The sequence below is a fragment of the Mercenaria mercenaria genome, chromosome 10, assembly GCF_021730395.1.
Source record: "Mercenaria mercenaria strain notata chromosome 10, MADL_Memer_1, whole genome shotgun sequence".
NCBI classification, from domain to species: domain Eukaryota; kingdom Metazoa; phylum Mollusca; class Bivalvia; order Venerida; family Veneridae; genus Mercenaria; species Mercenaria mercenaria.
Genome location: NC_069370.1, coordinates 72,772,264 through 72,833,211, shown reverse-complemented (window position 1 = coordinate 72,833,211; position 60,948 = coordinate 72,772,264). Strand labels below are relative to the sequence as shown.

At 34.7% G+C, this 60,948-nt stretch overlaps 2 protein-coding genes and 1 long non-coding RNA gene across 3 annotated transcripts; all 3 read right to left on the bottom strand.

Moving 5' to 3' along the window:
* Positions 1-522: 522 nt before the first annotated feature.
* LOC123560639 (uncharacterized) lies at positions 523-3,054 on the bottom strand. Its single transcript, XM_053516979.1, has 2 exons — positions 1,395-3,054; positions 523-1,013 (listed from the first exon to the last, which is right to left on the bottom strand). The coding sequence occupies exons 1-2, from the start codon at positions 3,052-3,054 to the stop codon at positions 523-525; spliced, it is 2,151 nt and encodes a 716-aa protein (XP_053372954.1).
* Positions 3,055-3,294: 240 nt separating this feature from the next.
* On the bottom strand, positions 3,295-5,157 carry LOC128546455 (uncharacterized). The gene has a single exon (XM_053516978.1). It carries the CDS (start codon positions 5,155-5,157, stop codon positions 3,295-3,297), a length of 1,863 nt encoding a protein of 620 aa, XP_053372953.1.
* Positions 5,158-23,807: 18,650 nt separating this feature from the next.
* On the bottom strand, positions 23,808-25,347 carry LOC123555281 (uncharacterized). The gene is made up of 3 exons (XR_008365957.1): positions 25,011-25,347; positions 24,437-24,557; positions 23,808-23,881 (listed from the first exon to the last, which is right to left on the bottom strand). It is a non-coding gene; the product is annotated as an uncharacterized LOC123555281 (long non-coding RNA).
* Between the last annotated feature and the right edge of the window lie 35,601 nt (positions 25,348-60,948).

Below are 60,948 nucleotides of genomic sequence, written 5' to 3'. Positions count from 1 at the left end.
AGACTGAACACCACTAAATCCGGCTGTTTTTTTATTTTATATAAAATTCACTCACTTTAAAACGGGTTTTCGACATTTTCTACCATATCAGATTTTCAGAGACTTATATTCCCATAAAGCACTATATCGCTACTTTAGAAAAACTAAAAGGAAAGGGGGTGTTAACTTTTATATAAGAAAAGTGCAATTCGCTAAATACAACCCGCTAAATTTACTCCTTTTCGCTTCTTTCAATTTCTCTTTTCAAAACATTAGATTCTTACCATTTTTACATAGAATGCGATAGGAAGATGCCGATTTCGATAGAATGCTGTCTGGAGAATTTAAGAATAATGCGTTGTGTGTTTGCTCTCTTTATTAGCGGAAGTGATACAAATCAATACAATGACGTAACGTACGTCGACGCGCCGGTAAGTCGTCTGCTGCAGGAACGCGCCATAACGAACGCCTAGACTTTCCAACATTCTACGGGCCGCAAAAAGTTTAAATTGTTTAATTGTGTGAAATGTCCTTGATATAACGTTATGGTTCATCGTGTGAAATTAATTCTAATGGATACAACTTCACAATAGGTCTTGAAGTCACATGTCCGTTCTTGGTAGGCAACATCACTGCTCGTGTCAGGCCATCATTTCCGGTGATTAGGTCTGTGATAATTTTAAGCTTCCATTGGTTTCTCGGAGCGTCATCCTGAATTTGTACGACATCACCAACTTTGATCGTCTGTTTGTTGTTACCTGTCTTCTGATGATGTTCTCGCAAACTGGTAAGGTACTCGTGGCCCAATCTATCCCGGAAGTGGCGAATCAGATTCGCTTGTACTTTGGCGCGCTTCGTGATTCCTGTATAGTTACCTAAATTAATGTCGGTTTCTACATTTTCTGCAATCTCATGGTATGGAAGGGAACTAACTCTCCGACCGTAAAGTAGATGGGCTGGCGTCAGGGGTTGTAGGTCGGTACAATCAGATGAGACATATGTGAATGGTCTGTCATTCATAATGGTTTCTGTTTCTGTAACCAACGTTTGTAGTGTCTGGAAGGTGACAAATGAACGACCTAGAACTTTCTTTATGGTGGTTTTAGTAAGTCCAATTAGCCGTTCCCACCAACCACCAAACCATGGAGCTCGTTTAGGTATGAATCTCCACTCAGTTCCTCCGTTGTTGAGGGTTTAACGAACAGTTCTGGGTTGCGTCAGTTCTCTTATATTGCGTGCCGCAGCGTTGAACTTCGTGGCGTTGTCTGAAATCATGATGCGTGGGAGTGACTTCCGGCTGGTGAATCGTCTAAATGCCGCCATGAAGGATTCCTCTGATAGATCATGTACTAATTCAAGGTGGACAGCCCTAGTAGAAGCACACGTGAAAAGACAAACATAAGCTTTCGACTTACTTCCGTCGTACTTTCTTACATACAATGCCCCAGTGAAATCAACTCCTGTGACAGTGAATGGCGGTGTGTCTTCTACTCTATTCTTTGGTAGCGGTGGTGGGTCAGGTGCTGTATACTGTTTCCCGGTAACCTTGCGGCATGTAACACACTTCCGGATTACGCAATGCACAGCCTGGCGGATCGCTGGTATCCAGAATTTCTGACGTAAATGGGTGATGGTAGTACTAATCCCAGCATGTAGTTGACTCTCATGTGCATCTTGAATGAGTAGTCGTGTGAAGGGGTGTTTAGCCGGAAGAAGATAGGGAAATTTGGTCAACATATCGAGTGGTGCATTTGGATCCCCGCCACTTCGAATAATTCCTGTGTCATCTTTGAATAGTCGTAGCTGTCTGACTAAAGGTAATCGAGTCCCTTTGGAGTCCATATTATCTATTTCATTATGGAATGTTACACTCTGACAGCTTCTGATCCACATTATTTCCGCGTGCTGTAATTCGTGAACGGTGAGTAGTTCAAGGTTGGCTGAGCATCTTGGTGATCTGCACTTGTCAATGAATCGCATAACGTATGCTGTGACTCGCAGCAACTTCCTGTAGTTACTGAATCTGTTGACATCCATTATGTTATGAATTCCATTAATTCCCACGATGGTGTTTTCTGATGAAGAGCATGTTTGTATGTTACAGCTGTTGTTATTGTATTGCAGTTTTGCTGTTGTCGTTAACACGGTATTGTCGGTTTTCTCCCACTTTGGCCATCTGTAATGGTCATGTAACCATGAAGGACCTTTCATCCAAAGTATACTTTTTAAATACTCTAAAGACGTTACGCCACGTGTAAGCAGGTCAGCGGGATTGTCATTAGTTGGACAATATTTCCACTTCCGGTTGTCTGTTAGTTCGTGTATCTCACATACTCTGTTTTGGACAAATCTCTTTAGCTGTTTTGAGGTATCTAACCAATGTAAGACGATTTGACTGTCCGACCATAAATGTACAGATTCGGTAGTAATTGACTGTAAGATGTGATTTGCGAGACGCGCAGCAATGACTGCTGCCATCAGTTCTAGCTTGGGTAATGTAAGTTCCTTAAGAGGTGCGACTCGGGTCTTTGACATAACAAATGCAGACTGGTTTCCTCTACATAGGTAGGCTACTGCTCCATATGCTCGTAGACTGGCATCAGCAAACACGTGCAGTGTAGTGTGGACGTCAACATTGTGTATGTCGTCTGCTGTGTCAGATATGTCGTTTGGCGAGAAGTAATAACGCTGAAACTTGTAACTTGAAACTGTATTAAAGTCATTTGATAACTCATTCCATCTCTGTTGCAGAGCTTCCGGAAGTGGCACATACCAGTCATATTTCTGTTGCCAGATATCTTGAAGTAAAATCTTCGCGCGTATTGTGACTGGACTCAAAACCCCAAGTGGGTCGTACACTTCTGCCGTCCGTTGTAAAATTTCTCGTTTCGTGATGAAGTCACTTTTAGGAAAAATAGTACGTTGAAGAAATAATTCATCAGCGTCAGCGTCCCATCGCAGGCCCAGAATCTTTGTCGGCCTATCTGTATCAAGTACTTTCTGTGTAGTGGCAAGTTCACGTAGACGACTACTATTAGAGTTCCAGGACCGGAGGTTGTAATCAGCAGACGACATCAGATCACGTGTCACACGGAAGAAGGAAAGAACATCTGCTTCTGTGGCGAAACTGGAAATAATGTTGTCAACATACAAATCTCTTCGTAATACGGCACTAACCCAGATGGAAGCGTTGGCATCGAGATGTTTCAATAAAGTTGCATTTAAAATGAATGGGGAACATGTCGCACCAAACAACACAGTCCTGAATCTGTAAGTGATCAGTTGACTATTAGGGTCTGTTGTGTCACTCAGCCATCAAAAACGTGTCATATCCCTATTACTTTCACCCAGCTGCACGTGTAAGAACGTCTTTTCAATATCTGTGCAAACCGCAAATTTGTCTAGTCGAAATCTGATCAAAATTCCTGTTAGGTCATTTAACTCCGGTGGTGTACTTTCGAGACAATCATTCAAACTTGGAGAATCACGTGACTCGCGGCAACTACAATCAAACACAATCCGGATAGGAGTCGTTGAGGATTCTTTTTTAACAGCATGATGCGGTATGTAGTGTACTTGTCTGGTTGACTGGTTCTCGTTAATCCTTTCAATGAAGCCTCTTTGCTCTTGGTCAGCAATAATTTCTCCATATTTCTGTAAATGTTTTGGCGTTTCACGAAGACGTCTGATGTTGTTTTGTGTACGTCTCAATGTCATATTGTAATTATCAGGGAGAAGTTTATGATCCTCTTTCCATGGTAATTTAGCTATGTATCGTCCATCTTTGAAATCAATGTTGTTCTTCTGGTAAGTTTTAAGTCTATCTGAAGTAGCATCTGTTTCTTCCTGTACACTTACACCCAAAGATTCAAACTTCCAGAACCTCTCTAAGTTGTAAAGATCTGGCGGAGCGGTGATGACATTCATGATGTACTGTGTTGATGACTCACTACTGGTGACCGGAAGTGGACCGGACAGGAGATATCCTATCTCAGATTTCACAGCTGTCGGTCCGCAACCTCTGACAACTTCGTTTTCTACGATGTCCCAGTACTTGTCGGCTCCAATCAAAAGCGAAATATCAAATGTAGCATCATCTGTTACCGGGTGAGCCAACTTCAAACCTCGTAAATATGGAAGTGAGGACACAGAACGCTGCAGATTCTGTAATGGGACAGCTATTGTAGGAACCACCAGGACGTTGATTGGTATCTTGTCATTGCATTCTGTGAGCAGGTACACTGTCGCTGTTTTAATATGCTTGACCTTCTGTGTGGAGAAACCAAAGGCAGCTATATGTATTACTTCATTTCCGGTACGCTGAAGCTCGAGTCTGTCTGCAAGTTCCTCCGTAATGAATGACCTCTGTGCACCCTCGTCAAACAAGATATTTGCATCGGCGATGCATCTCCTAGAACTAACTTTCGTAATGGCGGTCTTCAGAAGGACATTAGTTTTGTTATGAGTGGTTATATGAAACGCAGCTGACTGTTCTGTTGAACTGGTAATAGACTGACCGAAAGTAGAAGGTTCGAAGGGGGCTATTGTAGGATCAAGGTTGCAATTTTCACTCGGACTCTTATTACAGATGCTTGAATGATGCTTCCTTCGGCAATGGCTACAACGGAAGTTTGAACGACAGGAGGACACCTGGTGATTTCCTAAGCAATTAAAACATATGTGTTTTCTTTTAACAATGTCTATTCTTTCAGCAAAAGAACTTACTTTGGTACAGAAAGTGGCACTGTGATGCTCACCACAAAATTGACAGGATGTGCGTGAATTATTTCGATCATGTTGTTTTCGGTTTCTCTGGATACCGCCTGGCTTGGACTTGGTACCTGTATGGAACATAGCAGTCGAATCATAAAATTCTTTAGTGTTAATAGGCTGGCCAGCTTCAATGATGGTGATCTCTTTCTTCAGTGCTGCTCTTAAGGTCGGTAGCTGCCAGTGGCTATCACCATGGTCGCGGGTAATGTTGCGTCTAACTTCCGCCGGAAGCTTTTCTTTGATGACTGGAACTAGTAGACTGCCATAAGACTCCTGGCATTGACCGAGTGATTCTAGACCTCTGATGTACGATTCTAGTTTGTCAGTAAATGTTCTCATACTAGATAAATTGTTAGTCGGTCGGGGTAAATCAATCAAAGCTTGCATATAAGCATCTACTATCATGTGAGTTTGTCCGAATGTTCTTGTAGCAAGTCTACAGCCTAAAGATAGTTGCCATGCGTAAGTGGAAATCCCTCAATTACTTGTGTAGCACCCTCATGGAGTAGTGATCTTAAGTAGCTAAATTTCTGAACTTGAGAAAGTGACGAGTTGAGATGCACGCTAGACTCAAATGAATCCCAAAAAGTCTGCCAGTCTAATATGTTACCACTGAATGTAGGGAATTTTAACTTGGGTAGGTTATGAAACTGAATTTCTGTACCTGTACTTGTGCTCCGGCTACTCTCATTTCTGTTGAGATCATCAATACGGTGAATTTCCGTCGTCGGCGGTGGCGGCGTGGTACTCTGTTTCATGAGCGCCTGAAAGTTCCGTATTTTAATTTGAAGATTAAGCATGTAGTCTTCAGTTTCTAGCATCTCGCTCTCAATATCTTCCTCGTCTGTTTGTGTTAAAATCTTTTCATTTATCGCTTCTAACGTTTTATACTTTCCCTCTATCGCACGAAGTATTGTTTCAAACTCGATTGCATTTTCTGTATTTTCTCCGGCGGTCTCGAGTTTCTGCATATAATGTGCAATAACAGCTTTCTGTGCATCTCTCGTCTGTCTAAGTTTCTGCAGATTCATTTCGGTTTGTGTCACGGCACCAACAATGTCTGGAGAATTGAAGAATAATGCGTTGTGTATTTGCTCTCTTTGTTAGCGGAAGTGATACAAATAAATACAATGACGTAACGTACGTCGACGCGCCAGTAAGCGTCTGCTGCAGGAACGCGCCATAACGAACGCCTAGACTTTCGAACATTCTTACCATTTTTACATAGAATGCGATAGGAAGATGCCGATTTCAATAGAATGCAAAGTGATACATACGGAAACGCGGTAGGGTAAAAGTAAACACGTTTCTGTTGAGAAAAGGCATTAGGAATGGAAAAAAGATTAGTACTATTTATATTTGGACTACTTGTGACTAGACCTGTGGAAGCTTACATTCCATTTGGTAGTGATCAGCCTATATACCGTTCAACTTGGGAATATGTTCTACACCTTCACCGCTTTTGTTGTTGTTGTTTTCTATTCCTATTTCCGGAACTGCTGCGTCGCGGTGAATAATTTTCAGGACGACATTCGACAAAATAATGTTTCTTATGAACAATCATCAGCAGACTTAGCGGCGCCGAAAGAAAACAAATTATTTTTATTCTGTCGTATTCTAACGAGTTGAAAATTCGCGGTATTAGATGGAATCTGTCTTGTTCGGGTCTCTTTGTGGAACTTATTTTTTTTTATGATTCAAGCGTCCCGCATATAACTTCCAATATTGAATAATAATGTGCATTATAGTAGTGTTTGAAGAACATAATTTTTAATGTAGAAAAGCCAGTAATTACAAAAACTGCCAATGTAAAACGAATTCAGACACACTGGCGTGATGTGTCATAATCTTCCGTGGTCCAGTGGTTAGCATACAAGTTTTGCATGCGCAAGGTCCCGAGTTCGAATCCCTTCATATGCAGTTTTTTTTTTGCTTTAAGTCCAGTATATTTGTCATAGATTTTGGAGTGAAACCATCAATGTGTATAGTTTACCAATGTTCTGTCTGTAAATTTTGAACAAAACATTTGTGATTCAAATTCATAGGCATGGAAAAGCATGTGTTGCTTATCTCCCTTTTTCAGGGCTGGGACGATTTCAAAATTTTGAAACCGGTTAATCGTTTGTATGAAATCGAATCGAACCGGTTAATCGACCGCCATATTTAAAATGCTATTTTCTTTCTTGACGACCGTATGAGGGTACTTCCAGCGTCTGACTTCAGTAAGAATTTACGGATTTTATCGTTTGCAAGCAGTGTGCATTTTGGTATATTTCACTTTAGATATATCATGACAAGCAAATCCGAGACTTCTGTATTGGATATATGTTCAAGTTGATGTAGTTTAGCGGTAATATACTGCGGGCCTATGTGCTGGTCAAAGAAATGTATAAAGATAAGGTACCATTCGGGAAGTTTGTTGTTTGAGAGCGATTAGCGGTTTTGCAAAATTGAAACCGGTTTCACTTAGTAATCGAATCGGATCCGATTAACCGGGTAATCGTCCCAGTCCTACCCTTTTACAGCCGTAGACTGTTGGGAGTTTGGTAAACTATATTGGATTTCGACCAACATAGTTTGTGTTCTTGATAAAATTCTGGTTAAGAACTTCTTAGAATGAATTTGAAATAAGAATTTATCATGTCAATGGTGGTTTGTCATTCTCCCACACAAGAGGTTTACCATAGCTAATTAGTTGGACGACAAAATTTGTCCTAAAAGATGTCATTTGACAATATAAATGGCATTTAAAAGAATTGCAATAGTCTGTGTTTAGGATAACAGGTTTATGTAAGTTCAAAAGTTTATTTGTTGAAAGAACGTTAGATATTTACATTAAAATTTAAATCACTAGTTTCTAATATTCAGCCGAAAAGAGACAAATTTCTATTTAACGGGTTTCTATGATCATGGCTAATATGATTAACCATGGAACAACTGACACGTTGTATTAGACCTTCCTGGATTAACCGTATAACAAATATTTTAGTTATAATTAATTCTCCTCATCTTGTGCTGTAGAAGACGTATTTCTTTTTCTTTAATAGAATAAAAATGCCAAATTGAGTTTTAATTTAATTGTAGTCTATATAATAAACTGATATTATATTCAGGAATTATGGATTATCATTAATGCAAACAATTGACATTGTGTTAATAACTTAATAGAACATCAAGCTTCATACAAAGAATTTGTAATACCAGGTACTGCCATTTATTTATGATAACGCAACTTCTTTTATCATTATGGGGCACTGTTGGTTTATCAAAAGAATTCTGCCTTTTTGATAGTAACTAAATTCACACTGGTTTCCTATTAATTGTGATGTCCATTTTCTCTTTACAAAGGTAAGTTTAAAAAGAATTTTTCCAAGTTTGCTATTAAGGTGGAATGCGCCCCAAATTTTTTTGTCGAATTTCGTCCTCAAATTTTTACTGTACAAAATTCAAGATATATGCGATTGAGTTCCAGTTTTACTTTGTCGCCATATTGTTCGTGGTTTTTGCTATTATGTCCGAAACATTGCCCCTGACGTCACTTTTCGTGCAACGTCCGGTTCCGAGTGCTTTCGGCATTTTTCCTTTCCTGCGCTCTGAATGTCATATAAATGAAAAATACAAAATAATTATCACGTTGCATTCAGAAAATGCTACTCAATGGTACAAAATTCAGCGAAATAAGATTTAAGCTTAGGACGTCAGAGACGATATTGTGACGTCAGAACGGAAAAACTCACATCAAGTTTTGTTACAAATTTTGCCTTAAAATCCAGTTTATAAAAAATCGGCTCGATAAAAAACGTACAATTTTGGTATGTTGTTTCGCAATGTGTATACGTCTAGTAGACACATAAATACTTAGGGGTCACCGACTTATATTTTTCAATATTTGACGATATTTTACCCCTACCCCATGAAAAAATGACACGCTTAATCGTCGTTTATTTAACAAAATAATTTAAAAAGTACTATTATGCGAAGCTGCATGTATATACGGTACATTGGGAATGAATTGATGAAATGAATCGACATGAAGTATTGAGAGACATATGGTGAGATTTGCTAAGAAAGTGTAAAAGAAAAAGTTGATTTTCTTTAAAAAAAACCCCCAAAAAACATGTAATAAATTGAAACATTCAGGTGATTACGGACATGTTCCGAAAAGAAGTATGTAGATATGAAATATGAGATATTTGATAAAGGGTGTAAATCATGTAAACGACATTTCCTTGATATCACTTATGATTATTTAAATTTAAGTGTTCAGATTGTGAACACGAAACTACAGTTTCTAAATCCAGGGCATCCGGAGAAACAGGTATGGCATTTACTAAATTTCCGTACTCAGCTGCAACTGGTGAGGGTTTTCTAACATAGTTTCTAGTATTTATTACTAAGAGTTTGTAACTGCACTTGATCAAAAGGTTCCCGCTAATAAATGAATTATTTGCATCGGATCAGCGGTTGTGCTTTGTTGTTATAAAAAGACTGTCTCAAGAATAGATTCTCTGCGTCAGGCCAACTGCAATACTTTATCGTCATCTGAAGATCTATCCTTAAAGAATAAAGTCTATTAGCTGGACTAGCTACAGTGCCTTACTATGACATCACTGTCTTTGTCTCTTTGTCTTTCTCGTGCGGAAGGTCAGGACTTTATTTGCTGGTCGTTTACCAAGGATGTGAAATAAATGATACCAGTTGCTCCGCATTATGCGTATAGAACAGACTCTTCTCTCAACTCATAATCTCGCATGAATAAGATGTGGAGATTGATGTCTGAACTGGTAGAATTTGTTTCATGATTCACAATAAATTAATCCGTGTAAAAATATTAATTTCATATGAGATATAGGATCTGGTATACTATTTTCGTGCTGATTTTACATGGGAAATGGAGCAACAGTCCGACATGCGTTGATAAATATTTCTTGTAAAATCAGGCAAACTATTCATATCATAAAATTACATATGAACGAAATTTCTAAATATTTAAAACATGTATAAGTACCATTTTTCATGAAATTAGATCGTCAATTGACCACATACTAGCTTTTTTCTTACAAAGCTAAGTTAGCATTTTGCATTAGACTGAGAAGATTAGTAACAGAAAAGACATCTAGTCTTCAAGCTTTGAATCTGCATTTTGAAAACATCATTAGGAATAACCAATGGATAGTAAAAAGTGGATATTGTCCATAAGTATTGACCTGGCCCTCAATAGAGAAATAACTAATGTGTAAGTATTCTTGATGATTTAAAAAAAATATCGCCTGTGCAAGTAGCTGCGAGGACAAAACGATTAGCCATCAATCTCGGGGTTGTGGGTTTTAGTCCTCAGTCTAACACCTTTTTTTTATATTTTAAATTTTCCAAAATTTACAGGACGGAAAACTGATGCACTTTCCTATTTATTTTGTTTCAAACTGGTTCATTTATTGAAAGAAATACACTTGTATTCGATATATTTTGTAGAAAGTGTCGAATAAAAATCTTTAAAAGTATCTTAAATAAAAAAAACAAAAAACAAATTACTCCCGAAAATATGCCACAAGAGAAAACAATTAAATTTCGTGAAAGTCGTTGCAAAAGATGGCAAATACGGTAACACTATATTACACTGAATTTAAAAAAATGGTCTGAGGTAATTTCGAACCCGTGGTAACGTGCGTGGAAGTCAGACGGTTAACTATAAAGGTTATTTGTGTAACAATGAATCTTTTCAGGATACAAGATTACGTAAAGTAACGAAAACGCCGGAAAGTATTAGCGAAGATTAACGAGTGCCAGGTCAAATACTTACGGACAATAGTACAAGATATACATTTTGTCAGAGGTGTTTCCTTTCACTAGTACATGGCACCTGCAGTTCAGATCGAATGTATCGTGAACATTTCTATAATAAATACATCTCGCTTTTAACACGAACGTGAGTTGTGTAAGCCGAAAACACATTCTTTTTAACTCTAACGTCATATAGCCTCAAACTATGTGGGGGTAGGGGTAAAGTTATATTATACTGCGTAAAAATGAAGTCGGTGACCCCTAAGTATTTATGTGTCTACTAGACGTACACACATAGCGAAACAACATACCAAAATTGTACGTTTTTTCATCGAGCCGATTTTTTATAAACTGGATTTTAAGGCAAAATTTATAGCAAAACTTGATGTAAGTTTTTCCGTTCTGACGTCATAATATCGTCTCTGACGTCCTAAGTGTATATCTTATTTCGCTGAATTTTGTAGCATTTAGTTGTATTTTCTGTATGCAAAATGAACATTACTTTGTATTTTCATTTATATGACATTCAGAGCGCAGGAAAGGAAAAATGCCGAAAACACTCGGAGCTGGGCGTTGCACAAAAACTGACGTCAGGGGCCATGTTTGTGACACAATAGCAAAAAACACGAACAATATGGCGACAAACTAAAACCGGAACTCAATCGCATATATCCTGAATTTTGTACCGTATAAATTTCAGGACAATATTCGGAAAAAAAATTTGGGGTGCATTCCACCTTATGTATGAATACTGTCACGTCTGACTTGATGTTGCATCCACATAATCTAAATGCGCTGAATGTGACGATACACAGAATTAATTTGTATTTTTTAAACTATTTGTTACGTGTACATGAACTGAAAAGGATTCAGAAAATTGTATTAGAGAAATTGACAGAGGCCACTGACGCCTGTATTTCATATCGGGTGCGTGACGTAATTTAATGGGTGTCGTTGAATTAATTTTATTCAGGCTATTAAACAAATTCATAGTACATGTATTTACATTACATTTGTACGTGTAGCTACATATGTAATAAAAATGTTATTATCTTTGCATAGGGAAATATGCTTTCATAGCGGAAGAATACTGGGAATTTGCGCTCCTAACGTTGCACAATATTTCCGCTGCAGAACTCGTGCATATTTCTCGATACAAAGCTAATAACCTCTAAAAATGACTACTTATTGAAGCTGATGCGGTGCGCGGCTCAGAATAATATTTTCAGAAATCGAGCCGCTGAGTATTTGCGTCAAAGCACCCTAGAAGTTTCGATATTTTCTCTGATTTGAGTTTACAAACAGGAAGGAATACCGCAACAAACATACACGGACTGATAGGGGGCGCTAGCGGTGTTGCCTGTTCCATTACCTCTCATGAACAGACTCGATCAAACCGAGTCTGCTCTTACGTTTTCTTGGTTACATTCTATGCTTCCAAAGGATCTTATTGATTTTATTTTCACAGCGCCAAATAGGTCATATGATGCTGTCTTAAATTAAGAAATACCTGTTTCACTTTTATAACTCGAAGTTTAAGATAAGGCTTGTCCATCATTATACAAACATGTTTAGATCGCGAAACTTAAGTTTTCTGTTATTTCTATTTTCTCAGCATTTTTGTTTTTCTTTTCTAATATAAAACTGTATTTACTACTACATCACTTCTAATAACTAATACTGAAAATAGGAAAAGGAAAAAAAAACACAACAATAACAAAATAAAAAAACAACAACAAAACAACAACAACCCCCGCACCCCCCTCAAAAAAAAAAAAGAAGAAAAAACAACAACAAAAAACAACAACAAACAAACACAAAAACATGAAAGACGGAAAACAGTGAGGGTAAAATCCAATACATGTTACACCAACGGGTGAATACATGTTATACCAACAGGTAAAGCATTTTACACCGTAAAATACATCTTAGAATTTTCTTAACTTTTTCAACCAATCAAACATTAATCTTAACTGTAGAAATGTACGATCTAAATATATGTTTCCTTAAGGAAAAAACGCAGGGAGACTGTTAGCATGTCACGTTTCCTTGGAAAGGTTTCTAACGAATATGACGAGTGAAAGAATAACATCGTGTGTCTCACGCAATACAAAATTATTTCTAATATCAGCATTTTTTTCCACCCCTTATATCTTAATCATGGAAACATGTTACTATTGATAAAGTGTCACACTGTTGACCTTTGAAGAAAATATCATTACAATAATTCTTGTGTTTCAGACATATTTATTAATTCTTACCTTCCCTACTCCGACATTTCTTTCAATAAAGATATGTCTGGTTTGGGTTCAATGAAATTGGATTGTTTAAAAATACAGTAATACGTTATTTAGACAGTAGACAAGTTGATTATCTACTGGACATAAGAAGTAAAGAAAATTACTCTGATGGAAAGTGTTCTGTCATTCACGACCAAACATAAGAAATGAAGAAAAAAATGTTAACGACTAAATGCATCTCTTGTGTTGTCGGTATGTAATTGCGACAATGCAACATCTTTATCCATATGTTTGTCTTTTTATTACGGAACGGAAATTACAACAAAAATATCATATTTTCCTGTCTGGATCTGTGTTATGTTGTTGTCTTCTAACGGCTCGTTCAAACAATTTTGTAAGAATGGACTTAATTAATTGTTTATGTGTTCTTTTGTAGTTCATGCCATATGCATATTTTGTCATGAATAATCAGTATCTTGATGCACTCAAAGACGTTATATCGTTGAATTTTAATAATGTTTTTTTTTTTATTTCCTTTTGTCAATTATGTTTTATCACCAGTATACCACTGCTTGTAAATATCTAAATACATCCAGTTTTTTTAATTTTCATGTATACATTATTATCTTTTTTCTTTCATTTCAATGATTCTTTTAAGGTAGGAATGCACGTAAGGACTAAAATGTTTTCTACCGTGTAGAATCTGATAAAATCATTCAAAACTTCAGAACATACTTGTGCTTGATTTTGTTATGCTAGATGTGTTGGATTTTGGTTCTCTCTCAAGTTTTCATTATGAGAGTCTATGAAAAAATCACAATTTTACGAGTACTTTCGCGAATAAAAATGTTTCTGCAATGTTTAATTTAATGAAACTTCCAACAGCTGTAAATAAACATATGGATTATAATATGGTGGAACAAATACTTAAGATCAAGCGATTTATTTTTTGTTATTTTCTAATGGTTAAAGAGGTACGTACATTTCAAGCTGTTAAATATGACAATTTGGACTTACATATTTGATAGAAACATTGACGTTTTGATAAATCCGTCATTCGGATAGAGTAACGCCTGAACTCGGCATCCGGAAAAATCGTTTCATGAATTAATTACATCGCGTAATCTTTTTGGGTATATTCAAAAGAACGAAATGTAACCGCTCCTGTTCTTCTTATACACCACACAGTGCTGTTTCACGGAACATACTACCCTCAACATACAGTTTATAAGTATTGAGGAAGAACTACCCCCTTGTTTTCTTCATACCATTTTTTCTGCGACCCTTGATCATTCTAGGATATAGATCACAGCGCTTAATAAATATGAATTCTATATATCAAATATTTTCGGTTTAATTATTTTTTTGTCAGTAGTATTTTTAAATTTTGCAACAATTGGTCTATTTTTATTATCAAAAGAGATTATGTCAAGATGACTTTGTCATTTTGATAGAACTATCGACCTTCCGTTAGCCAGCTAGATGACTTCCTCACATGAAGAATTCAACGCCACGAGTGGGGCTCGAACCCGCATAAGTGAGGACAATATTGGTACATGTACAATGCAAAAAATAGCATTATTCTTTTCTTTGAATAAAATGAATGTTAATATGGCATTATGACCAATCAAAATGCTTGTTTTGGTGACTTACTCAGTTTTAAACCCCCATTGTGGTGAACCAAGCTTTAAATATAGTATAGAAATAAATATGTTTTATTATCTTAACGATTGGAACATCCTCATGTTTGATTCTAATTTCTATTTTACGAATCAAAATGATTGATTTTACTACAGTGTACCGAACCCATGTTTTTGTATCAGAAATTATTATACTGTCAAAGCATTCTACAAGTTGTTAAAATTACATATGTTTGCCTAACAGAGGCTTCAAAAAGAAAGTGTGACGCTATGAGACAATGGTGAACAATTCAGTAGAACGAGGATTCTACCAGTCTCTGAGACTATTTTGTACTAAAAGACGTGGTACAGAATCACTAAATTCATTGTGCATAAAAAGGGGAAATGCAAGTTTCTAGTTACACACTGAGACTTGCATATGTTAGGTGAAGACAATGTGTTTAATGTGTACAGAGTTGATCAAATTTATATAGCTGTAGGCACTTTATAACTTCTTTTATACAGTAAGATAGTTATTTCTTTATGTTATTTAACTAAAAAGAGATTGATAAAATAAGATTGCAGGTTAACTTATGAAAACATTAATTCAAGGAGAACCTAAATTGTCCATCTGTTATACTGTAGTATAGAGACTTAAAAAAAAAATCATGAGAGGAAAAAGCACATCTGTACATTGTGGTTGGTCTTTAAATTGCTTCACGGAGTCGGTAGATGGATTTCCAGTCCTGATTAGGTCGTCCTATGAGTAATACTTAACACACGAATTAAAGACTGCTTCTAATATATGAACAATTAAATTTCAAACATAACCTAAAAGATAGACAAAATGTTTTATAATTAACAATACAATCAAACGTCGTTGGTGTTTCACTAGTCTAGATATCATAGAATATTGACATACCTCTTTTTGCCATACATTTACAACTTGGCTAAATATTCATTTCATTTAATGTAACATAAACCAAACATTTATGACTGAGTCAAAATTCAATACTGCTATAAAGTATGTAAAATACTTTTATATTGTATTACCTGTAGAAATAGTCATTAACTAACATTTACTGTTTCTCGTTGTAAGGTTATCCCTCCTAGAAAACGGCTGTAGTGTCTGATTTATTTTGAAACAGTATAACAGCTATAGAATTTCAACAATTAATACAATAATAAAGATTTCGTGTAGATGTAAAGAAAATGACTAGTCCTAAAATAATAAGATAAAAAACTACTTTTTCCTCGTTCATATGAAAACGATTTTGTCGTTTGGTTTCGTTTTTGTCCCGAAGAAAAAAAGCTAAATTTAAGACAAGTAAGTGTATTTTTGTGACTTTTTTTGGACATGGCATGTGGTCGTAAATTGAATATAATCATATTAATGGATGGTATCATTAATTCGATATATTTTCATTACGTTTTTCCAAATAAATTCCGAACAAAAATTTAAAAGATATAAGCAAAAAAAAAAAATCATTTTTTTATTAGAATCGACAATTAATCTCTAATCTTTGATGGCAAAGAACAAAACATCAACTAATAGCCAATTAGTACTAAAATTATTTATGCATTCTATTGTGTTTGTCTAGAGGTTCGACAATATAAAACATATTTGTCTATGGCTCTTGAACTGGCAACATAACGAAAATATGTTACATTTTTTATGTCTGACTCGGGATCATTGTAAGCAGCTCGATCGCGTAGAACAATGTCTGCCAGAACTATGTTCATTACTTTTGTGTCTATGAATGATTATCTAATATGATTATGTTAATAAAGTACAAAATTGCACTTCAATCTATAAACTGCCTCTCATTTGTAACTTTGACTCTAGCCAATTCGACGCTTACAACTGAAAACTGTTTACTGCTTTCAAAGAACACATTCGGCATCACGTTAAGGTTCATTCTATCGGAAAAAGAGTGGGTCTAAATAATATAGATTTGCGGGTTTGTTACTGAACAAAAGTTATAAAAAGTATATACCAATGAATTCGTCTTGGAACGAAGTTTACGATCAGATAGTCGAACTACGACTACGACTCTTTCATAAGTCGTACGATAAAGAATTTGATAACAAAATTGGTCATGTTTTTTTCAAAATCAAGGGCTGCTTCAAAATACGTGCGGAGTCCGTTTTAAATGTATTTACAGACAGACAAGACATGTATCTAGTTCCTGCCACCCTTTAAATTGCCCTAATTGTATTCAAAAGGCTGACGATTTACGTTTAAAAATACACTTTAGAATGCTTCAAACGATTGTTTTCATCGTCCTTTGTTGACATGACGGACTATTTTTTAGTTGCTATAAATATGAAAATTGCACGGAGAAATCGTGTTCGATTCCCGCCAAATATAATAAAGGATAGTTCTTCACGATATTTACCTTAAGGGATAGTTCTTTATGGATAATAATTCTCGACAAGTGTGAAAGATCCGATAACACTATTCAAATAGTACAGTCAAAAAATATTTCAAGAACAATTAACAGGTTTTTTTTTTTTTTTTTTTTTTTTTTTTTTTTTTTGGTTAAAATATTCTACAACCTCAAATCAAATCTAAATCATCTGCTTCATTGAACTATTTTACTTCTTTCAAACGGTCTTTTTTTAATTTAATAAAAGCGTTATCGTTCCAAGCTTTGTAAAACTTCTTACTTCCAAGACCATTACGCCGTTTGAATAATACGACTACCAGACAAGTCATTTAAACCTTCAGTCTGTACGCAGAAATACATATCGCAGCCATTTAAACTATTCAAACCTGATTGAGCTCTATTACATCAAATAAAAGTAATTATGTCAATAAAGGTCTTCATTTAGGGGTTTTAGCACGCCTGCATCTTAAGCCTGACAACAGATTGACTTTATGATCTTGGCTGACTTCGTTGATAAGCTAAAATGTTGTAAAACTTTGCTAGATCCCTCGTCCGAGTTATATGAAGGAGTGCCTGTCTGAACATTTTGTATTCAGTTTAGTGCACCTTACGATTTCCAGGAGTCTGTTGGATAGCTTCTTCACATGAAATATATTCTACATTGCAAATAGCGTTTCCGACACTTGAGGTTAGGAGAATCAATTCGGACACTAGACAGTGACCTAAAAGGCCTTAGTCATGCCTAAGGGCAGGTCCGGATCTAGAAATATCTTTATTTGGTGGGGTTAGGCTCTAGTTTAGATCGAATGTGCCACCAGCGAGACGCATAGTTCCGATCGGGAGTAGGTTTCAGGGTGGTCTCACCCGGCAAAAGTTTGAAAATAGATATGTAATGGTGGCCTCTGGTCTAAATTTTGAGAAAATATTATTGCCAAAATAGCTGGGTGCAACTTTGATGAATATAGGACACTCCGCTGTTAAAGCATATGCATTCCTTTCGACGATTTTTAAGGCCTTCGGGTTTATCTCAGAAGTTTTTGAAAAACATATCACTGACAGAATAAGTTTGGGGAACCAATATCATTAATAATTATTGTATAGCTGTTCCTCTACATAAACAAGTACTGCCGAGAAGCCACGAAATCGCAACATTTACAAACTACCGACAACTGAAACTGAAAGCAAATTTTGCCTGACTGCCTAGCTGTGTTCCTCGTTGTGAACTTGTAATACTTTGGAACTCTTTGTTTTGAGTTTAATGACGTTTTCAGTATTTCAGTCATGTAACGGCAAGCAGTTAACCTAACCAGTGTTCCTTGATTCTGTACCAGTACAAACCTGTTCTCCGCAAGTGACTGTCAACCTCCCACATGAATTATCAGAGGTGGAGGACGAATGATTTCAGACTCAATGTCTTTAATCGAACCGTCACAAAGAAACATACGCCTCGCGATCCGTAGACCAAAGCTCCCTATTGAGTTAAGCGGACGGCCTTGCATTTCTTTACAAGACTGATGATAGACACTCGGATGTAGGATTTCTTTTTACACAGTGTCTTGGAAACAAGATTACCTTTTTATAAAGGTAGTAGACATATATACAAACGAAATGTTTTAGTACACAGCATCTTCTGTTAATGCCTGTGCTATTAATGATAAAAAAGAATGAAAGGGACAACAAGTTAAGTAATTTATGACAACATTTTTATTTGCAGCATAACAAATTCATGCATGTCCACATAACTAAAAGTATATATTATCAATACACAATTATGCATAGAAGTTGTGCTACAAAAGGAATGAACTCCAAAACAGTGTTACTTCCCCTTATCTGTACAGTTTGACAATATTCCTTCATGGAGGTTGCAAATGGAACTAGAATGGTGTTGATAGAAAATATTTCATTCAATAATGTAGTATATACCGACGGCTCATAATGTTATTCAGCTAAAACAATGAACACAAAACAAATGCACATGTTTACATAATGTCCATGATGCTTAACAAGTTTCAATTTGAAATGAACAGAAATGTAGGGAAACTACAATGTAGTTGTCATTAGTCGTCAAAGAAGGGCCATAACTCCAGAACAAAATAATCGATCATAAAAGTCAGGACAACATGTACATATCCAGTTCATGCCGTTGATGTATACCAAGTTTCAATCAGTTGGATGGAAACTGTAGGACTTAGGTTTACAATATGATGGAATTATTCGAGGTCCAAAAGGGCAACAACTCCAGAAAAATAATTAGGCATAGAAGTCCCGATGCATTCATGTTGATGATGTAAACAGATTTTATATGAATTTGATGGCAACTGTATGAGTTAAGTTCTTTGACACCGGAGACATAAAAAAGTTTATTATATATCTTGGAATAAGTATGCTTTAAAAGATTTCATAACGTAGTAAGCTGATTTCATTTTAACCTTGTTTTAAAACGAGCTTCTATATTAACACAACCTAGAGCTAGAAGTCTGAGTCATGAATTTTACATACAGTCATCTTGTTATGATGAATATTTGCCCAAGTTATGTGAGCTCCAAACACATTCATACCAAGAGGGCCCTGAAGGCCCTGTATCACTAACCTGAAGAAGTAGGTTAGTAGGTAACATTCATGGTAACCGAAGTCGGTTTTAAGATCGGTGTGCAAACTGAAATGTCATCCAAATTTCAGGCTGTATCTTAAAAAAAGTAGGGTCAGTAGGTCACATTCCACATGACCCAGATTCAAACTTGACCTAAAGTTCATCAAGATTAACATTCTGACCAATTTTCATGAATATACAGTGGTCTCTAGGGTGTTAACAAGCTTTTTCTATGATTTGATCTGGTGACCTAGGTTTTGACCCCTCCTGACCCAGATTTGACTTTGACCTAAAGGTCATCAAGATTAACATTCTGACCAAATTTCATTATAGTCTGATCATAAATGTGGCTTCTTGACTGTTAACTAGGTTTTCCTTTTATTTGACTGGTGACCTTGCTTTTGACCCCACCTGGCCCAGATTGACTAAGATCGTCACGGTTAACAGTCTGACTAAGGTATAGTAATAAATGTGGCCTCTAGAGTGTAACAAGCTTTTCCCTTGATTTGACCGGGTGACCTAGTTTATGACAAACTTGACCTAAATTTAAACATGACCTAAAGATAATCACGGTTAACATTCTGACCAAGTTTCATGAAGATACAGCCATAGATGTGGCTTCCAGTGTTAACAAGCTTTTTCTTTGATTTGACCTGGTGACCTAGTTTTTGACCCCACCTGACCCAGATTTAACCTTGGCCTAAAGATCGTCAAGGTTAACTTCTGACCAAGTTTCTATTAAGGTATAGTCGTAAATGTGACTCTTAGAGTTGTAACAAGCTTACCCTTGATTGACCTGGTAACCTAGTTTCTGACTCCTTTTGACCTAAATTTAAACTTGACTTCAAATAATCAAGGTTAACATTCTGTCCAACTTTCTATGAAGGTAAGTCATAAATGTGGCTTTAGAGCATTAACAAGCTTTCCTTTGATTTGACCCGGCGACCTAGTTTTTGACCTCATCTAACCCAGATTCATAATTAACCTAAAGATCATCAAGATTTACATTCTGACAAAGTTGCATGAAGATATAGTCATAAATGTGGCCTCTAGATTGCTAACAAGCTTTTCCTTTGATTTGACCTGGTGACCTAGTTTTTGACCCCAGATAACCCAATATCAAACTCGTCCAAAATTTTATTGAGAGTAACATTCTGACCAAGTTTCATTAAGATTGGGCCAAAATTGTGACCTCGAGAGTGTAAACAGTCAAACTGTTGACGACGAACGGACGACAGACACAGGGGGGTCACAAAAGCTCACCTTTGAGCACTTCGTGCTCAGGTTAGCAAAAAAGGTACAGACAGAAAAAGTTTAGTTTTTGACTACTTAATTGTGACCTTGACTATCATTTTAATCTAGCATGTGTCACATCGAAATATAACATTTAATAACCCTGCCAAGTAATTTGACGGCCCTATATATTGCTCACCAGAGCCAACTGACCTAGTTTTTGACCCCACATGACCAAGAGATGAACTTGACCTAAAGATCATCAAGACAAACATTCTGATTAAATTTCGTAAGGATTTGGTTACAAATGTCGCCTCTAGAGTGTTCACAAGCTTTTCCCTTGATTTGACCGGGTGACCTAGTTTTTGACCACACATGACCCAGATTCGAACTAAGCCTAGAAATCATCAAGCCAAACTTTTTGACTAAGTTTCATAAATATTTGGACACAACTGTGGCCTCTAGATTGTTCACAAGCTTTTCCTTTGATTTGACCAGGTGAGCTAGTTTTTTATCTAACATGACCCAGTTTCACACTTGTCTTAGAGATCATCAAGATTAACATTCCAACCAAGTTTCATAAAGATTGGGTCAAAAATGTGGTCTCTTGATTGTACACAAGCTTTTTCTTTGATCTGACCTACTCACCTAGGTTTTGACTCCACATAACCCAGTTTCATATTTGACCTAGAGATCATCAAGACTAACATTCTGATCTAAGTTTCATAAAAATTGGGTCAAAAATGTGGTCTCTAGAGTGTTCACAAGCTTTCCCTTTCATCTGACCTACTGACCTAGTTTTTGACCCCACAATACCCAGTTTCGAAACTGACCTAAAGATCACCAAGACTAACATTCTGACCAAGTTTCATAAAGATTGGATCAAAAATGTGGTCTCTAGAGTGTTCACAAGCTTTTCCTTTGATCTGACCTACTGACCTATTTTTTGACCCCACATGACCCAGATTCGAGCTTGACCTAGAGATCATCAAGACTAACATTCATTGGGTTACAAATGTGGCCTCTAGTAGAGGGATCACAAGGCAAATGTTGACGGACGCCGGACAATGACCAGTCACAATAGCTCACCTTGAGCAATTTGTGCTCTGGTGAGCTAAAAATCCACCCAATAATGGAAAAAATACTGATAATGCGAAAAACATTATTTGAATCTCACTTTCCACACCACAAAAAAAAAGCAATAGCACATTTACATTGAAAAATCATGAAACGTTTTCTATAAAACAAGTATGAAAGACTTTTTCAAAGACCACATTATTAAGTTACATTGTTTAAGTAGAACTAGGCTCAGTGAATTGAAAAAAATATTGTGCCAGTATATGATTTATCAAAATGCCCGTTTGTAATCTTCAATATGTATAATGTCATTAACGGTTTTGAGGCTTCAAAACATTTTGTAAATTAATATAAAGCCGGTTCTTCATGCATGACAGATATTTCTTTTTCCCTAATTCTTGATATTTCTTCTCTGATTCTCCCAATTTGTGTCTGGAAATATGATGACATGTTTTGTATTATTCATGTAACCATGTTACAGTTTTTATGTACAATTATTATGTAGAATTGTGCTCAGAAAATTGAAAACAAAATGTTGTTGCAGTACTGTCTAGACAAATATTTTCCAGAGGAATACACCATTCTTAACTTCCATTAGCAATTGTGAGATTTCAATGTATTTTGCAAATTAATCTAAGGCAGGTTCTTCATGCATGATGCTTATTTTCCTATCTCCCTAACACTTGACACTTATATTTTTCTGATTCTTGAAATCTGATTGTACATTCTGTATAATCCATCAAATGGTTCAGTTGCTTTTTTGTTGTTGACCAAGGCTTCAAACACTTGTGTCCCTTTAGATGAGCATCTGAAATGAAAAAAAAAGTTATTTTTACACTTAGTATAAATCCTACATGTTTCATTTGTTCATAACAACTATAAATTTTAGAATACAAAATCTAAAATGTTATCTCTTAGAATTATAACAATATAAGTCTGACAGATATTATTAAGAAAATGTCATGACTTTATTAAGAAGTGGTAAAACAGTAACCTGTACAAGTAATGAAGACTAAAACCTATGAATTTTAGCAGATGATATATATTTGTCTATAATTATGTCTTCATACGCCTTCATTTTCAACTAACACTATGCACATGATCACTTCATGCTGATAATATAACTATTTCTTTTGAATTGTTTGAAACTATGAGTAGGCCTACACAATGTACAAGTGTATTTGTGATATTTTAAAGTAAAGGACATAATTCAAGAGAAAGTAACCTGAAACTGAAGTCTGGCAATATGTGCATGCCTACTTCATGTTGATAATTTCATTTCAACTTACACTTACATTGTGACACAGTATGAAAACTGTAGGAGGAGAGGAGTACATTAAATACAAAACTAAATGTTATATTTTAAGGGAGGGGAGGGGGGGGGGGGGGACATAACATCCCTGAAATAGATAAAGGCCCTGACATTTATGGTAAATATGTATAACAAGTTACAAGGGTATTGGAAAAGTGGGGGAGGAGCTGAGTATATACTGTAGTATGTATTTAATTCAAAGTCCAAAGAGGGCCATAAGTTTAGAAATGGGTCACCAGATGTAAAGTTCACTATAGTATGTGTATGTCTGCTGCCTGGCCATGAAGTATGATTTACTTGAATCTGATTGAATTTGCAGAAGGAGCTTTAATACACAAGGTATCAAGGTAGCTGTGATATAATAATTTAAAAATAAACAAATGGCATATTAACTGAAGGAACAAAATAATCAAATTTGATAGCCCTGTCCACTTCATGCTGATGTTGTGTACATGTTTCAAATGAACTGATAATTAGTATATACATGAAAGAATTTAATAAAGCAGCAAACTATCCTGTACCTTTTTTATGTCTACTGTTCATGGTCTAGCAAAAGCTCCACAAGGCTTGCATTGAGGGTATTTATTCACATATCATACTTCAACTGCAATAAAAGACCAAAATGCACATTTATATATAATAAATTTTACTTTCACAATTAAATGTGCTTTCTCTTTAAAATTCAATTGCTGACACTTTATATTAAAACAATTTTGAGAAACACATAAGTCTAAAATCAATTGTTATAGTTAGTTTAATAAATGCTTAAGTAAATGTCACATTTATTTTCAAAACACTCGCACCTACCTGTATAAAATGCAGTCTTCTTCTTGGTAATTATAACATTCATTGTCCCATTGTTTATTTGGATCAATTTACATCTTCATCTGAAATAAGTACAGTATAACAAAACTATGAGTATAAGGAAATTAATATTATATGGAATCTGACAAGTGTGAATTTATGTATTTTGAAACAAATGGTGTAGCTTCACTTCTTTACTTAGGCATACATCACAGTTGATGTACAAATTTTAATGTAGTTGTACAATAATTTATGCATGCCATATGAAAAATAATTATCAGAAATTAACATTACATGGAATCTTGACAAGTGTGAATTCATGTATTTCGAAACTACTCATGTAGATCTAGCTTCACTTCTTTAATAAGACCTACAGCACAGTTGATGTAGTTGAAAAATTCATGCATGCATGTCATGAAAAATAATTATTATTCTACTTATTAATCTTGTGTAATCTATGTTATTGTCAGTCAACTTGTATCAATTTGTTAATATTTAAGTCATGACCATGCTTCATTCAGAACCTTGACCTTTTCAGCTTGGCAGAGGTATCCTTTCGTTTGCTTACTTACAGACATCGTTTCTTTTTCATACAAGAATATTGTAGACTCTACTGAATATAGAAAATTGACATTCACCTTTCTGTACTGTTGGTCTCCATCATGCATTCCTATTAAATAGGAATTGTGCGAGCCGAACACAGGTTCCACGACAGTTTACAAATTAGATCTACAATATTTCCATGGTGCAGGTATTCATCTGAAACAAACACAAGACGAATGAAATTCACGGTTTTAGCGTCATAGCTAACCGTATGATTCAGCCTCACGTCCAACCATACACGTATTAATTTATGCAAAGGGTTTCTGGCCATCTTCTTACTAACTTTAAATACTAAGTTTCAAATTATGTCAATTTGAATGCAACAAGTGCATAAACATTTCATGTGCTATGACAATGACCCATTCTGATCGATTTACTATCTACGAGTATAAAACAATGGGCCAATGCGTTAATTCTGCATCTAATGATTTATCTAAACTGGTGACAGTAGGCTGCATGCAAATATATATATACCCACATGATACCGGTATGCTATGTTCTCCACCCATTTAAATGACTGGGAAAGTCGTTTCCAGGTCTTCAAATACAGACGACTGATTATCAACCTTGTTTTGTACTCGTTGCAAATTAATTAATTTGTAAACTTACCTTATCGTCGTTCCTGCAAGAGCAACTCGACCTGTCAAAATATGTATACACATGGGAGGCCTTTTGACAGCACAGTCATGTAAACACCCGAAGGAAGTAGTCCAAATTTATTCCAGTTACTTCCATATGCGATAATATCGTGAACTATATTCATATGCATAATGTATCACATGTACATTTAAGCATAAATTGAATGTTTGTGAATCATGTCCTTAAACTGTTTTTACGTTAAGCGCCGAAAATTATGTAAAACATAAGGCCATGTGCTCAGCCTGATCACATTTCTACGCACAAACACATTTTTGTCCGAAAAAATATGCTGAAATTTACATTTTATTCTGTCAATTACCTTGTGACCGCAACCGTTTCTAAAAATAAAATTGACACATCTGACATTTATGTGTATTGCCCTTGTAACGATATTATGGATTTTTATCATAAATACACATGTTTATTTCAAATCAATAGTGAAATGATGATGTGTGAATGAAAAAAAGAGAAAATAAAAATCATCTGAAATGATCGGCTCTAACAGGCCTTTTCATCAAATTTATTTAAAAAATGATTGCTCGAAGGAAGTAGATCTTTCATTTAGGTAGGTTTTGGTCACAATTTTAAACAGAATACTGCTTGCGTGTAGTAGCTGTCAATTTTGAAAAAAACGTGACCTCCTAAAAAATACTTTTTCTGTCTTCTGTCTGGATTTTCAGGTAAAAGTTGGCATTTATTCTTCAAGATATATACTTCAAAAGAGAGCTTAATCAATTTCAAAAGGCATTTCATTCATCAAATTGTGCTATTCTTCAGTAAAACCTCGCAAAATGGTAGTAAAGAAAAGCACTAAAATGTCGATATTTTGGCTATAGAATGTACCTTAATTAAGCAGGTCGTCGACCGACGAGTTCTCAGGTTCAGCGCACTACATTGTGTAATAGTATATTACAAACATAATATTTAACATTCCTAGGCATTGCTGTTATTACGCCGAGAAAAACTATTGAAGTTGATGTGTTTTTCCATAAAGTATATAAAAATACAATAAGTCAAATCTGTGCATGTAAATTGATCAGCCCAGTTCAAGTTATGCCTTTTAAATGTGAAAACTCTTTCAAATCAGAAATTACAGTGCCTGATTGAAATGATAAACACAAATGTAACACTTAATATTATGTACATTTTAGCGCTGTTTATCCGTCCAACTGCTCTGTATCTTGATACGAGCAATGACACATGAAGTTCTTTGGGATCATGTAGTCCACTCAATGTTCATGGGCAATAGAGTTCCGAGTCGGTGCTAGGGAGCGTGAGGGGCGTTGTACTATTCACTACCTCTCATGTACCTAGCCATGTGTGTTTTTCAGTTTAATCAAGCAGACACAGCTATAAATTCTAGTTTGTGAGAACACATCTATCAAAATTTAAAGATATGAAACTTTGAAGAAAAATGGACATCTGTGGAAAGATTAATGGGTTATTCGTTTGAATAAAACTTATATTTCAGATTATTTTCTGTATTAGTCTGACATATACCAGACTATAACAAGCATTTGGATGTTTTCAGTGTTAAAACCTTTGATTATAAATATCGAAGACGGCAGCTGCTTTACTGGTAATTTTATTTCTCTGCTGCCATCTGCTTCCATGAACGAATAAGGTCACTGCGAACGTTCATTTTTCTCGACTGGCGATAAAGATGTGATTTTTGTTTACAAGAGTGGTCCTAACAGCCAAAACTTAGTGAGATTGATCCAAAACGTTTTCTTGGATATTTCTTACTTGTTCATACCACTAAAATCAGCATTTCCTCTTAGATTTGAGGCGTTTCTACATGCACCGGGTTTTCTCTCCTTTATTGTACAAAGAAGCGAAACTATCCACTACTTCCACACCATTCCCTGCTGAAACAAAAACAAATTAAACACGATTTTCGACGTCTTTTTCAGCATCTTGGAAAAAAGAACAACCTCAATAACTGACAATATCTTCCTTCTGTAAGTCAACACGAAACCTCCCTTAGATATTCCTTTATGTATTTGGTTCACTAGCTTCACAGGCATTTATCTTTTCGTAGAAATATGTACAAATCTGGACGAAAACAGGTTTCGGATAATGTCTAAAACTCCAAATTACAGGCGGTTCATGGTGGAAAGTATGGTAGGCCATGTAAATCAAACCAAAACTACATCTGCTGTGACGGTCCTTAACGCTAAACATGGTTTCATATAAAGTCGGTTTCCCGCTTGCACACTTCGAGCGTATCACATCAAACACCACCGGAATATGGTGTACTTGCGCACTACCAAACTTCTAAACTACACAATTTTAGTCAACTGTTGCGTACTCGATCAACACCTCGATCGCAACCGGAAACTCATACAGCGTCCTGGAGCCATCGTACGCCTCTCCACAAATACCACCTACCAGGGGACCGTTGTACAAACTGGACGAAATAACGTTACCTGTCAGTTATTACACATGACTAATTTATTTCTAGGCCGGAAAGGAAAGTGAAATATATTCTACAAGTACATGACTTATTCTTGACCGAAAAGCTATCTGAAAAGAATGCCTAAAATATTTGCTATAATGTAGAGACCGTACCGTAGCTCTTCGCATACTTCGATTGTTCAAAATAAAGTGGTTTTTACAAGTGCACCGGTTACGATTTAAAAATGTAAACAACGAACGCTGTCTATGAATCTTTGGAATAAATGAATGGCAGTCGATCTTAGTCATAATACTGACTGGCATATAATGCTAATGACCCCATGTGCTGCAGAAAGATTTTTGGTTTGCAACTGTAATTTGTTATCAATTAAAACTGGTAAAATAAATGCTTATATTTGGACAAAGCTCACCCTCTCTGCCGTTCGCCAGTTGCTAAAAGGGCAAATATAAAAGATTCAGTGCAAGCTATATTTCACTGGTACTACCAATTAGTAAGTTCATACTCTGAACAACACGTCAGCGAAGTTTAGGCAGTTTTGACCGATTTAAACAATGGCAGCTTTAGATTTTTTCTTTACATGAAAATTGCCGTTAGGTAACAAAAGATAATAGGTAAGGGTAGATTTCTCAGAAGCACAGAACACTAAAAGCACAGCTACAGAGCCACGCATTTGCATAGTAGGCCCACAACAAAAAGAAGCTGTAATGGAAACATGTATTAATTTATGCTAAATATAGATGGAGGAAAAGGAAATGGTAAGGGGCAAAATTGGGCCGCGGGACTGGGAGGGGGTGGCGGGGGAAGGAACCCGAAGGGGAAAGTTGAACAAGGACGAATATACAAAGGGAATGTCACGATCCTTAATAACAGTCACACTACAAAAATAAATGCTCACCGGTAATCGGAGTTCACCGATTTTGATGTTATTGTCACAAAATTGTTCCAGTTCACGTTATGCAATATATTCACTTAAACTGCATAGCTATTTGCTACTGCTGTCATATGTATGCCATAGCTGTGAGAGGTCCTGGGTTCGTGTCACGGTTAGAACTTAAATAGTTGCATTCTGCTACAGCATATTTTTTGCTGTTTACAGATTATTCCAGATGTTCTAAATTTTTAGCACACAGTATCATGGATTATTATTTAGCTATCTAGATCACAACTGCATGTTAAATCAAATGCACCTGATCAGTAAATATTTACTATATTATGTCCCTTTCATGGTTCTGCTCTCCATGTTCAACAAGAGTTACATTTCCTTGATCACAAAATTTTATTTTACATGAAAATATTAAATGCTCATAACTCTATGCTTCTGGTTAAAATATTGTCTATATATCTATTTTTGAGAAATATATGGACACTTGACTTCATTTCAAAGCTTTTTTTACTTCAAACCTATGATTTGAAAAACTTAGGTACTATCTCTATATAATGGATTTTTAAAACCATTTTACACACTACGCAAGCCAAGCGACAACCTTCCTGGCTAATCCTATCAGAAGCAGACCCTGACATTATCATTGGCAGCGAAACCTGGTTCCACAGTGGCATTCATGAGTGGGAAGTAGTTCCTAGTGGCTACCATATTCTAGCAAGGGGAGACCGAGGCAGTAGCCAAAATGACGGAGTCATCACAATCGCCAAAGACAACATCACTGGTAGAATCTAAACATACAGACCAATGTAAAACTAACAGCTGATACCATTTAATGCTCTGGTAAACAAGAACCTTTCATAGTTTCTGCCTACAGACCACCTGGCAGTGATTCATTGCACATGAGGGAGATGAAAGAAAAGATCCACGAGTTGCATCTCCAACATCCCAAAACTACCATATGGACTGCTGGCGACACCAATCTGCTAGACATAGATTGGGATGGTAACATCATCAAGTCTACTAGTACAAACTAATACAGCAACGAGGTAAACCAGCTCTTTCTCGACATGGCCTATGACTTCGGATCAGAACAAGCCGCCAAGAAGAAGCTGCGGAAAAAGAAGACTTTCAGAAACTAGAAAAGTGGGAGTCAACCCATAAAAATGAGAATCACACGAAAAAATCCCCCTTTGTTACAAACTACAAGATCCATGGTGAGCTACTAGCAACTTTGCCTAGTGGAAAGTATCTTAAAACCACAATAAACGAGAAGCTCCTTTGGAATGACTATGTTGACTCTATCTCCAAGAAAGCCAACAACAGTATCTCGATCCTCAATCGGAACATGACTAGCTGCCCTTTCAACACCAAGGCTCAATGTTACAAGTCCCTGGTCAGACCAGTCATGGAGTATGCAGCTCCTGCATGGGATCTACATACCACTAATAACATCAATAAGCTGGAAGCGGTCCAGAGGCGTGCGGCCGGGTTCGTAACCTGTGACTTCCGCCGTACAAGTCGTATCAGACAAATTTCCACTCTAGGATTGTAATCACTGCAACAACGTAGAGCTGACAGCAAGCTGATCCTAGTATATAGGATCACGCATTGTCTCGTGGACATACCTGTATCGGCATATTTCTACCCTCTCACACTAGCAACTCAAGGTCGTATCTCGAAATGCTATTTATCATTCTGTCGTACATAAATACTCCCATCTGCTATTTGACTTCGGAGTCGGTTTCCATAAGAAATTGCCATGCCCCAGACCTTAGACAGCTTCAAGGCGTGACTCCAGGACCTCAAACACTGGACACACTTCATAAGTTTAACGTTTATAAACTGCACAATGTAAAGCCTCACATTCATTTTGTAAGTAGTTCGAGTAAATTTATAAAAAACAATAGCAACAAGCAATTTACATGCCAATCAAAACCAAAAGCTAACTAGAGTTGTCACAGCAGTGACGAACTATACCCCCACAATATAACAGAACTAAGCCAATGTTAAAGCCGAACTTGCTTGACATTTGACCTACTGACCTCAGAATCAATACATGTCATCTGCTGGTCATGATCAACCTCCCTATTAAGTTTCATGATCCTCGGCCCAAGCGTTCTCAAATTACTGTCCGGGAAAGGTTTAAATGTTCTGGGTCACTCTGACCTTTGACCTCTGGAACTAAAAATATATAGGGTGTAAGGGACTCGGGATTCTTACTCATACACAAGCGAGATATGCGGCTTCTTCTATCATTTATTTTCTGACAATCATGCGCATCCCCATAAATGCCGATTCTCTACAATAAATTTAAAAACAGATATTCAAACAAACGTACAAGAAATTTATTCAAAACAGCATTCATACCAACATTCAAAAATTACATTTAATAAAAATAATAAATCAATCTTTTACTGCAAAAATGGACGTTTTAAATAACAACAATATTTACTTTATGATACCAATTAATTCTGAATAAAAAATACAAAACCTTACCAACTTTGGTATCTCAAATAAATTTACTTTAACAAAGTAAATTTCATCCAAGCTCCTTAACTCACGTTTAAATTATAACAAAACTAACGGGCGGAACAACGTCAGACTATACTGGACGTCACATACAAATTGACGCCAAACGTCACATTTAGTGCCATGAATGAAACAATAGATAAAATTTAATATTCAGAACGTCACAGTTCTTACATAATCTCACTATGAAGTTTCGTGATCCTAGTCCAAAGTATTCTGAAGTTATTGTCCGAAAACCATTTTAAATATTCCATGTCACTGTGACCTTGACCTGTGATCTATTGACCTCAAAATCCTAAGGGGACATCTGCTGGTCATAACCAAACTCCCTATCAATTTTTATGATCCTAGGCCCAAGCGTTCTCAAGTTACCATCCGGAAACTGTTCAACTGTTTTGTGTCATCGTGACCTTTGACCTACTAACTTCAAAGTCGAAATTGACTTGTATTTTATCATGTTACACCCGTGTACAAAAATTTATGATCCTAGTCCCAAGATTTCTAAAGTTATCAACCAGAAACCATATAACTGTTCCGAGTCACTGTGACATTGACCTTTGACATACTGACCTCAAAGTCAAACTTGACCTTTATTTCATGATGTTACACCTGTATACAAAAACTTATGATCCTAGGTCTAAGCGTTCTCAAGATATCATCCGGAAACCGTTTTACTGTTCAGGGCCACTGTGACCTTGACCTTTGACCTACTGACCCAAAGTCGAACTTGACCTGTATTTTATCATATTACACCTGTGTACAAAAAATCATGGTCCTAGACCCAAGCGTTCTCAAGTTATCATCCGGAAACCGTTTAACTGTTCCGAGTCACTGTGACCTTGACCTTTGACCTACTGACCCCAAAGTCGAACTTGACCTGTATTTTCTGATGTTACACCTGTTTACCAAAAATTATTTAAATCGGTCAAGCCTTTCATGAGTTATCGTCCGGAAACCATGAAAACCAACGGACCGACCGACCGACCGACCGACAAGCTCACTCCTATATACCCCCAAACTTCGTTTTGTGGGGATATAATAAGTAAGGGTAGATTTCTCGGAAGCACAGAGCACCATAAACACAACTTCAGAGCCACGCATTTGCAAAGTAGGCCTGCAACAAATAGAAGCTGTAACGGAAAAATATTATAGAAGGATTACTTAAAAAATACAAGTACATTTTGAAGGGGGAAAAATAGAACACTCGGGCACCACCTTGGGATTCCGCCAGCCAAGATTAAGGTTGGCACGATAACTTACTCATAGTAAAGGGAGGTGTGCCAAAGCAAGGGGGCGCAAATGCAAGGGGAAATGATGGGGGCGATAGTAAGAGCGGAGAGAAAGAGAAAGGAACAAGACTACATGCGCAAAACAAAATACAAGACAGACAGAAAACAAATTGAAAAAATAGGGCCACCGCCTTTGACCGATCAGTAACATATGCAATTTGTTTAGGTCTGCTCATTGTTTACTAGTTTAGGGCAAACCCATTATCTTAACTTGGGACCATACGCCGCTTAGGAATTGCACTCTGTGTATCATTGATGGTTCCATGTGTACCACCGTTATGAATATATCTGTGGATTTCTGGTACTTATCACATGCGTAAGTGTTGATTCTGCTGAACCCGGGGATAGAGGGCGTGGTATTTTGCATTTCCACTATCCACCACGAACAGGATCGTTCAAACCGGGCCTACAACATTTTCGTTTATGTCGTGTTGGGCGACCTGATGTTTTCCACTTTTTTCTATTTGAGTACTTTGTGCAGAATATGACATTGCCAGCAGAAAACAAAAATATTTGTGATTCTGCATCAGACGAACTGTTCAGCGAAACACAGAGACCAGAAGTATCTTCGTGTCCTCTTAATTCACAAGTGACAGCTACTGTGTTCTTCATCTTGGCATTCTATAGAATCTATTTGCTATGCACGTGGTATGCTCCAATTGGAACATGAAAACCTCAGTAAATATATTTATATAAATTTATATTGACCAACCTGTGTAAAGCTCACCATCTGTATGCCAACCGTTGTTGTTGACCCTTTTAAGGAGAATTCTGGTATCACGGAGAATCGATGTATTGCCCATATCCTTTGGACGGCCAACACATCTTTATAAAATCTCGCCATCAGACGCTTTATACGTTTTATTACGTTACGGCCACGGAAAGGATATGCGAAATTGACCTCTGTGTTTCGGTATATGGAATGCAATGTATTGCATACACAAGGTTGTGCTTAAATTCAGACTTAACGTAGTTGTTCATCCGAAATGACTGATATTCAAACGTAGCCCAGAGGTTATTAAGACCATTATTCTAATAAATGTCTAATCAGGAATATGGGCTCTATATGATACTTTCAAGTTAAGTGATGACGAAGTACTAACAATTATTTTAAAGATGTACATTGAATGAAACACAACAAACATCATTTTATCCCACCTAGTATCGTTAAAGTCACAGTTTAAATGGAACGAGAAAATTACAACTTTATATATAAATAATAAAAGAATAAAGCTAAAATATAATACACTGTTTATGGATGCTTGTTCCAGTCGTATCGTACTGTGTAAAATGTTTGACGTGATTACCCAAAGTGGAATGTGCATGCCTACTTTAAGATAACAGATCCTTGTACCTTTAAGGAATAGAAACAACGATATGCAATGTAGTAAAAACACGATACACAACATACAACAAGCCTTAACAAATGCACAACAATCATTTGTAAAGTTGATTTATGCTATTATTTAAACCCACTGTATTGTGTACTTTTCTTGGTATGTTTATAAGTAAGTAACCCTGGAAGAGTCAAAATATGTTAATGTTTACCTTGTTAACACAATAAAAGTGACATTTTACATTTGATTTTAACTACAATTACACACATCTAAAGTCACAATAAGCTGGTTCCTTTGGAAAACCAGCTAGATTCCATCATGGGTTCTAAAGCCACTTCACCTGAAAGGGGAAAGGGGAATGTTTTGGCCCTTTCAGCCATATAGAGGTTTCATTTATGCTTTAATTTGATACAAACTTGCATAGCATGTTTATCTTGATGATTGTTTGGCCAAGTTAGAAACTGGTTTATGTGGGTTCAAAAACTAGGTCACAAGGTCAAATCAGAGGAAAAGCTTGTTACATATTTATGACCATATCTTTATAAAACTTAGTCAGAATGTTTATCTTGATAATTTCTAGGATAAGGTCGAAACTGGGTTATGTGGGGTCAAAAACTAGATCACCAGCTCAAATCGAAGGAAAAGATTGTCAATACTAATAAGGCCACATTTATGAACCTATTTTTATATAATTTGTTCAGAATGTTTATCTTGATGATTTCTAGGCTTCACATAATATGACAAAATAAAATGCAACATGTATGTAAAATGTATGTGTTGTATAAAAAAGGAAAACCACAGGTCGCTCGACACGACATACAGAAAATGTTGCAAGGTCTGATTGAGACTGTTCATCTCTGTCAATCTGACTGAAGTACATCTCCTATTACGCTACGCATAGGATCTGAGAACGAACTATTCATAGCCTCGTTCTGACGACCCTTTCGCTAGCCAATCAGAGCCTAACTTACATCTTGCAAATCTGCCTGTAGCCTTGACTTTCGATATTTACAATTCTTATGTCGTGATGTATGAGATAGCCGGCTAGCTCAGTCGGTAGGCCACTTGCTTTGTAAGAGAGGGGTCCCGGGTTCGAGCCCTAGAATGACTGCACATTTTTCTTACTCTTTGACATTCGAACAAGTCGTCTGATTGGATAAAATAAAAATAGCAATACTGGAAATCCAAAATATACAGAAGACGAATGTGAATGGGTCGTTCTCAGATCTTCGTTTAGAAGATCAAGTACTTCAGTCAGATTGCATCTCTGTTTACAAATAAAAGAACTGTTCTGTTCACTAGCGCCAGACCAGAAAGAAAATGCCTCTGTACATGTTATGCCTTACCCCTAGGTATTGTATAAGAACCATGGTCATGAAGGGGAAAATATACTAAGCCGTTTCAATCGCGCATTAAATAATTCAAGTGATATGTTTATTTCTGATTGTGTATTATTTTTGATACAAGTTCGAGGTATTAATTATCTATACCATCTGTTCACACATAAAGGCATCATATTTTCTCAAATTTTATACCATCTAATTAGTGAATTCGAAATACAACAGTCCATTTTATGCTTTACCAGGAGACATGTTTTTCATATTAATTCCCTATGATTTCCATATATCTTAATGAACAACGTCAGTACAAGTAGCTTGTCCAAATTATTTGCATAATTAATGTCAAAAATAACAAGAAATAAAAAATCAAGTCTGTTAAAATATAAAATATGACATTAATGTAAAATGTAAGAAAGTTTTATCTTGTATATGATCTGGATTAATTTGAAACTTGTACTGTTGGTCAAAAATAGCATCCAGTAATCTGATTAAAAATTTTCATCTTGCACATTTATGAACCTATTTTTATATAATTGTTCAGAATCGTTTATCTGATGATTTCTAGCTCACATAATTGACAACAAACAGCAACATGTATGAAATGTATTGTTGTTAAAAACAGGAAAACCACAGGTCGCTCGACACGAATACGGAAATGTTGCAAGTCTATGAGATGTTATCTCTGTCAATCGATGAAGTACATCTCCTATTACTACGCTTAGTTTTTCGGAACGACTATTCATAGCTCGTTTGAGATATTCGTACCAATCAAGCCAACTTAATCTTGCAAATTGTTGTAGCCTTGACTTCGATTTTACAATTCTTATGTCGTGAATGGCTTAGAAACGGCTAGCTAGTCCCTCAGGCCACTTGGCTTGTAAGAGAGGTCCGTATCGGCCTAGAAATGACTGCACATTTTCTTACTCTTTGACAGTCGAACAAGTCTGTCTGATGGTAAAATAAAAATCAGCATACTGGAAGTCCAAAATATCCATAGACGAATGGAATGTCGTTCCAGATCTTCGTTTGAAGATCAGACTTCAGTCAGATTTGATTATTTTACAATAAAGAACATGTTCATGTTCACTAGCGCAACAGAAAGAAAATCTGTACATGTTTGCCTTAAAGGTATTGTATAAAACCATGGATCCATGAAGGGGAAATTATATAAGCTTTCTTCGGCTTAAATAATATCAAGTGATATGTTTATTTTTGATTTGATTTATTTTTTGATACATTAGTTCGAGTGCGTATTAATTATGCCAGTGATGACCGATAGGCATTCGTTCGTAGGGCACATCAAAGGCATCTTATATTTTTCAGTAATTTTTATGACCCGATCTAATTAGGTGAAATACTCGAAATTACAAACAAGTCCAATTTTATGTTCTTGAGTACCAGGATGACCTATGTTTTATCATATTAGTTGCTCATGATTTCCTGTATATATCTTAAAACAACAGCATCAGTGCCAAAGAGCTTCGTCCCTTAAAATTTATTATAGATATAATTAATGTCAGAAAAATACGTAAGAAAAAAAACTCTTAAGTCTGATAAAATGATAGAAAATATGACATTTTCAAATGTAAAATGTAAGGGACAAGTTTTTTATTTGTTTTATGACTGGATCTAGATTTGCGGATACTTGTTCTGTTCTGACGAAAATAGAAATAAGGACGACTTCTCAGGTAAGATATGATTAATAACATATCTATCTTTAATTAAGACATTTCGTACAATAAATTATGTAATCAATTTCTTTTTGTTGTGGAAAAACAATTCGTAATAAAAGGATGATTTCATGTAGCCTTATCTTTATCTTCTTATGTATTGCGCTCTTTTTGTTCTAGGTAAAGAGCAAAACATACGGTAAAACATTAGGGCAACCAACGACATTGTAAAGTTATCTTTCTCCAGTAAAATAATTGTCGATGATAAACAGTTAAGTACCTGCTTCGTTTACATTTTATTCGCAAAAAATTATTTATGTTAGAAAAATACCTGTATTTACATAATTGAAGCCAAACAACTGTTGATTTGAGGCAATAGCAGCCACCGTCAATGCTTTGAGCGCTTTGATTCTTGTTGCGTTTGTTACATTATGTCCTAATTGTTATTTTGTATTTGGAAAATCATAATTGTAAACTTTTTCATTAACATTTTTAATGTATTTCTTGTTACTCTTATCGGATGTTCTGCTTTTTTCCTCCTTTTAAATTTCGCCTTTGTATAACAAAGCTTTTCACTAGCTCAGTAGACCGAGTTTATTTAGAACTCCGATGCCACAGCTAGGATGTATGTGGCCAATTCCTATCAGTTTCTCTCCGTCCGCCATATGGACTTAAAGCATTTTATCTGTTTTGTTTTCTTGTGTTGTGGTGTCGACGCCTTTACCCCCTATACACACCCCGTCAAAATTACGGAACACTATTTAAAAAATGAAGTGAGTGCATTTCGTAAGAGTACCATAGGTGTAAATACATTTAAATTACCAAAGAATTTGAAAAACAATGTCAAAATCAAGCTTACGAGACCATGATTCAAATGTCATTTAAACGACACTTTACCAAACGTATCCTGCGAGATATGGGTTTAAACGACAAGGATTGATGGTGCTAAAACGTAGAAGAATTTGTGCAAAAACAGTCTTGACATGGCCTGGTATTTCAATGTTGTCAGTCACATTTAAGCAACATTTTATCATAATTTTCTCTTTTCAAATATATTTTGTCAAGGACAAAAAGACACATTGCTTAGTGTTAGATCAATGTTACAAATTTATCTTTACCCAACCAAACAAACCAAACCTTTTATTGGAAATTATTAAAAATATTGAACATTCATTCATTATTATGTATCTTGGTTTTAAGCTAAATATATAAAATGATAATGCAAAATTTCAACAGAAAAGTACATAAGATAATATAATTCATCATTCCATCTAAATTATACTTATGCTACAATAACCCTGTCTTGGTTGGGCAACAAGGATAGGAAAATTTAATTGTAAAATCATCACCAGCGAAATCATTACGTTAAACATTAAGCGCACGTTGAACATATAAATGATTGAAGTTTCGAACTTCACCAAAACCTGATTAATCATGGCAATAATGCAATACTCGCCATATACCTTATGAACATTTCAGTGCCATTCGGGAACAAACTTTTATTTCGCCTGACATGGTTGCGTTTTATGCTTTAAAAAAATATTGCTTAATCTCTGGCTGATGGACGTGATACACAAGTCATCTACATGACAAGCGTGTCAGTTAGGACGTGATACACAAGTCATGTACATGACAAGCGTGTCAGCTAGGACGTGATACACAAGTCATGTACATGACAAGCGTGTCAGCTAGGACGTGATACACAAGTCATCTACACGACAAGCGTGTCAGCTAGGACGTGATACACAAGTCATCTACACGACAAGCGTGTCAGCTAGGACGTGATACACAAGTCATCTACACGACAAGCGTATCAGCTAGGACGTGATACACAAGTCGTCTACATGACAAGTCATCTACATGACAACCGTATCAGCTAGGACGTGATACACAAGTCATCTACATGACAAGCGTAAGTATCACGCAAGGCATGTAAGCACGGGAACGAAATTTATTTTAAATATTGATGAATCCAGTTGAAAACTGAAAATATCCGCATAATATTTAACTTTACATTAATACACATACAGATACGACATTCCAATGCTATGAACCAAAATAAGTATAGCAATTAATTGAATCAATAACTAAATAAAAATCAGCACAAATTATCTCACAAATTCAGCTCAAACAGTGTCTCTTTAAACTATATATAAAGGCACTCCCATCACTCCATATCACTGTCATTTTCAATGATTTAAGCACTGCACTATAAAAAGAGTGTCAATCGCCTCCAATGCTTGAAATCCTTCTTAAATTCACTTTTATAAGAAAGTTAAATGTCTGCACATAACCATAGCACATTGTGTTATTAATTATCATTCACTTAAGATATTAGATCCGTAATAGAGTACCTCCTTTTTTGAAGAGTATTTAATTCCTACCATAAACTTACTTTGACTGCAATTTTCAGGAGGGCGTAGGTTCAAGCCCCACTGGAACCAAATTGTTTTCCTTATTGTCCTTTTTTCTAGTAAGATTTTACTTCTTTCAAGATTTATTATTGATTTATTGTACAAAAATGGAAACTTTTCATTTGATAAGCGATTTTTGCTGTTCAAAGTGAATATACCCCTGAAACAGAAGGGGTAGAGTTAGACATCTTTAAAAATACAGAGTTACATGCAGTAAATGTTCTCTTTTTGGCCTTCACTCTTTAGACTACATATTGTGGAAGAAATGTAGATAAGTTTTACTTCTGCTCACAAGTTATTTTTGAATGAAGTGAGCAAAATTCAAAACAGACCCGTAGGATTCGACCTTACTGTTGGAGTTAGAGTTATGTCTCACTAAATCCGTTTACTTGAGGCACCCTAACAAAAATGATATTGACAAGTTTTATTTTGCGTTTTATAATTGTTTACCAATAGTCTGATGTTTCTTTTATCAAAATTAATGGTATAATGAATTCTCTGCAAACGTTCTGGATAGTGGCCATCACTTTGAAATTTGTCTCTATTTGAGCTTGAGTAAATATCATAAATTATACAAAATTCATAAAAAACGGCACGGTAAAAGTTGTTTAAAAATTTTAACGCAGTGCGAAACACGGTCAACTTTAAGAATGTACCAAGCAAATGCCATCTTTTAGCATAACTATTAGGGGTCTAATACCTTAAGCTAAATGTATGCACACTTTCAGCATACTATAAATTATCACACAAACGTCATTTGCTAACTAAGAAAGGCGAACTGATTTAAGCAATATTCAAATTAAACATGCATAAATATTTGAGAGAGCAATTATGCAAAAATCATATAAAAGCAACATAACACATTAAAACAGAACAATGCGTGAGGTGCTGCAAACAAACAAAAAATTAGATTGTCAGAAAATGGGAGGACAGGTAATTTCCAAACGACGTGACACAACAAAAAACAAATACCTAATCAAATCAAATGTATTAACGCTAGTCAATATCCAGTAACACTTGCTTTTATGAAACTGATTACCGATCGACTGCTGCAGTATTTGTTCGTAAATAGGGCTATTTAGATTTTATTTAGACTTGACATAAAAGAAGAAAACGAAATAGTAACATTTAAATTGATTTAATGTAAGCATAAGTGTCACGTAAGTGTCATGTAAGCACGACAACGAAATCAATTTTGAATAAGGGGTTAAAAATAATTATGAATCGACTTGAAAATTGAAATACCCAACAATCCGCAGCCAAACTAAGCAAAAACTAACGACCGTAATAAAGCAAACAAGATACACAAAAACATTTTTATAACACAATTAAAAAATCCTTTATTACAGAACAGAACAGAACAGAACAGAACAGTAATTTTTTGATATAACTTGAACATGTACAGTTCATCGTTATAAGAACAAAATATACTAAACATGCATAGCAATGCGAGAGTGAACAAAACAAAAGAACACTCAGTTAAAATTCATTCAATATTATTATTTGCAGTGTGACCTGCCGTGAGAACCAAAGACATATATGTAATATTTTCTAGATAGTATTCCCTCAGGGATAATCTTTCTTCAGCGATTGTACAATATGAGATAATATACGAAGGATACAATGTACACATTCATTGAATGTAAAAAGCGCGCGAGACAATACTGTTTGTCACTTCGTGCCGCTGTACGTCTAGTATAATTATAAAGTAAAAGTATGCAGAACTTCGGTAAACCTTACCTAATGCAAGGATTACTTTAGACGCGCAATATTGGTTGACACGAACAATACTGGTTGACACGAACAATCTTAAATCACTATAAACCTTGCCGAAAAGAAACACAAGGTTTATCTTAAGACTTGAACATGCCGAAAAGCATTGACTAAAAATAGAGCATTTTTGTATGTACACTTTGCAATTGTATTTAAGAATATTCAAAAGTATACAGTAACTAACACAACGTTTCTTTTAAAGAGGTAAAAATATATAAAATTATTATGCGCAAATCCTCACGGCCGGTCACACATTAATTAGCAATAACATAAAGTATGCATCAGAGTATTTCCATTACAATACAAAGTTAAGTTGTATTATTCAACAATTCCAATCTGTGTCTAAAAGCGTATTTACAATAAATGGCTAACTTATATAATTCTTTTTCATTTGTGGAATTTAATAGTTGTATAAATTTATACATGCTTGGTCGTTCGTAGTAAAATCTAGATATATATTTACGCCTTAAAGAATTATAGGTTTCGCATATCAATACAAAGTGATATTCATCTTCAATGTCATTTTTTGTGCATAAAATACATTTTCTATGTATCCTTGTGATGTTTTGATGTCTTCCTGTTTCAATGTTTAAGTTGTGTGACGATAATCTAACTTTGGCTATCATGTTTCTAAGTTTATAACATTTTATCTTTTCCAGATATACTGATATATCAAAGCTGTCAGTAGTTTTTAATTCTTTAAACAATATAATTGAACTTCTTAATGCAATATCATTTCTCCAGTTACCAATATATATATCAACAAGTCTGTTTCTAAATAAAGGAATAAACATATTAACATTTACAGATTCTGGGAATAACCATACATCAGGAAAGCCGGCGTTTTGTAACATCTGTTTTACTTGTGTGGCCCAGTTATTACAGTTAACGTTTCTGTCTATATCTTGTCTCATTGTCATAATCATTGTTTTTAAAATACCATTGTTGTTTTTCTCTGAGTGCAATTTCAAGAAATATTTCAATATCCTAACATTTCTAACTATATATAAAGGGAATCTTCCTAATTCACCGTATAAAGCGGAATTACATGTCGACATCTTTACTCCTAATAATCTTTTCAAAAATTTTCTATGTACTTTTTCTATATTTTCAGCCCTAGTAAAACCCCAAACCTCACATGAATAGTGTAATATAGATGCTACATATGTATCAAACAGATTTAACATTAATTTTACAGGTACTTCTAAATCTTTGGTTACAGAAAATAAAGATCCCATAAGTATGTAAAATCTGTAATTTAAGAAACAAAATTAAAAATGCATTTGTAGCTACAGAACAGAAGAACGACAAGTGACTATTACCTGCTGATTTAAATTACACTAGCCAAAAGTAATAAAGAGTATTGAAAACTCTTCATGACAAAGTTTAAATCACTATAAGAAAACAGAATCTTAGACGATTAGAGCCTTCAGTGTTCAGATGATGATTTCCGTCAAGTTTGAAAAATAGGCCTCTTTAGATTCAACCCTTGAAGCAAAATGGTCTATGCGCTCGTATGAATTTGTAATTTAAATCAGCAGCCAATACATCCTGAAGATTAAAATTGAACTGACGTATAACTGAATCCGTGCGCATATTCTCAACAGGTCTTGGTAAATTGGAGGAGACAATAATAGAAATGTCCCTGTTAATTTTGCGAATGACAGCAATTAGATTAGCGAAGTCAGAGGATATATTTTGTAAAGAATGGCTACTTGTGATGTTATTAGTATCGATATGAATAATCACAAAATTGAAAACTTCCAGCGGAACTAGAATTGAGCCAATCAAAAAGGATAATTTCCCGATCGTTTCCCCCGTTAATGCATATACATGTAGTGCAATACCTTCTATGGAAGGAAGATTCCTGATGATAAAATCTCCTATTATGCAAACACGTCCCACGTCTGTAACAATAAATAATAACTTAAGAGCAAACTCACAAAAGAAAACTAGGCATAAGATTACCATATTATAGAATAAACACGAATTATGTAAATCATAGCAAAAACCTATAACAATATATCTTAGACTGAATGAACAACCTACTAGGATATGTATAATACGTATTTTATTCAATAATTCAAACCTGCCGCACACCCCCCCGGGAAACTTCTGTTAGGAACATCAAAACATCTAACCGATTACAGAACATTTCTCTGTCAAGACGGAATGCCTAAGTATGCATGCAATTTGCCAAAAGTATGAAAATAAACTGTAAAAAACCTACTATAATTTTTGGTAACTTAATTTTACTCTAAATTTCATGCGTCTATCAAATTTTCTGCAATGAAACGAGTTAAGTAATATTGAAAATATCTCTTATATGCGTCTGAGCACCAGTCTCCCATGAGTTGAATGAGATCAGCAGGAATTTCTAATTGGCAAGATAAAGTAGCAAATCATCTCCTGAATGAACGAGTTGAAAAGTCTAAGGCTGTAAGACCATTAAATTTTTTGTTCAAAACAAACTGTTAATCCTGTCTGAAACATATGATATGTGACTATTTTTCCAAAAGATGAAATAAAAAAGTGGGTATCTTCTTTAGCTGGAAAATCTTTAATCATATTGCAAAAGACCCTTTAATAAGGGAGTCTGGAAAACTCTTTCATCTGCTTGAATGCATTGAGATCAACAACTCTTCCCCTTTTACTTCTATATTTTCTCTAAGCATTTTTTTTTATTTTGAATATCTCTTTTACCAGTCTTTCTTAGATTCCTTCTAGAGCTCTTGCCTAAGCAACCTTGTTTGAAACTCTAAGAGCGTTCTTCAAAATGTTCAACTGAGAAGAAAAAAAAAACAAGAAGGTAAAACACTACCTGAGCAAAACTAAAATACTGTAATGGCTATAACCAGTTGTTAAAAGATATTCTAGTTCAGTCAACTTTGAACCTTCAACCAATTTTCTGAATTCATGTACATGATATTCGCTTTAGTGCCATCTTGACAATTTTCTAGAAATGAACATCTGGACTATATGGACTGTGATTGGTTTGGTTTGCTATCGTCAGTAGTTTCATTAGAGCTCTCTGTTTCGGAGTTGCTATCTGAATCCGAACTATTCTAACTGGAATCACTACAATCTACCAAACATAGTTCCTTAATTTGCTTGTTCGCCTGTCTTTTAACGACTTGCATTTTCTTAAATCTGCTATAAAAATTGAAGTTAAGTCTAGAACACTGCTTTTACTTTTAAAAGATTTGCTATCAATGACGGAATGGTTGTTTGCAGCATTTGATTTGTTGAAAGTGGGAGGAATGGCAAAACTTTCTGAGCGCCACATTCTTTCCTTTTCTTAATCAATATTTTGTCGCAGCTCTTCTTTTTGTTTCACCTTACGTCATTTGACTTTGTCTCGCTCTAAAGCCTCCAATTCCTTATGCAATGGCAGAACTTTCTCATCGTCCGAGTCAATAACACCTAGAATTGGTGTGCTCGATTATGCACGTGTACATTTTTCACTTGCGAAAAAAATAAAAAGTGAGATATTATGTTTCATATAAGAAAAATAATTTGTTATGAAAAACATCATTCTCTGAAAATGCTCAAGTGAAAATTGCCGTTAAGCAGTTAAGTAGTTAAGCAGTTACACGAATGTACACATTCTCTCAATGAATAAAATAAAACCTGGAAATTCTCAATGAAAATAATCTAGACCTGGTCTTAATATAATAATTTAAAAAACTAAGCTAAAAATATAAATGCTACATCCACATATGACTCATTACACTATATTTCGTCAGAAACATGGAACCACATTTTGTACTGCTTCATACGTAACCTATTTGGTATAAACAGTCCTATTTAAGCTGCTGCCATCCGCAGTTCAGAGTAATTGAGAATTCGAGCCGCTGAGTTTTTTCGTCAGAACACCCTATACTTTTATATTTTCTCTCGATTAAGTGTTAAAGCAGAAATGAGTACGGTAACAAACTTATTCGGACTGATTGAGGGCGCTAGGGGTGTTGCTTGTTCTATTACCTCTTCTGGACAGACTTGGTCAAATCGAGTCTGCTTTTATTTTTTCTCGGACTCCATTTTTTTATAGATTTTATTTTTTCAGCGCCAAAGGGGCCATATGATGCTGTCGTAATGTATTAGACCCGTAATAGAATATCTCCTTTTTGAAGAGTATTCAATTCTACAATAAACCTGCTTTGAAAATTTTCAAGGGGCGTAAGTTCAAGACCCTTTTGGACCAAATTTGTTTCTCCTTATTTTCCTTTTTTCCTGGTAATTTTTATTTTCCAAGTCTGATTAGCGATTTATTGTACAAAAGTGGAAATTTTTCGTTTGATAAGCAATTTCTTGCAGTTCAAAGCGAATTTACCTCTGAAACAGAAGGGGGCAGAGTTAGAAATCTTTAAAAATACTGAGTTACATGCGGTAAAAGGTCTTGTATGTAGGTTTTACTTCTCCCCTAAGATTATTTGTGAATGAAGTGATCCAAATTAAAAAAGTCCCACAGGAATCAGCCATAATTATTCAATGTTGGAGTTAGAATTCTGTCTCATTAAATCCGTTTACTTGAGGCACCCTAGAAAGAATGATATTGACAGTTTTATTTTGTGTTTTATGATTGTTTACCATAAGTTTGTTGTTTCTTTTATAAAAATTAATGCTAAAATGAATTCTTTGCAAACGAATTGACTTTGCAATTTGTCTCTTCTTGAGCTTGAGGAAATAAAAAAAATACACAAAATTTATAAGGAACAGCACGGTAAAAGTTGTTTAAAATTTGCAATACAATGCAAAACACAGTCAACTTTAAGAATATAGCAAAAACCATTTTTAAATATTACTATTAGCGTTCCAATACATTAAATGAAGAGATTAAAAGGGCGTGTCCATAATCATATAGACACTTTTTGATCGTGAAACTTAAGAGTTCTGTTTTTTTTTTGTATTTTCTTAACAGATTTCTTTGGGTTTTTATTGGTATAAAATTGTATTTACTTATAACTTCAAATAACATACTAAAATCAGTTACCACGGAAAAATATATTTACTTTTTGTACAGGACTAATAATAAGAAAGTTAGAAAAATACCTAAAATATTTAAAATATAAAAATAGAATTTCGTAAAATAGACCAATACTTGGAATTTAAGGGCAAGTAACTCAGTACAAAAGTTAACAAGAGAGATGACACCATTAATGAGTTATATGCATTTTCGTCTTATTACAGAAACAGAGAATGCACATATAATTATTTGTTTTATAACTAATAATTTAATCCATACCCTAAACAAGAGAGTTGACATCATTAATGAGTTATATGCAATTATTTTTTTCTTATTATGGAAACGAATAATGCACATATAATTACTTATTTTATATCTAATAATTAAACCCAAAAATTTCAATACTAAACAAATCAATCATCAATCTACTAGGGTAGTCCATTCACTGCTGAGTTGTAATAGGAAAATAATGGATAGCTTGAATCATTATCTCATTAGTGTATGCAGACTTTATGACCCTTCTTCAGGTAAGGCCAATTAACAACTTGGAGGGCCACTGGATATAAAATTGTATTAGAAACCAAAATAAACAAAGGGCCATAACTCATTAAAAATTCTTGAACCAGTCTGATTTTTAGGGAGACACAACTAGGGTACCAATACATCATTCTGACAAAGTTTAATCAAAATCCGCCAAGCAGTTTCTGAGAAGATGCGATAACGAGAAATTGTTAACGGACGGACGGACGGACGGAGTGACAGACGGACGGACCACGGACACAGAGTGATTTCATCAGATGGTTGGCTAAAAAATCACATGAAGAGTTGGAAAAATAGTGACAGTAATATCCAATACATGTTATACCAATGGGAGAGCATTTTACACCGTAAAAAAACACCTTTCAATTTCTTTATAACTTTTTCAACCAATCAGACATAAATCTTTACTGCAGGTTGTTGCGAGTACAAACTGCATTATAAATCATTATAGAAATGTACGATCAAAACATATGTTTCTTGAAGGAAAAAGAAACGCAGGAGGACTGATTACTGATTACTGCACGTCGCGATTCCTTGAAAAGGTTTCTTAGAAATAGTGAAATTATAACATCGCGTGCCTCACGTAATACAAAAATATTTTAATGTTTGCAACTTTTTCTATCGCCTTAACTAACTCTTCATCAGACGTTGAAGAGAAATAATCACACGGAGGATTAAAAAAAAAACTTACACACAAGAAAAGAAAACTCTAATGGGTAAATTAGACCGAGCTACAGAAAGAAGATGTCATCTGCTATGGCTTATCGTAAACTACACGAAAAAAATTCCCAAAGAGCTATGTGACAGGAAGCGATAACTGGGAAGACTACAGCCGGAGGGGCAGCTTTGGTCTTCTTCCATAATAAAAAGGTGGAAAAGTCGTCATATGATGTAAAATTATATCGGTGTGCCTCTTAACAAAACAAGTTATTTCATAATAAAAAAACTTTATCCCAGAATGGTTCTTCGTCTCACAAAATAATTTACAAATATCAATAATCAATATATATAAAATCATAACTGAACAAAACATATTCAAAATGGTAACACATATTATATGATTAAGCAGGAATTACTTTTGTAATACGGCACTTAGACTGAAACTAAAGACCCCCTTATCAAAAATTAGTTAACTTAAAGGTGTGTGCGTAAGTACGGTGCCCCTAAAGTGACATGTTACACACTTTTTTTCCAATTAGGTAATGTGAGACTTTTTTTTATTTCGTTTAAACGAAATAATGATTTCGTTTAATAACTATTTCGTTTAAACGAAATAATGATTTCGTTTAAACGAAATAACTATTTCGTTTAAACGAAATAATCTATTTCGTTTAAACGAAATAAGTTATTTCGTTTTAAACGAAATGATTTCGTTTAAACGAAATAACTATTTCGTTTAAACGAAATAATGATTTCGTTTAATAACTATTTCGTTTAAACGAAATAATGATTTCGTTTAAACGAAATAACTATTTCGTTTAAACGAAATAAAAAAAGTCTCACATTACCTAATTGGAAAAAAAGTGTGTAACATGTCACTTTAGGGGCACCGTACGTACGTAAGCACTTATACACTTAGTTATTTATACATGTTTTTTTCATGTAAATGTTTAAACTTTGTGTACCATAATGTTTAAAACGGAAATATGTATCAAAAATCATAGGCACCCAGGCTTGATCTTGAATTATCTGTCCTTGAAAGTAGATTTGTTTCCAGTATATTCCGACTTTCAAGGGCAGATCATTCATGACCAGATATGGGTCCTATGGTTTGAATTCTTTCTGTAAGAAAGTTTTGCCCCATGTCAATATAGAGACTGTTGCAAATGTCCTTAACTATGAACATGAGAAAATGATAACGTAAAGTCCTTGTCTTTACCATGTACAAAATGTCTTTAAACTTTGTATACTGACTGCAAATGAAGTCTGACGCAGGCATAAAAACTAAAATGCAACGTTTTCTAGCCTTAATCTTGGATTATATGCCCACCTTAATCTTGAATTATATGCCCTTGAAAATTGGATGCTTTTAGAATTTTCTAATTTTCACGGGCAGATAATTCAATATAATCTGGAAAGTAGATCCCTAGGAAGCACCGAGAACAATGCAAACAGGGAAAATTGCAGACTCGGTTGGATTGAGTCTGTTCATGAGCTGTGATTGAAAATGCAACACTGCCCACGCCCACTAGCACCGGCTTAAGCAGTATTCAATCTTCAAATCTGAATGAGTTGAAATCAATGATCCCGAAGGACCAGAAAATATAACAACACTGAGATTAAGTCGGGGCGACTTTTTACGGCCGCCACACAGCACTTAACACTCGCTGTTGTGAAGTAAATATAATCTGGAATGTAGATCCCTCGGGACCACCGAGCCTGAGTACCTATGATTTTTAAGTCAGTCAGCACACAAAGCTTAAAGAAAATATGCCCGTAGGAAGATTTTGCCCTTTAAACGACTGTGGCATTTGCCTTTAAAGGCATTTAGTTACCTCTGACATGTATTTTAGCCAAATTATGTCCCCTTTAGGAAAATCCTTGTTAAAGTATTACATGCAAGCTACTACCTCCAAAACTAATCAGATATTGAATTGAAACTTCAAATGTGTCTTCGGGGTTATGAAACACTGACATGCATTTTGGCCAAATCATGTCCCTAGTTAAAGTTTTGCCTGCAAGTACATATAGCTATTACTTAAAGGCATATAGATTTGAAACTTGCTTTTTTTTATCTAGGTTAATTACCAACCTCACTGGGTCAAGTGTCATAACTCAGATGTGTATTTTGGGCAAATTATGCCACCTTTTGTACTTAGAAAATTCTGGTTGAAGTTTTGTGTGTAAGTTACTATCTGCAAAACAAATGCAGATATGAAATTGAAAATCGCATGTGTCTCAGGATTATAAAACAAGTTAATTGCATCAAGTCCCATAACTCTGACATGTATTTTGGCCAAATTATGTCCCCTTTTAAACTTCTGGTTAAAGTTTTGGATATAAGTTACTGTCTCCAAAACTAATGCAGGTACTGGATTGAAAATCTATAGTTATTTTAACATTCTAGGGCAACGATTCGAAAAGCCGAGCAATGGCTGTCTTACGGACAGCTCTTGTTAAAATATACTCATATACAATAAATATGAAGTGTATGTCACCTAAAAGTTACAAAAGTACTAAATACATTTCTCTATGACAGAAGCGAAAATACATACAATTACTATACATAATGTGCTGCAATTACTTTTGCATTTTGTTTTCAAGTAGCCTTTTTAAAAGTGTCTCATGGCGGCTGTAAAAGTCTCCCCGTACTTCGACTCACAATTGATACATTTTTATGGTCGTTTGCGGTTACAATACTAAAACAATTCCGCTAAAGCCGCGGCCAGAGTCCTGAGAGATGTTGCACATTTCATTACCTCGTATGAATAGACACAGTTTAGCTGAATCTTCTTCATTTTTGCTTCTATGAACAAACTCAGTTTGGCTAAGTCTGCTATCATTTTGCTTCTATGAACAAACTCAGTTTGGCTAAGTCTGCTATCATTTTCCTTCGTTTTGTTATATGCTTCCAATAGATTTTACTAATTTTGTTTTACCTACAAATGCTCACAAATTTTGTCATAAACAAATAAATGACGCGCATATTGTTTCAGCATTTTAAAAGGTGCTAAATCTCACGTAAGATATATATGAAAATGTAAATTTGTCAGATTAAAAAAAAACTATGATAAATAATATAATGAAATTTTAACAATTGGAAGCATGTTTCTATCAATAAAGTGTCATTCCGTCGACTTTTAAGAAAATATCTTTGCAAAAGTAAGTCTCCTTGTATTTCAGACAAATTCATTGATTTCTGGCTATCACGTTTCGACATTTCTTTAAATAAAGAAGCTTCTGGTTTCGGTTTAAGGAAACTAGAATGTTTTAAAAATATAGTATAATACATTATATAGACAGTAAAGAAATTGATTATCTACTGGACATAAAAAGTACAGAAATATTTCTAATGGAAAGTGCACGACATACCAGACTAGGAAATTCACAACCAATCATAGAAAATGAAGAGAAAAAAATTAATAACGAAATACATCTGTAGTTTTGTCGGTATGTGATTTTGTCAATGCAACATCATTAGCTTTATATTTGTCTTTTATTACAGAACGGAAATTACAACAAAAATATTATATTTGCCTGTCTAGATTGGTGTTATGCTATTTATTTAGAATGCGCTTACCACGAGAAAATTGTAAAATATTGTTTAGTTCTTTCCATATGCATATCATTCAGACATATATTACATATCAGTATTTTGATGCACTCAAAGAAGTTACAGTGCTGAATTTGTAATAGTGCTTTTTTATTTCATAATGATTCTTTATGGTTGTTCTGCAAATTCGGATCTTAAACCTTTTTTCAAAACTTCAAAATACATTAAAAAAGTCGACAAATAAAAAGTTGCTTGATTTTGTTTGCTAGACGATTAATGCAACCATTGATACGAACATTTCTTTTTAATTTGCCGCATTTGTAGATCAATACAATTGAGTAAACTTATTAATATACTGATATTTCTCAAGATATTGACACCAAGACCATTTAATTAGAGCAATAACATTACAGCGACAAACAGTAAATATAAACTTCTATAATATTGATTTTCTTTTGTTTTTGTGTTTTGACGTCACACCCACACAATTTTGGGTTATATGAAGGTTTCGAACTTTTGCTGGAGGAGGAAGACCCTAGGTGCACCTTTGTACATTATGTCATCACGGGCGGGCACCCGGGTAGAACCATCGACCTTCCTTAACCCTGCTGTATGACTTTCTCATATGAAGAATTCAACGCCCAAAATGAGGTCGACCCCACATCGGTAAGGACAATAGTGATACAATACAAGAGACATTTATCTCTGTATTAAAGGGCAATAAGTTAATTTTATATAAAAGATATGCTCAAGCCTTTCATAACGTTGAAAGAATTTTTAAAATCGGACCAGTATTTAAAAGATACAGCAGTTTGAAATTTAAGAAATGGCTGATCATAGAGGCAGCCATTTTAGTGTGTTTGTGACGTCATTTACACATTTCTGAATCCTTTATTTAGCAAATAACATTATAAACAGATTATTTCACATGTTTCTTGAGTGTAAGATGTGTAACATGGTAAGTTCTTCCATAATAACTGGCAAAAGCAGAGGAATTATTTTATAGAAATAAGTACAGTTCAAATATGTATTTGTATTTTTTTGTTGCTATGGAAACAAAATGGCCGCAATTATTTCTTTAAATGATTCAAAAGTCTTTGTAGACGGAACTAACTTAAAAACAACATTGCCTTTCCCTTTAAAAGTCTATGAAGACAACTTCTGATTTCTGTTAAAGTCTTACTGTTTTCGTGATAATAATCAATTTTTCATGTAACTTTTAAAATTTTTCGCGATATTCTTTTTTTTCTTGAAAGTTTATAAGATTTTCATGAATTAATTTTCAAAATTATCGTATACGGAAAAAAACCAACAACATTGTTTTTAATATATAATGTAATTCATTTTTTTCACGAAAACAAGCATGGTTTCGCAAAATATATCTTAATCATTTATTTATTATCGCATGCAGGAGTTGGAATAATCGTGAAGTTAGTTCACTTAGAGCAAAAGTTTCTTTTCATGAAAGGTTTTAAAATGTTAACAAAAACAATCTGCTTAAGCGGATGCAGAAATATGCCACCATAATGCCGTTTACTGGTCACACATTTAAACAATATTATGGTAGCGGATTTTGTTTTAAAAAGTTTTATATTAAGCCATTTACTCATAACCTCGTCATGACATTTACATGACTTTTAAATTCACCCTGATACACTTAATAAAACAGGGCTAATTTGAAATTAATATCTGAATAATTGCGTTGTTGATATTAATTATCATACAAATTCATTGAAGTTCGGTATGTTTATTAAAACAGTTTTGTAAATTTTCATACAATTAATCTAAAAGTAAAATATAGTAAAAAAACCCAAACAAAAACAACAAAAACCTCCATCAATACACAGGCATCGAAAATTACACCCACGCTTAGAATTAGAGCCAAATTTTATAAAACTAAACAACTGAGCAATATTTTGATTACACCCAGGCAACGACATGAAATTGAAAATGGTCTGAAAATATAAATTCCCCTGGGCCTATGAATGATAACTAATGGCTGGAAACAGCTATAACACCGTAGCATGGGGTAGCGTAAACAAATAAGAAGGAATAAAACAGAACAAAAATCATGGCTCATTTCGGTTATCCTTGTTTAGGGAATGGGACATTATACCTGATCTAATTTGAAACAAGGAATCTTGATGGCCCTGTAAATTTCATGCAGGGAAGTTTAATAACCGTAATTTTGTTATGACACAGTTCTTGTTTTGCTATTGTTATGGCATTATTGGCTTGGCTTTCATTCTAATCAGGAGGTATAATGGTGATCGATCACATGACAGGAAGTACCGGCATGCCAGGTACTAAAGCATATTCTGCTATAGTATGGCTAAGCAGCTTTGCAAAAACATATGGAGACAGACTGCCTTACATATCGATAATCAGCTGCCAATGTGTGCAACGAGACTCAGTGTCTGTGAACAAATGGTAATAAGACCATTTACTTTTTACTAAGACTATACAAAGAATGTCAGTTAACAGACACTCTTAAGTCCGCTGTACATCCGCCAAAGGCATAACAGATTTAATAAAAATGGTCTTGGCACTACGGAAAGTAATCATTATTGAGTATTTGGCAGCATGTGATATCGTATAGCATTGACCCATGGACTGCAATATCTAGATAGCTATCGTTTTATACTACAATTTATCATATGCCACAAACCAGTCTTGTAATAAGTCTGTTTATTTACTTCATATACACAGAAAGATGACCAAGAAGAAAACACTACTTCCCATGTACACTTTCTGAAGATATGGAAAAAGAATTTCAACTACATATTGATTCCAAAGGTAATGCTAGTTCCTTAATATGCTATGAAACAGAATGAAAAAGTCCTTGCCTGTCACGGTAATGATCATTACAAAGGAAAGGTAGAAGGGTACAAAAAATGTAGTTCTTCAATTGATAATTGTGTTTGTACAGCTTTTATCGGAATGCCTCTAATTTTTGGTCAAGTTCTCTGTCTATCCCTCAAAATGCAATAAACACATATAGCAGGGACTTCTTCCGAACCATGTCTATAACAGGTGAACAACAAATGTTAAAAGTATGAACATTTTTCCTGCTATATTTTTCAAAATCTTAAATGGCTACGCGATTTCCAGTGCCTGAACCCGGATTCGATGCAACAGGGTATCTATATTAAAGTAATTAAACCTGTATCATTGTTTAGTTTTAGTAGAAAGTTGCATCACAGCAATCAATGCTAACATATTTCCACAGTTAATGGATATTTGGAATGGCTGTCAAAGTCTGAGCATATTCGGTTACAAGCTTGAAGAAACATATCATTTTGTGTCATGGATGTCACCATACCTAAATGGTACAGATGGTCATTCCAAACCACATGCGTACAAAATTTGCTGAATCGAAATTGGACATGTTATTTTGTTATGGAAGGAAAGGCTGACAGATGCTGTAAGTATTTTTGTACATTTTAAAATGTGAATATAGATGAATTGTATCAAGTATCTAACGATGGTTTCATTTCCGTTACCATAACACATGTAAATGATACTAGTAAACAATAGTTGTACAACATCGATAAACGCTACATGCTAAGCATTTGTATTTCCTGTCGTCTGATTGTAATTATGAATGAAAATATTTTTTCTTGGGCAAACTCGAAGACTTATTCACCGATTTAAATCCAAATCGCAAAACTTCCTTCCTTGCCTCAACTAATTACAAGTTGAATTAGAATGCAGGGGCACATTGGGTCTTGTCTTATTTACTTATTGTTTTAGCTAACCTGACAGGTTGAGCTTTAGTGATCGCAATTTGTCCGTTGTCCGTTGTTTACACTTAAGAGGCCACGTTTTTTGGTCCATCTTAATCTTGGCGTGTTACAGGAAGCGGCGAGATTGTTATATTGTAAGTTAATCCGAACGGACTGCCGACAAGTGTAGACACAACCAAAGTAACAAAAGATCGATTGAAATCGGTCTTTTGGAAGAATGAGAGATTTTAAAAAAAAACAACAAAAACAAATAGTGCAGTGCCGTTAACAGCCCTGAAAAAACACCGAAGCAGAATTCTTTCGGGAAAGAGTTGTAACATAATTACATATTTGTATTATCATGTGTTAATGAATTAATTGTTTTGTAATAGATTCTTTTTACTTTTGATGTCCATTCGCATCGTATACATGTATTACATATATATTGCATTTCAATTTTGTCTTAATGTTATACATGTAACCATTTTGCCGGATCACGAATTCTGTTTGCAAAGTTGTAAACAACAGAGGCTATATGATTGCTACATCATGTTCCTTATAAACATTTGTCTTATATTCTCCAAGCTTTATCACGTGCGTTTAAATTCATGATTTATAACTTTGGTAATATGTTAATTGTCTATCTAATAAGTGCATGATGCGTAATATCCGCCATTGCACCAGAATAGATAGAAATTATAACTTAAATGCCAATCAAAAATGTGTTACTGTAATTCCTTGGGACGAGAACTAATTGTGAGCTCCCAAGATATATGTGCTATAAAATTGGTAATTCAAATTCATAATCATTTTTTTTCTGTTTTTATCTGAGGAAATATGAAGTAAAAATAAAAGTTGTAGTAAACCTTGTAACTGAACTTCTTGTTAGTAACTATACGATCACGGGTTTTCAGTACATAGAAAACCTAAAATGCACAGAGAAATATATACATTATAAAAGTAATATCCACGAAGAGGATCTGAATAAACCATTTAGAAAAATAAATTTACTTCATCGAATATATAGACTAAATCTGCTAGACCTAGTATTTCTCTATTGAACTGTCATTAAAACAGAAAACTGGAGACAAATCGAGTTAGATTTTTGTATCAAATATATCTGTTTTGTTTAGAACGAAAACAGAAATTGTGAATTTTGTAGATATATCAAATATATCAAAAAGCACAAGTTTTTTAAAAAAACACTGAAGCAGCTGCTTCGGTTTGCCTCCATGTAATTACGGCACTGTGGTGGTCAAACATCTTTGATAAAATTGAAAAAGGTATTTTAAACGTTTTAAAATCAATATCGTTCGTTTATGTTACCACCTAAATTCAAAGAAGTGTTAATTACGCTAAGGAATAATAAACATAATCTGTAAAAGTGTTCTTTGGAAGCAAAGAACGCATCCAAACAGAATAAAAGCAGACTCGGTTGATTTGAGTCTGTTAATGAGAGGTAATGATCATGAACTAGACAACATCTCTCACGCCCACTAGAAACATTGTTCGAAGGCACTATACAAGCAAAAACTGCAACAGGAATTTGGTGCCATTTGGGTGTGACTTTCTTCAGTCCGTCTGTTCATTGCTTTTTACTGGGGTAACAGTTACATTCAGTACAGAAATTTTAGTATGTATAGAGGTTAGTTGACAAAAAAAAAAAAAAAAAAAAAGAAACAAACCAAACAAAAAAACTGGTTGTGCCGTTTATGATTAAATTTAAATTATAACCTAGTAAAGCTTGTTGGCTTCGTCATAGGCTGTTAAAGTTGATTTTTTGACTATTAAAAATCAGTTTTATAAGTAGGTATATATCAGTAAAAGCATTGGTTGGCAGTGTTGCAACAACATAGTCAAATTACGGATTACTATAATAATTAAGACTGAAGGGCATGCAAAACATATACTTCCAGATAAAGAGCAATTTACAAGACTTAACTTGACAAGAATTGGGGAAACGGAAATAAGACATGCGTGTCCAGGCTTACTCTGATGATGAAATGCCATTACAGATATTAAGATTTACATACTATACACATTAACAATGTGAAATTATCAGATACATTGTATACTTTAATGGAATGTTTTAGTAATACACTGACGTTTTGTTATTAAGAAATAATTTATAGCAATGCCGTGTTTTAACACTATATATACATGATGAACGGTTATATGTCAGGTGTAATAATTTCACAAGGGCGCAAATAACCGCTCGAAAGTATAAATAGTGTTCAAACACAGTTTTGCTATAAATTATTTCAATTCTAATATTCTTGTATTGTAAAATTTAGATAAAATATGATATAATTATTTATCGGCGCATGTATCGCGCCAAATGATAGGTCGTCACGCTCATTTGTTTATACACGCCAGTACCGGGAATGATAAAACGTCTTGCGGAATAGTTCCATTAGGGAGCAAATGATGGCGAATTATTCAGCACAACTAATAACCAACTCACTCCGTGCGACTGTTAATCAATCAAAACAGTTATTCTATGTGAAATTTCGGTTTAAACGTGTTTATAAGTAAAATAATTGACCGTATTTGAAAGCGCTATTTCTTTATGCGTATATGGCGCTAAATATCACGCAGACCTGAGGTCAACATAACATCTTTGTGACGATTAAAGCATTGCAAGTCATATCAAAATTAATTAGTTATCTTTGTTACTGGCTTAGATTGTATTTGTATTCTAAAGGTTATAGCTAAATTCAGTTACAAAGTTACGTTTCTGTAAATTGAGTAAATGGAAGCCTTTATGTATGTTCCAGGTAAAAAATATTTATGATTAATAAATCTCAAATTGTACTTTGTCGTTGAGTAAAACGTTTCATGCCATCACGTAACAACTTTTTTTTAAAGAAATGGTATATATGGCAAGATCATATATTAATACATCGAGGTTATTCGCCTGCAAAATATATTTCACGGGGGCATAGTCCGAAAAAGTTCTACTATTTATCCTTTGGATTCTAATACTTCTTTTATGAATTTCAAATAATTGAAATATGAGAAGCACAGTATGAAGCCAAATAATTTAATTGTGTTACATGATCTTGTTTTAAGAGTGTTGAAATTCAGGAAGTAACAAGTTCCACCTAATAATCTGGGAGTGCGTAGACGCCTCCGCGCCTAATTACTATTGCAGTGTGTGTGTGTGAATTAATTGTGACGCCATTCTGTTGTATCATTTCAATTTTAGAAAGGTGTTATATAAAATACAGAAGGTCAACTGCATCAGCAATCTTTTGATGCCTGTATAGCACCAGAGAGTAGGTCGAAATGACAGCATTTATATATCTGTAGGAAGTTTGTTGGTTTTACATATAAGATGAAAATATTGTTCGCATCTTATAATTTCACTTGTTGCTATTTCAACCTTTTTACTACTTACATAAACAGAGCAGTCAGAATTCAAGAAACAATTAGTGCGGAACCTGAAACATTGACATACCCTTTGTATAGTAGTGCACGTAAAGTTTCTGGCTCGCACTCCTCCGTGCAGAATAAGTTCTGAGGTACACATATATCCTATGGAATATTTTTATGCCATGATTATGACAGGTCAGATAGTATTGCAAATTGAACTAATTCCATATGATAAATATTCCATGGAATATGTTGAGAATGCCTTTCAGGGAAGCAGAGTAGTCCTTCAATTTTGTGCTCGAAAGGACATAGTTAATAAATTCGGCGGATTAAGTTAAATTAGCTATCAGATGCTGAACTATACATGCTTTTGTTCTTTCTTTACATATACGAACAAGTCCTTCCGCTTTTGCATAGACAGAAACACATTACCTCAGATTCAATTGGTATATTGTGAAAAACAGACACAAGAACTGTCTACAGTGCATGAATTCTTTAAAATTATGCCCTTGTGAGGTCAAACAATAAACAACCGTTTTGTGTCAAAACTTATTTCAACTTTGCCATGCAAGAGAAATCGACCTGTAGAAAGGGTTCACTAAACTTTCATCGAAACATGAGTCGCCTGTGATGTTCTTAAACAAAAAAATCTCCTTTCAAATAAAATGCTGTTTTACATCCTTTCTAAACAGATAAAACAAAACCAATCAGAGAGTTTATGGATTTAAACATGATAAAGGGAACAAAATGATTTCATAACGCAGGTACTTGAACAATGCAGACAGTAAAATATGATCTCTTTTACAAATTTAATTATTGCATGTTAACAACACTCCTGCTTTAAATGGGAACGACTTTGCGGTAAAATACCTAATGGTTAATTGTTTCATCGAGGAACAAAGCTTTTTTACCGAATTATGCCTAGAGCTAAACTGTTATAAATAGCGTTCGAGTGAGTAAATGGTATTTAATCCTATATCTAAAACAAACACATTTTCTTGTTTGTTGTTCATGTCTTTCAATGGTTAAATGAAAGATTAGATTTTTGCACATTGAAATATTGGATATATTTCACATAAAACATGAAAAAATGAACCATGATAAAGTGTAAGGATGTTAGGTTGCAGAATTGGTAAAATGCATAAGGAATGTTGTCATGGCGATGTTGACATTATCCAAGGAGATGCATTTTTAAACAATTCCAACAGTCGACATGTTTGACTAAAAATTAAAAAAAAATATATAAATCAAATTGTGAATTGAAAAAATTGCTTTCTTAAAGAAAAGACAAGTTGTTGTAAGATGCATCATGTTCGAACACTCGGTTATTTCCTCTTCTTTGTAGCCTAATGGGAGAGGTCCAGTTAATTCATTTTCTTTGAAGCCTAATGGTAGAGCGTCCGCTCCGAGTGCGGGAAGTCGTGGATTCGTTCTCTGGCCATGTCAACCAAAGACAGAAAATTGGTACAAGAAGCTTTCCCACTTGGCGCTCAGCACTAAGGGGATAGTTCTGAGTTTTTGAAAAAAAAATGTGTCAACGATTTCAGCGATCCCTATTCTTATAACAATTCTTCATTATTTTAATTATTTGATTGATTTCTAGTAGATTCATCTATATTCTTCCTATCTTATAAATATATTTTATATACTGTATGACTGTTTCAAGATTCTTAAATGGATAATCAGGTATTTTAAAGATATGGATCCATGCTCTATTTATTCTGTTTCAATTAATTAAAGGAAGCAAAAATCAGTTGATTTGTTGAATTGATCTTGCTGTTGTATGACTTTATACGACGTCGCGAAAACATAATTATAACTTTTCCAGTCAAGAGTATTCAACGTGTTGTCTTTACCGGACCGGGCATACGTAGGTCATGTTAGCAAATGCATGAACATTGTGCACAAAAGTCATCAAAGTAAAAATATTTAAACAATTTTAGCTAAGCATGCCAGTAAGATGTGTGAAATACCGTTTATACAATTGTTGAAAGGATATTTTCATTTTTCGTCCACAATCATACCTGTGTATGCGTTTAAAATACCACATTTGCAAGTCTAGCTCCTACTATTGAAATGATTGCAAATACCTACGTGCTGTGACCAAAAATATATCACAAATATTTGAAGGATACATAATTCTGATTTAAAGTATTCTTCTTTTGAACCAGTTACCATTTAATACACATGCAAACAAGATTAGTATTATATTTTCAACATGTACTGTTGATTTATAATTCCTACATTGAAAGGCCCTATAGTATTCCATCGCCTTAAATTGTGAATAGAACTAATATTCTACATGGATCTTTATATTACTGCTGTGTTCCGGATTTCAAGGAAACTTGGCTTTTCTTTATGAATGACATGAAATTGATGTGATTCAAACCATTTTTCTAGCTTTTAAAATATTTTTTTCTGCTATTGTCTTTGTAAGTAACTGTAAATCAGAGGTCATGCGCAGTTGTAAGTACTGGTATATAAAACAAACTCTGGTTATTCTTTTATGTCTATCAAGAACGCCGAAAATGTTATTAATTAGATTATTAATAACAAAACAGTACACGAGTTTGTAAGTAATCACATACGATTTCTATATACCCTTAATATTACAACACAAAGTTATCAAAGAGAATCTCGCAAAACAGGACTACAAAATTTTGGTTTCACATCTCATTTACATCGAAATAAAAACATGAGGTATGGAATCAAAATTTGCATACCTGCTGGAATCACAGAGTTACAGCAAAACCAAGTGTTAAGACCCTATTAGTCGCCTCTTACGATCATGCAAGGGTAAGGAAGTGGTTCCAATTCTTTTCATACATAAATCGTCCCAGAACCACATGGGGCTATTTGTTTTTAAATAGCTTAAATACACATATATATATATATATTTCACTTGGCAAGAAAACATATGGTCTAGAAATGAGTATTAAATATCCTTCCAAAGGATCCTCTAATGCCAGTAAAGGGGACTTCCATCACATTACTTACAGCCCATCCGCTATACAACCAAATCGGCGATACCTTTTTGTGTCGATTCGCCGTAAAACCAAACTCATTCATTCATTATACAACCAAACATATACAAACAAACAAAATTGTATTACTAGTATATAAAAGTAGTTTTACTCGAAACCGCAACTGAAGTAGTTTAAATGAGTATAATAGCCAGTTACGAAATCCGGACTTTTCATTAATATATTTTATAAAACCGTTTCTCTAAAAATATTTGTTACAATAACTATTGAATTCGAAAACGTCAAAGAAATTTCTGACCATCATAAAATGACTTTCATATCATATAGGAACATACATCATTAATAAAATTCTTGTATTGATGTAAATAGTCCTAATTAAGTGTTCCTTTGTGTAGTTAAGAGTGTAGTTTTCAATGAAAAATAGTATTCTCTATCTTAAAAGCTTACAAAA

Bases quoted from the DNA above. Each gene is read 5' to 3' on its own strand.
- LOC128546455 (XM_053516978.1), bottom strand. From the start codon at position 5,157: ATGATAGTAGATGCTTATATGCAAGCTTTGATTGATTTACCCCGACCG.
- LOC123560639 (XM_053516979.1), bottom strand. From the start codon at position 3,054: ATGTCGTCTGCTGATTACAACCTCCGGTCCTGGAACTCTAATAGTAGT. The intron at 1,014-1,394 runs GTAAGTCGAAAG...CGTTGGTTACAG, and splicing joins TGTAAGAAAGTACGACGGAA to AAACAGAAACCATTATGAAT.